Source organism: Ochotona princeps, chromosome 15 (assembly GCF_030435755.1).
Source record: "Ochotona princeps isolate mOchPri1 chromosome 15, mOchPri1.hap1, whole genome shotgun sequence".
NCBI classification, from domain to species: Eukaryota; Metazoa; Chordata; class Mammalia; order Lagomorpha; family Ochotonidae; genus Ochotona; species Ochotona princeps.
In genome coordinates this window covers 54729539-54798950 of record NC_080846.1, presented here as the reverse complement: position 1 = coordinate 54798950, position 69412 = coordinate 54729539, and the positions used below count along the sequence as shown (strand labels likewise).

The 69412-nt window shown below is 52.3% G+C and overlaps 3 protein-coding genes across 5 annotated transcripts; 1 reads left to right on the top strand and 2 right to left on the bottom strand.

Moving 5' to 3' along the window:
• Positions 1 to 13382: 13382 nt before the first annotated feature.
• CCDC65 (coiled-coil domain containing 65) lies at positions 13383 to 23751 on the top strand. The gene is made up of 8 exons (XM_004599366.3): positions 13383 to 13574; positions 13915 to 14082; positions 18878 to 19047; positions 19472 to 19610; positions 20781 to 20978; positions 22199 to 22417; positions 23118 to 23270; positions 23362 to 23751. The coding sequence occupies exons 1-8, from the start codon at positions 13443 to 13445 to the stop codon at positions 23716 to 23718; spliced, it is 1536 nt and encodes a 511-aa protein (XP_004599423.2). The 5' UTR covers positions 13383 to 13442; the 3' UTR covers positions 23719 to 23751.
• A 358-nt stretch (positions 23752 to 24109) lies between these two features.
• FKBP11 (FKBP prolyl isomerase 11) lies at positions 24110 to 27532 on the bottom strand. The gene is made up of 6 exons (XM_004599352.4): positions 27245 to 27532; positions 26983 to 27048; positions 26535 to 26622; positions 25733 to 25766; positions 25380 to 25450; positions 24110 to 24350 (listed from the first exon to the last, which is right to left on the bottom strand). Exons 1-6 carry the CDS (start codon positions 27368 to 27370, stop codon positions 24133 to 24135), a joined length of 603 nt encoding a protein of 200 aa, XP_004599409.2. The 5' UTR covers positions 27371 to 27532; the 3' UTR covers positions 24110 to 24132.
• Positions 27533 to 43642: 16110 nt separating this feature from the next.
• On the bottom strand, positions 43643 to 62441 carry ARF3 (ADP ribosylation factor 3). 3 transcript variants are annotated; one of them, XM_058673285.1, is made up of 5 exons: positions 62292 to 62441; positions 45792 to 46035; positions 44915 to 45025; positions 44619 to 44743; positions 43643 to 44073 (listed from the first exon to the last, which is right to left on the bottom strand). In XM_058673285.1, exons 2-5 carry the CDS (start codon positions 45937 to 45939, stop codon positions 43912 to 43914), a joined length of 546 nt encoding a protein of 181 aa, XP_058529268.1. In that variant the 5' UTR covers positions 45940 to 46035; positions 62292 to 62441; the 3' UTR covers positions 43643 to 43911. The 3 variants fall into 3 exon arrangements, with proteins under 3 accessions (XP_058529268.1, XP_058529269.1, XP_004599407.1); XM_058673286.1 differs by having other exon boundaries at positions 45792 to 45957; positions 62292 to 62437; XM_004599350.2 differs by lacking the exon at positions 62292 to 62441 and having other exon boundaries at positions 45792 to 46146.
• Positions 62442 to 69412: the final 6971 nt, after the last annotated feature.

The window sequence follows — 69412 nt, the reverse complement described above, 5'->3', positions numbered from 1 at the left end:
CAACCACCAGAGGTGAGCCCATCTGAAGCCAGGAGCCAAGAGCTTTTTCTGGGTTGCCCACAACGGTGCAGGGTCCCGAGGCTTTGGGCCGTCCTCAACTGCTTTCCCAGGCCACAGGCAGGGAGCTGGATGGGAAGTAGAGCAGATGGGACATGAACCAGCACCCATATGGGATCCCAGCGCATGCAAGGCAAAGATTTAGCAACCGAGCCATTGTGCTGTGCCCAGGAGGCCATGTTGTAGGACTGTGGGTTAAGCAGCTGCTTGTGACGCAGGCATCTATCAGGGTGGCCGTTCCAGTCCTGGCTGCCCTCCAGGGAGCCTGGGAAAGCAGCAGATCATGGTCCAAGTGTGTGGACCTCTGTCATTCATGTGGGAGACCAGGATGGAGTTCCTGGGTCCTAGCTTCAGCCTGCCTCAACCCCAGCTTTCGTGGCCATTTGGGAAGTGAGCCAGTGGAGAGATTCTCTCTCTCTCTCTCTCCCTCTGTGTGTGTGTGTGTGTGTGTGTGTCTTGCCCTTTCTCTGTCACTGTGCCTTTCAACTAAACAGACACTCACAAATTTTAAAAATAGGGACTAGAGTTGCAGGCTAACCTTGGGAAATAAAATTACCATCTGAGATACCCGCATTGCCTGTGGGCTCTGGCTCATGTCTTGACTGCTCCACTTCTGGTCCAGCTCTCTGCTAATTACCTGGGAAAAGCAGCAGAAGCTGGCTCAAGTGGTTGGGCGCCCGCACCCATATGGCAGGTACAGATGAAGTGCCTGGCTCTTGGCTTTGTGACAATGCGGGGAGTGAGCCAGCTTTCTGTCTCTCCTTCTCTTTCTTTCTTTCCAATCTTTTTGTAAAGATTTATTCATTTTATTACAGCCAGATATACACAGAGAGGAGAGACAGAGAGGAAGATCTTCCGTCCGATGATTCACTCCCCAAGTGAGCCGCAAACGGGCCGATGTGCGCCAATCCGAAGCCGGGAACCTTCCGGGTCTCCCACGCGGGTGCAGGGTCCCATTGCATTGGGCCGTCCTCAACTGCTTTCCCAGGCCACAAGCAGGGAGCTGGATGGGAAGTGGAGCTGCAGGGATTAGAACCGGCGCCCATATGGGATCCCAGGGCTTTCAAGGCGAGGACTTTAGCCACTAGGCCACTCCGCCCGGCCCTCTCCTTCTCTTTCTGATAAATAAACCTTTAAAAAACAACACTAAGTATCATTCAAGGCGTGGTTTTGGCTGTGCACAGGATGACTGTGCATTGTCAGGTGAAATCGTTACCTTGCCCTTGGAGACTAGCATCTTCATCAGAGACTAAGCGTGTACGTTGACAAGAGGGCCACGTCGGACAGTGCTCTGTGAAACATCTGACGCCTGGACATTTAGTCACATACAGCTCGGAGTGTGTACATAAAGCAGTTTGCCAGGGCTGTCATACCTGCGCCAGGAGTTTGTCCAAGGAACAGCAGCGGAGGTGGAAGGAGCTTCCTACACATTCGTGTGAGCCACGCACAAACCCTCACACATTCAGGTAACCGCCCCAGACGGCGTTGAAGTCAGCAGCAGGAAGCAAGCAGCTTAGATGGGGAGGCTCGAGGCGCTTGTGTGCAAATTGAGCCGCTTCTTGTTTGTACTAGCTCGACCTGCTTTGAGCGCAAGGTTGCAAGGTGAATTCTCCTAGAATGTTCCCTAAAAACAAGTTGGGAGAATAGATTCTCCTCTACCTCAATTATACACTAACAGTTACCAAAGTGGATAAGTGTGCCAGAATGGTGGCGTGCCAGGTTAATTCTCTGCCTACGGCACGAGCAGTTCAAGTCCATCTTGTTTCAAAGACCAGCATGCGTAGTTCAAATTTTTTAAAATTTTTTTTTATATTTTTATTGGGAAGGCAAATTTACAGAGAGAAGGAGAGACAGAAAGATCTTCCGTCCACTGGTTCACTCTCCAAGTGGCTGTAATGGCTGGAGTTGAGCCAACCCAAAGCCAGGAGCCAGGAGCTTCTTTCCGGGTTTGCCATGCAGTTGCAGGGTCCCAAAGCTTTGGGTCGTCCTCCACCTCTTTCCCAGGCCACAAGCAGAGAACTGGATGGGAAGCGGAACAGCTGGGACACGAACCAACGCCCATATGGGATCCTGGCATGTGAAAAGTGAAGATTTAGCTATTAGGCTATCATGTCAGGCCCATCATTTTACATTTCTAACAATATATGAGGGTCCCCATGCTTTCATCTTCTCTTTCTCTTTTTTTAATATCTAGTATCTTTTTCTTTTTTGTACAAATTTTTTTGATATAACTTTTACATATTTGATTTGGGTGAAAGGTCAAGGGCTAGAGGAAAGTGAGTGAGACCACTGTTTTCACATTCTCTTCTTTCCTTCCTGTGTCTGGGGGAAGGGCAGAGATAAAGGGAGAAGCCACACCCAGCCCCTCAACCAGCCCAGGGTGCCCGATGTGGGGCATGCTCCGAGGGCACTGCCCAAGTGGTTCTGATAGCTCAATAGTCCTGAATTGCTGCCGATCGTACCACTCCAAGCACGATGAAATTTCTCCAGACTCCACTGGCTGACATAGTCCACCTTCGAGACTCCGTTTGCCCAGGTACTCACAGTCAGCATTTGGCTGGAGTAGTTGATTAATTTGTTCTGTCCTCTGTTGTGGTACCAGGTGTCCTCTGCAGGCTCCAATGGACTGCCATCTCTTCCATGTGCACCTGGATATGCCGTCCACTGCTCCATCTGAGCCTCTGAGGAGGCCCAGCTCTGACACATCCACACACACAGTCAGACCATGGAACCTGCAATTCTCTCCATGGTTGGAGTTCTGAGTCCAGCGGCTCAGTTGGGGGGATTCCCAAAGAATCTGCATCTGAGGTGATTCCAGACCTGATTCTTGCGTGAGCTTGCTGATACAGGGTCAGGCACAGTCCCTTGCCCAAACTGGCTTTCACACACACACTGTTAGTTGCAATTGCTGGGTCAGTTCTGTCTCCAGCCCTGTCTTCTACGCAAACTATTGGGTGTTGCAGTCCAGCCTGATCCTGCCCACCACACACTCAGCCCCCACACAAACCAGTGGGAGTTACAGCCTATTAGGAGCAACCCGCAATAACCCCCACCAAGCCTGCCCCCTGCCCTGGTTCCCATGCTTGCCAGTATGTACAGCAGACTGGTCCAGTCTGTTCCACATCCCATTCAGCTCTCATATGTGTCAATGGACACTGGAACTTAGTTCAACCCAACCAGCCCCACAATTCAGCCCACACACATGTCGGCAGTGTCACTCTACCTAGCCATGCCCGTCCCAGTCCTGTTTCTCATGCTCACCAGTGGGAGTGGCAACCCAAGAGGGAGGTGCCTACTGTTTCCCTAATGGGCTCATTCCCACTCCTGGATCTTGCACTTTCCGGGTGGTTCTCCACAGTGTGCCCCCTGTGCCAGCATCTGCCAGCTGATGCTGCAGCAAAGCCCAATCAACCCACACCCACTCTGGCTTATGCACATACCAATAGATACAGTCTGCCTAGCCTAGCTTGTCCCCACTCCAGCTCACATGAGGCCGAAAGGTGTTGTAGCACTGCCCAGTCTGGTCTGCCCCATCCCAGCTCTCACGCTCACCAGTAGGAATAGTGGTCCAGCAGGGGAGCTCCCTGTAGCCCCCCCACAGGGTTCACCCACTCTCCCCCGGAGTTTCACATGTGCTGGTTGGGCACTGCGGCCCAGTCTGGCATGATTCACCTCACCTCGGCATTTACCAGTGGGTGCTGTAGCCTGGCCTGGCCCAGCCCGCCCCCAATCCTACAGCCTAACTAGCCCACCCAGTCCTGCCCCTAATGTGAACTGGCTGGTATTGCAGCCCAACCTGGCATGACCCACACACCATTCTGACTCTCATATTTGCCAGGGGGTAATATGAACTGGCCCATCCTGGCTTGCCCCAGACCTGAGCCAAAGGCAAGCTGGTGGGTATCATAACCTGGCTGTTCCCTTTCTTGGTTCTCACACTCGCCTGCCGGGACTGTGCCCCAACAGAGGAGTTTCCCAAGTTCTTCCATCAGAACCTCTCCCAATGCCAGATCTCACACACACTGGTGAGTCCATGAGCCGGCCCTACTTAGTCTACCTCCTGTCCTAGCAGGAGCAGTGGCCTTTCCTGATTGGCCTTCACCCATTCCGGCTCTTACTGTCGGGTGCTACAGCCCAGCCAAGTCTAGTCCACACCCAGACACAGCTCAGACATGGCTCAGCAGGGACAGACACCTAGCCCGGCCCATCCTACACCCACCGTTTAGTACTGGAGTCTAGCCCAGTTCGGCACACCCCAGACCCAGTCCACACTTGTGCCGAGGGAGACTGCAGCCATGTCCAAATCAGACCACAACCCCTACTCTGGCCCCCGCACTAACCAGTGGGAACCACAACCCAGCCAGGGTGTCCCCTTAGCTCCCCAACCAGGCCTGATCCCAGCCAGATCACGTGCTTGCCCGTGCTTGCTCTGACTCAGCTTGCCACAGCCCCTCCCCTGTCTTGGCCCTTGCCTTCAGAAGCTGCAGCCTGGTCTAGCCCAGCTGCCCCCAGTCCCAGCTCTCAGCTCTTGCTGGCAGGTGCTGCAACCTGGCCCTGCTCAGTCTGCTCTCATGCCTGGCTCATGCAAACCAGTAGGTATGGCAGGCTAGCCCAGCATGACCTGCACTCCATCCTGGTTTCTGCACTTGCCAGTGGCCTATGGTTTGCTTGGCCTCGCCTGGTCTGTCCCCTTCCAAACCCAACTCACACACTTGCCAAAAGAGGGAGCTACCTTTCCCAGCCTGACCAACACTCAGGACCACATGCTCATCAGCGGAAGCAATGATCCACTAGTGGTGTTTCCCAGGTTCCCCATTCGGGCTACTCCCAGACCCAGATCTCATGGATGTGAGCGGGTGCTTGGTCCTTACATGGCATGGCCTGCCCCATCCGTCCTGGCCTTTGTATGAGCTGGTGCAGTCTGGCCCAACTCACACCCTGTTTTAGGGTGGTCATGCGGGTACTGCAGCCTGGATCTGCCCCACTTGCTCCCAGCCCTAGCGAGCATTGGTGAGTTACATGGTTACACCTAGCTTAGCCCATCACCCTCCCAACTCTCAAGCTAACCAACAGGACTTGTAGTTCCATAGGGTTGGGCTCACTTGTTCTCCACAGAATCCACCCAAGACCTGGTTCTCTTGCTTGCTAGTTGGTGTCATGGCCCAGTCTGATGTGACCCATTCCCTGATCTGACACTCACTGTCAGGTACTGGGATCTAGCCCTGCCAGCATGTGTGCTGGTGTGTGGTGGTCAGCCATGTTCTATGCTAGCAAGCTCAACCCAAAATTCCCATGTGGGCTGGTGCATCAGTCTGACCCATAAAGATCTTCATATCTCTCCCCTCCAAACCACTAGGTCTCAGTCCCCTCGCTTACCTGTAAGTACAGTGGCTTTGTCGTTGAGTGTCCCTCAGGATTCATTCCTTACCTACACGTACAGTGGTCTTATCCATGGATGTCCCTATGCAGTAATTGATACCTCCAAGACCCCAGAGCTCTCTGCCGGGTGACCAGCGGGTGGAGCCTGACGCTGGTTGGCACTCTAGACATTCACAAGGCCAGGACCCTCCCCTGCTAGGATCCCCTGCAGGCAGCCTGGCATATCATGGATTCTCCCAGCCACAGCCATGTGGCCGGGAGAGGAAGGTACTCACTCCACTGTTCAGATTTACTTGGGCTCTGCCCACCTCCATCTTCATTACAAAAATTGCTAGCATCTTTTTTCTTTTTTGAGAGGCAGAGAAAGACTAAGCCAGCTAAGGACAGAAGGAGAGCTCCCAGCTGTGTATTCACCCCACAGAATTAGCTGGATTGCAGCTGGGAACTGGAGCTCGGTGCAGGTGGTCCCTGTGGATGGTAGGGACCTGACTGCCTGACCCCGATGTGCATTAGCAGTGATGTCAGCACGGAGGTAGCTAGCATGGAGGAGCTTGGTTCACCAGCTCTCCCTGCAGCCCTGTTGCAGCCTCATGCACCTCCCAGCCCCACTTCTGCACAGCTCCCACAAAACTGATGTTCAGAAGCACTGCCAACCCAAACCAATGGCATGGCTGCCTCGTGACCCTGAAATGACCTTGAACTAACTATAAGGTCATAGCCATTAGACTACAGTGACTGTTGCCGAGTTACTGGTTGTGCTGTAGTTGCTGCTAGGAGAGCGCCTGTTGGAGTCCAGCTGCTCCATCAGGTCACCTGCTAATGCTCCCAGGAAGTGGCAAATGAGCCTGACAAGCCACATGGAAGAGCTGGTTGGAGCACCTCACTCCTGGCTTCAATCCCACCCCAGCGCTGGTGATTGCGGCCATTTGGGCAGTGAACCAGTGAACAAAAAATCCCTCTTTCTCTTTCACTCTCTAAGTGACTCTGTCTTTCTAATGAACAAACTTTCTTTTTTAATTTTTTTTTAAGAATCTGGAATATGTTACTCCATTCTCTTCTGGCCTGTAGAGTTTCCGGTGAGAAGTCTCCTGTGAGTTTAATTGGCATTCCTTTATATGTCAGTTGATTTTTTTCATGTGCACATTTAAGCATCTTTTTCTTATGATCGATTGAAGAGAGCTTGATGATCATTTATTGTGCTGAAGATCACTTTTGGTTAACCCTGTTGGGAGTTCTGTGCCCCTCCTGGATGTTGTTTCCCAATTCTTTCTCTAGATTAGGGAAATTTTCTCTTATTATTTCATTAAATACATTTGTAAACCCAGCTTCTCATTCTGTACCTTCTGGGCCTCCCATAACTCTTATATTTGGCCTTTTCATAGTGTCTTTCCATTCTTGAATACTTTTTTTTTTTTTGCCTGGTACAGCTCTGCTTCCAGCTTTTTGTTTGCTTCCCCCCTGGTGACAGGAAATATCTTCCAATTTTGAGATTCTTTCTTCTGCCTCCTTCATTCTATTTTGGAGACTTTCCACTGCACTTTTTTTTTTAAGATTTACATATTTTTATTGGAAAGGAAGATATACAGAGAGGAGGAGAGACAGAGAGGAAGATCTTCCATCCGATGATTCACTCCCCAAGTGAGCCGCAACGGCCGGTGCTGCGCCAATCTGAAGCCAGGAGCCAGGAACTTCCTCCAGATCTCCCCCGCGGGTGCAGGGTCCCAAGGCTTTGGGCCTTCCTCGACTGCTTTCCCAGGCCACAAGCAGGGAGCAGGATGGGAAGTGGAGCTGCCGGGATTAGAACCGGCACCCATATGGGATCCTGGCGCATTCAAGGCGAGGATTTAGCCGCTAGGCCACGCTGCCGGGCCCTCCACTGTACTTTTAATTTGCTCCACTGTATTCTTCATTTCTGATATATCAGCTTTCATTTGATTCATTTCCAGTGTGATACAATCCTTGAATTCCTTGAGCACCTGCTTTACATACTTCTCGTTATTGATAAGAAGTTTTGTAACAAGTGTTTTGAATTCTGTAACCCCCATTTTCTCGATGTCTTTCTCAGTTAACTCTGAGATTGGCAAAGGGTTTTGCTCCTTTGCAGGGGAATCTTCAGTAATATTCATTGTGCCTCTGTCTCTTCTTTTGCTCTTGGTCATTGTACTTCTGGTTATCAGATTCTTCTCCTTGGGGCAGGTTTCTTTTTTTTAAAATATATATTATTTATTATATTTTGGACTATCTTTACATAGTTAATTAGGGTAAAAAGGTTCAAGGTAAAGGGGGATATTGAGGGAGAAGCCCCACCCAGTTTCCCACCCACCCCTAGTCCCGGATGTGGGGCATGCTCTGAGATTCTTGCTCAAGTGTTTTCAGAAATAGCCCCCAGTGCCAGCTTCTGCCAGCTGATGCTGCGGCTAAGCCCAAACAACCCTCACCCACTCTAATTGTAGTTTGCACCAGTAGGAACAATCAGCCCAGCCTGGCTTTTCCCTGATCTAGTCCATATGCGGCGCACAGGTGTTGTAGCCCTGCTTAGTCTGGTCTGTCCCCATCCCAGCCCACGCTCTCCAGTGGGAGTAGCTGTGCGGTGAGAGGACCAGCCCCTTAATCCCCCTGCAAGCTCTGCCCCCTCCCTTTCTGGTTCTCACGCATGCTGGTTGGGTGCTGCAGTCAAATCCAGTCCAGGCAACCTCACCCTGGCATTACATATTGTGCACTGGTTTTTGTCACGACCAGACCTGGCTCGACCCACACTGTTCTGGCGTTCGGATTTGCCAGTGGATGACATGAACTGATTCGGCCTGGTCTTGGGGCAGGTTTCTAAGCTCTGTCACCCACAGGTCTACAGTTCGACTTTACTTATTGCAGTTGGTACACGGCTCTTTGCTTGCAGCCATTTGTGCCACTCCCTCCAGTGAGTTCCAGGTCTGGGTTCTTATGTTAGATTTCCACCATGGTCTCCATAGCCCCAGCTCCTGGCTCACCAGTATCTACCTCCTGTGATACCATGCTGAGGCTGCGTTATTGGCTGTACAGCCTTTCTCCCACTTCTGGTTCGAGCAGGTCCCAGGATTAGGGAGACACCAGGTGTCCTATTTAGCCAGCTTGTTGGTGGTGCTGATCTTGCTGGAACCTGTTGGCCATTAGGTCTGAGGGCCACACGGTATTATTTTCCTGTGGGACCAGTGCAATGCACTGAGCTCAGTGAATTCTCCCTGAGCTCAGCACATGTGCAGTTCACTGTTGTCCCCTGTAGCCTTAAATTTTTTGTCACACCATAAAAAATGGCACCTGACGTTCCACTACTAGAGTTCTTGATCTGCTGGCCATCAGGTCTGAGGACTACTTGGACCTATCTTGGGTGGAACCTGTAGGATGCCATGTTTTTGCAGTTCACTGAGCCCAAATGAGTTCACTCCCACCTCAGTGCATGTGCAGCCCTGCCCCACAGCCCTTGCTTCCTTAAACAAAATGGCACCTGATACAACTCTAGGATGCAGACTGGGCTGTGAAAAACACCCTTTTCCCACACTGCCCATCTGGGACCTGCCGCTCTGTCTCTGCTCCTGGTCAAATCAAACAGACCAGCAGGACGGGCAGTTCTTTCTCTGGGTTCACCTCCTGAGCTCCCCTGGTGAAAGTCCCACCTGGTTGCTGGTGTAGTTCCGGCTGCTGGTGCTATTCAGATCACCATTTGCTGAATGCCACTGGGGTATCCATTACTGCAACACCAACACCACACCGTTGCGTCTGCTGCTTTCCTGTGGCTGTCAGTCTCCAGGTACCCCTCTGCTATTGTTCTGTCCTCTCCTGTTTCCTGGCATGAGCCCTCTTTGTTTCACACTGGCTAATATTTCTCCGTCTGTTTAAGTGTGTTCTTACCCTATTCCGCCATCTTGGTTCTCTAAACACACTTTCTTAAATATTACAATGACTGACACAACCTACTCCCATCATCACACTTCTGAGTTTTCTAAAAATGGGTAATAAAATGGGTGGCACTCAGGCCCTGCCTCAAGGCCACTCCCTCCTTAAATATTCAATTAAACCTTTCCCTAGACACCATCCCCATGCCTTTTAGTTCATATAAAGGTATAGCCCGTGGGGCAGACACTGTGATGCAATGAGTTAAGCTGCCACATTGCAACTCTCTGTAAAAAGGAGGCCTAGGGGCCCGGCGGCGTGGCCTAGCAGCTAAAAGTCCTTGCCTTGAATGCCCCGGGATCCCATATGTGCGCCAGTTCTAATCCCAGAAGCCCCACTTCCCATCCAGCTCCCTGCTTGTGGCCTGGGAAAGCAATTGAGGATGGCCCAAAGCCTTGGGACCCTGCACCCGTGTGGGAGACCCGGAGGTTCCTGGTTCCTGGCTTCAGATTGGCGCGTACCAGCCTGTTGCGGCTCACTTGGGGAGTGAATCATCGGACGGAAGATCTTCCTCTCTGTCTCTCCTCCTCTCTGTATATCTGACTGTGTAATAAAATAAAGAAATCTTTAAAAAAAAAAAAAAAAAAAAAAGGAGGCCTAGGGCCCAGCACGATGGCTCAGTTGCTAAATCCTCACCTTGCATTCTCCAGGAACCCAAGTGGGTGCTGGTTTATATACTGGCTGCTCCCCACAGTTGAGGATGGCCCAAAGCTTTGGGACCCTACACCTCTGTGGGAGACCCAGAGGAAGCTCCTGGCTCCTGGCTTCAGATCAGCTCAGCTTCAGCCATTGCGGGAGTATGTGCGGAATAAACCAGTGAAGAGAAGATCTTTCTGTCTCTCCTTCTCTCTGTAAATCTGCCTTTCCAATAAAGACAAATAAATATTTAAAAAGAAGATAAGAGGCCTAAGCCCTCTCATGACGGACTCCACTCCTCCTTCTCACAAAAAGCCCCCGAGGCTGCTGCTGCCTGAGCAAAATTCAGGGCCGGGGGATGCTCTGTCCCCACGGAACATCGGGGCATCTGGGAGGACCAGCTCTGAGCTGTCCACACAGAGGTTTTGCGGTGTGTAAGGATGTGGTACAGTTGGATCCCAGGACACCAGAACCCAGCTGCCCACCAACAGGCTCTCATAGGTCCATGACCAACTCCTCCCCTACCTTCTTTTATTTATTTTTATTAGAAAGGCAGATTTACAGAGAAAAGGCGAGCCAGAGAGAGAAAGATCTTCTTTCCATTGCCTCACTCCCCACGTGGCTACAGTGGTCAAAACTGAACTGATCTGAAGCCAGGAGCTTCTTCCAGGTCTCCCACTCGGACACAGGGTCCCAAGCCTTGGGGCATCTTCCGCTGCTTTCCGAGGCCGTCAGTAGAGAGCTGGATAGGAAGTGGGGCAGCCAGGACATGAACTGATATCCAGGTGGGATCCTGGCGGATGCAGGGCAAGGATTTAGCCACTGAGCCAGGCCCTCAATGAGGCATTTTCAGGCCCAAGTCTCTCCCTGTCCATTCCCAGGACCTCGCCCCTGGATCTCTTCCTCAAACACTGTGAAGCCTTCAGACTACATGTTGTGACAAGAAAAAGGCTTATTTTGCAAAAGTGGCTGGTCACAATATAAGCTGGTGGACCCGGCGCGTTCAAGGCGAGGATCTTAGCCATTACGTTATTATAGCGTAATAGTTAAGGTCCTCGCCTTGAACGCGCCAGGAACCCATATGGCGCTAGTTCTAATCCCGGCAGCTCCACTTCCCATCCAGCTCCCTGCTTGTGGCCTGGGAAAGCAGTCGAGGAAGGCCCAAAACCTTGGGACCCTGCACCCATGTGGGAGACCTGCAGGAAGTTCCTGTCTCCTGGCTTCGGATCGGCGCAGCACCAGCCGTTGCGGCTGCTTGGGAAGTGAATCATCGGACGGAAGATCTTCCTCTCTGTCTCTCCTCCTCTTTATATATGTGTGTGTGTGTGTGTGTGTATCTGACTTTGCAATAAAAATAAATAAATCTCTAAAAAATTTAAAACTTGCAGGCATTTTTAGCTGGGCACCTCTGTCCATAATTAGACTTCTGCCCCTTGAGTCTTTGCAGACACACCCAGCAGATAATTTGTTCTACCCTCGTGAGTCATTCCCAACTGACACGCTTTTCCTATTTCTTATCTTTCTTAGGAAATCACCAATGGCTGGAAAATTCCCTGGAAATCTCATTACGGCAACAAAAGGAGGAAATATTAGTACACACCATGAAGTTACTCTATTTTTTTCTTTCTTAATGATATTCATTTTACTTTTGGTGATGTTTATATACTTGAGAGTGATGCATGCCCCTGTGGACCACCGTCCAGGGCAGGGAGGGTTGAGGAATGGAGAAAGTGGACGAGAAAACTGCTTGCAATCTGCTTGTTCTTCCTGTATCTGGGGAAAGTGCGGAGGGAAGAGCAGAAGAATGAAATGTGTCTGACTGCAATAAAGTGAAAACTCCACTTATGAAGAATCAATTGGGGGGCCTGGCGCAGAAGCCTAGTGACTGAATCCTCACCTTGCATCCACTGGGATCCCATACGGGAGCTGGTTCACGTCTCAGCTGCCCCACTTCCCATCCAGCTCCCTGCTTACAGCCTGGGAAAGCAGTAGACGAGAGCCCAAAGCCTTGGGACGCTGCACCCGCGTGGGAGACCCAGAAGAATTTTCTGACTCCTGGCTTCAGATCGGCTCAGCTCCAGCCATCGTGGCCACCTGGGGAGTGAAGCAGATCTTTCTGTAAGTCTGCCTTTCCAAGAAAGAGAGAAAAGAAAGAAAAAGAAAAGGAAGGAAAAGAAAAGAAAAGAAGAGAAGAGGAAAGAAAAAAGAAGTTGGGCAAGTGCCTTGGTTTGGTGGGTTAAGGGCCATCCCCATATCTGCACTGATAACTGTCGGCTGCCCTGCTCTTTAACCCGACTCCCTGCTAATGCGCCTGGGAAAGCCGTGGAAAATGGTTCAGGTGCCTGGGCCTTTGTCACACACAGAGATCCGAAGGCAGCTCTAGGATTCTGGCTCCAAGCTGACTGACCCCCAACTGCCGCAGCCACTTGGGGTGGCAACATTTGGGAAACAGATGAAAGATCTGATCTACTAGTTTCTCTCTTCGCAATTCTGCCTTTCAAATAAGTAGAACAATCTCTTCCTTTTTAAAAAGTTATTTATTTTCATTGGAAAGGCAGATTTACAGAGAGGAGAGACAGAGAGAAAGATCTGCCATCTGCTGGTTCACTCCCCAAATGATGGCAACGGTCAGAGCTGAGTTAATCCAAAGCCAGGAGCCTGGTGCCTCCTCCAGGTCTCCCACGTGGGTGCAGGGTCCCAAGGCTTTGGGCCGTCCTCGGTTGTTTTCCCAGGCCACAGGCAGGGAGCTGGATGGCAAGCCAGGCTGCCAGGCTACAAACCAGCGCCCATGTGGGATCCTGGAGCGTGCAAGGCAAGGGCTGTTGCCACTAGGCCACCGCGCCGGGCCCAACTCTGGCCATGTTTGTGGGAGGTTGGAGTGGGATTGCTGGTCTTTTCCTTGGCCCAACTCATTGCTGTATATGGGGCGTGAACAAATGGGTGAGAGTTCTCTCTCTCCGCCTTTCAAGTACATGAATAAACATTTTTTTCAACACGGAAAGAAAAGACTATTTAAATGATGGGCTACGGATGTGTCTCAAGAGGAGCACACTTGAGCTAAATGCCAGTCTCGTGCTGTATCTGTACTCGGGGCAGCACGACACCGCCTTGGTCGTGAATAAATCACAGGATGAAAGAAAGGGCGCTCTGCAGAAGACCCTGCCTCAAGGACGAGCCGCGATCCTCCAGCGGGCAGGGGGCGCTCAAGGCAGGACCGCCCCTCCAGGCCTGTAGCGTCGTCTCGGCAGGCACGCGTTGCTAGGAAACGAGACGCCGCTGAGCCCGGGAGTGCGCGGTCTCCCGTAGCTGTGTTCTCTGCAGCGGTAGCCGAGGGCCGCGCTTTCTCGCGGTGGGGGGTGTGGGAGAGGAAGACCTTTTTTTCCTTCTCCCGCCAACCGAGGCCGACCAGAGCTTCGTGGCAGGAGCCACTCGCCGGCTCAGCCATGCCTAAAAGAGGGAAAAAGTCCAAGGTCCCCCTGTCGGAAGAGGAACAGCTGCTGCTCTATCAGCAGAAGTTGCTAGCGGAGGAAGAGATAGCCAAGAAGAAGGAGAGGCTGCTCAGCCAGTTCCTGAAGGTGACAGCACCCTGGCCGCCCCCTCCACGCCCAGCAGTCGTTCACACTGGAGATTCCGCGGGCGGGAGGGCAGAGAGGCAGGGAAGAGGAGGGCGAGCTGGCCGGAGCCGCGAGGGTCTCAGCAGGTGCCATCAGCCGCCTCCAATTCTGGTGTTTTCCATGGAGTTGAGGCGTGGCAGACGCCCCGTCGTGAGGCTCCCACCTGTCCCTCCTGAAAATGAGTTCCCTTCCTACTCCAGGCTCTCTCAAAACAGGAGCAGGTCTCCCGCAGGAGCCTTGGGCCCCCCACCGCAAGGCTGGTGGCCTGACCTCGGCGCCGGGTGCTCATCCCTTCCCGCAGGACAAGCTAGCCAAGGAGGAGCACAACAGCGCTCTCAACCTCAACAAGATCAACACGCAGTGGAGGACCGTGCTGCGGGAGGTCAAGACGCGAGAGCTGCGCAGGGACATTGAAATCCTCAGCCAAACGTTCCAGCGCGTGCTGGACGGCAAGGACAGCGTCATCAAGGTGGACACCCCCGGGGGGGAGCAGGGAATGGCTCTCAACAGAATGCACTCACTAGGTGATGAAGTCCTCAGTCTGAGGCCCTTGCAAGACACGGGCTATGGGTAGGAACAGTTTTCACTGAAATGAGCGAATGACTGTTGGGCTGTCAGCCATTCCGCTCGCTCACTCTGCTGAGGGTCCTTGGTCAGGTACTGCCTCACACCAGTCCTGTATGCATCAGAGCCATGAGACATTGATGGCTCGCCTGGGGACGTGCATTTAGTCTCACGCTTTTATTTCAATGTCAGAAGGCTGGGTTCCAGAGAGAGGAGCTGAGGTGCCCGAGGCATGGCCGATAGCTGACAGTCCTGACTGGACTGGGGTTTCCTGACTCCACTCCAGTGCTTCGGTCAACCAAACTGGCCTCTTGGACTTTGCTGGCCCTGGCTTAGCTGCAAGATCTCCGTGGGCAGAGCATCAGGTCAGCCATCCCCAAGCTCTTGGGAGTCCTCCCCCTGCTTCTCCCCCCCTCCCCCCCATTGATCTGTTTATTTAAAAAGCAGAGCAGTGGAGAGAAGAGAAAGAAATCTTGGCTTTGCTGGTTAACTCCCCGAATTCCTGCAACAGCCATGGTTAGGCCAGGCCAGAGCTAGGAGCCAAGAACAGTATGCAGATTTCCCATATGGGTAGTGGCAGAGACCCAAGGTACCCACTGTATCCCAGACACGTTAGGATCGAAAGCACAGAATCGCCAGGACTGCACTAGGGACTCCAGTCTGGGGTGCTGATGCTGCAGGCAGCCGCTTAACCCTCCACGTTACAACACCTGCCCCCAGCAGGTTCTTGAGTTGTGAATTCCACCACATTGTTTTAGGGATCTTGCTCTACCCCCTCTTCTATTCTTGTTTTCAAAATCCTATTCGGAACAAACAAGAAAAAAAAATCCTTGGTGCTTTCCATCATGAATATAAAAAATTCAAGGGCTCGGCACAGTAGCCTAGTGGCCAAATCCTTGCCTTACGGAGTTGAGATCCCATACGGACACCGGTTCTAATCCCAGCTGCTCCACTTCCCATCCAGCTCTTTGCCTGTGGCCTGCGAAAGCAGTGGACAGAAGATATTTCCCTCTGTTTCTCCGCCTCTCTTTCCAATAAATTGGTTTTTAAAGATTTATTCATTTTATTACAGCCAGATATACACAGAGGAGGAGAGACAGAGAGGAAGATCTTTCGTCTGATGATTCACTCCCCAAGTGAGCCGCAACGGGCCGGTGCTGCACCAATCTGAAGCCGGGAACCTGGAACCTCTTCCGGGTCTCCCACGCGGGGTGCAGGGTCCCAATGTATTGGGCTGTCCTTGACTGCTTTCCCAGGCCACAGGCAGGGAGCTGGATGGGAAGTGGAGCTGCCGGGATTAGAACCGGCAACCATATGGGATCCCGGGGCTTCCAAGGCGAGGACTTTAGCCGCTAGGACACGCCGCCAGGCCCTCCAATAAAATTTAAAAAAAAAATTTTTTTTAATCTATTGGAAAGGTAGAGTTAGAGAGAGAGAAAGAGATCTGGTCATTGCTTCAGTCCCCACCCACAACAGCTGGGGCTGGGCCAGGCAAATGCCAGGACTTTACCCTGCATTGTTGTTGTTGTTGGATTTATTTATTTTTATTGGAAAGTCATATTTACAGAGAGAAGGAGAGACAAAGAGAGAAAGATCTTCCATCCGCTGATTCATTCCCCAAGTGGCCAGAATGGCAGGAGCTGAGTTAATCTGAAGCCAGGAGCCAGGAACTTCCTCCAGGTCTCCCACATGGGTGCAGGGTCCCAAGGTTTTGGGTCATCCTCAACTGCTTTCCCAGGCCACAAACAGAGAACTGCAAGGGAAGTGGGGCAGTTGGGATACAAACCGGTGCCCATATGGGATCCCAGCACTTGCGAAGCGAGGACTTTAACCACTAGGCTATCACACTGGACCCCATTACCCTGACTTTAAATACTACTTACGTACACTGTGATTCAAAATGTTTGGAATTTTTGAATTGAAAGGTATTATTATAGTACAAGAATTTTTTGAAATCCATAATACTTTGTTCATGATATGAATTTTTAAAAGACATATTTATTTTTGCTTGAGAGGATGATTTACAGACAGGAGAGAGAAAGATCCACTGGTTCATTTGGCCACAATAGCCGCAGATGAGCTGATCCCAAGCCAGGGGCTTCCTCCAGGTTTCCCACGTGGATACAGGGGCCCAAACACTTAGGCCTTCCTCTGATGCATTCCCAGGCCACAAGGAAGGAGCTGGATGGGAAGTGGATCATCTGGGATGTGAACTGGTGCCCAGCGCTTGCAGGTAGAGAATTAGCCAATTGAGCCATTGCACCAATCGCATGGTGTGAATTTTTCATAAGTTTTTCGTTTTGTTTTTGGGAGGCAGAGAAACAGACAAAATTTCCATTCATTGATTTACAACTCAAATGCCCACAATGCCCGGGCTTGGACCAGGCTAATGTCAGACACTCCAGCAGTAGCTTCAGCACCGTGGCAATGCCTGTTGCTGACATATACATGTAAGGTGGTCTGCGTACAGGCCGTTCGTCTCTGTTTATCTCTAGGCCATTAGCATCTTAGCTGCTGCATCCAACACCTGCTGCTGCCGCATGGATTTGAAGGTTGTTCTGCGGCAAAATAAACTTACGTTCTTCCATTTTCCACAAGCTTCCTGAAATTCCTGCACATCCAGCGAGTGGACTCCAGTTCCTGCACCCTGTGTGTGTTCTGTCGATGCTTTTTCTGTTTTATTTCATTTTAAGTTTTGCTTTTTTGCTTGAAGGTTACACAAGGTTTTACATTCACATTGTTTCTTTTTTAAAAACCTATCTTATTTTGTGTTATGATGTAGTTCCATAGTCTCTGGGCTTGGCTGTGCCCTTCCCCAAGGTCCCTCCCCCCAGCATTGGTTTCCCCTCTAGTGTGCTTGGTGAAGTGCTTCCCAGCCAAGGACGCATGGACATTGTGAGAGAGTTCATCATCTTCCTCGCAGCATGGTTTCAGTTCTTTCACTGGGAGTCCATGTCTGGTCCGTATGTTCCAAAAAAATGAGCACAACAGCTCCTAGCCATACCAGCCTCAAGATTTTTCATGGAAGTCATATTACAGCAAACAACATTCACATTCTTTTTTTTTTTTTTAAAGATTTATTATTATTATTGGAAAGCCGGATATACAGAGGAGGAGAGACAGAGAGGAAGATCTTCAGTCCGATGATTCACTCCCCAAGTGAGCCGCAACGGCCGGTGCGCGCCAATCCGAAGCCGGGAACCAGGAACCTCCTCCAGGTCTCCCACATGGGTGCAGGGTCCCAAAGCTTTGGGCCGTCCTCGACTGCTTTCCCAGGCCACAAGCAGGGAGCTGGATGGGAAGTGCAGCTGCCGGTATTAGAACCGGCGATTATATGGGATCCCTGCACATGCAAGGTAAGGACTTTAACTACTACGCCATTGCGCCGGGCCCAGTGAATGATTTCAATGTCCTTATGGAAGCTAATCCATTGATTGATATCTCTCAACCCATTGCAGTCCCAATCCTTATGCGTGCTCAAACTGTCCCCTCCTCCTCCTTTTTTGGGCCAGGGGAAGTGTTCCAAGTATCTATAGGGACCCATCCCTAAACTATCAAGTAAAATCAACTTACTGTCATCTCTCATGGCTCAGGAAATTGCCAGCTCAGAGTGGGCTGTCCTTGCGATGTCACAGACTAGCAGTCTGCAGTCAAACGTCACTTGGAGATACAGCCATCTCAGGTCTACCTGGAGCTGGCCAAGTCGCTGGCGGAGGGGCGAGCATCATTCCAGGCCTGCTGGTGGTAGTAGGGGGAGGCATTTCACTTGGCCCCAACCCAGGCCTCACAGCGCGACAGCTGGCTGCTGGCCAGGAGCAGCCCAAGAGTGGGCATCCAAAGTGGACAGAAGTTGCTAACGCAGTGGAAGGCCGTGGCTGGACCTCTGCTACCACATCCAGCTGGCCCACAGAGTCACAGAGTTTGCCCAGATTCCAGGAGATGGAGGAGGCTCCACCTTTGGATGGCAGTAGCAGCAAGGCATGGGGCAGGAGTGTCTGTGACTGTGTAAGCTCATCTTTGGAAGAGACAGACTGCCACCAAGAGCCCCCTCATGCTGGTGCCCGAGTCCTTCGCACAGGTCCTGATTGGTCCTAGACTCTTCAGTGTCACCACAGATTAGGTTCAGCTAATTCTAGCATGCTAATCCTCTGCCCTGTGGCGCTGGCATCCCATAGGGAGTCCAGTCTGCTCCACTTCCGATCCAGCTCCCTGCTCATGGCCTGAGAAAGCACCCGAGGATGCCCCAAGTCCTCAGGCCCTGCACCTACCTGGGAGACCCCAAAGAAGCTCTTTTCTCCCAGTTTCTGATTGGCCTGGTTCTGGCCATTGCAGTCATTTGGGGATTGAACCAACAGATGGAAGACCTATCTCTCTGGTCTCCTTTTTGTAAATCTGCCTTTCCAATCAAGATAATTAAAAAAAAAAAAAAAAAAAAAGCAGCTGTCTCTCCAAGAACCTCCAACTGCTTTAGTGGCAGCCGAGTCCCTGTACGTGCTGATCATGCATAGGATGCCAGCCGGCTTCTTGCTGTCACTCTTGCTTTATGTTCCAGAATAGAGGATCTGAGTTCCCAGAACCAAGGGATCATCCTTAAGATCTAAGGGGAGGGCGCCATCATGGCGCCCAGCTGGCCAGTGAGCCCATCTCTCTCTTCTCCCCTCAATGCCACTGAGCCAGCCTGGTAACGCTCTCCCTCCCAGTCTCTGGCCAGGGACCTGTCAGAAGCGGAGGAGCAGTACGCCCACGCCCTGCGCAGCCACCTGCACAGCATCGACCAGCTTCTAGCCCTGCAGCGGCGCCGCCTCAGCCTCCTCGAGGAAGGCTACGTCACGGAGCTGGAGACCCTGACCAAGGAGTTTGAGACAGAAAGGTAGGGAGGCCCAGGAGAAGCTGGGGGATGGAGTCCAGGAGAATACTCGGATGAGATGCTACTTCCTTCTTAGGAGCTTAGGCTTAAGCCCGAGGTCTTAGCCACCCGTCACCCGCACGTGGCCCCTGGCCAAGAGCTGTCAGTGCTACTTCCAGCTGTCAACATCCTGCACATCTGGCAGGTGACAGGCACAGGGTGCGGGCGGGGATCTTCTCACTGTCCCCTTTCATACTTTGTGATTTTTTGGCACCATATACATATATTGCCTATTCAGAAACTGTAGTCAGAACATCTTTCTTGCTCGTTCTGCCTCCTCCATCAGCCCTGAAGAGCTTCCCCCTTCCACGCGGTGTCATTGCACACTGTATAAGCTCTCTCCGGCGGTCCACACACTTTACCCCTCACAGCCTCTGGTGTCCTCCAGGAAGACAATTCTCGAACAGCATGAGAAAGAGATGCACTACCTGCAGGATGTCTTCATGGCCATGGAGCAGAACTACATCGACTCCGAGTACGAGAGCAAGCTGGAGTTCCAGAGCATGTGGGATGACCTCAAGAACAAGGTGAGAGGCAGAGCGGCTGGAAGAGGACCAGGGAGAAGTGGGGAGTGGCCCCAGGGGATCTGCACCGGCAACAAAGCCCCGCTGCCTTCTATGAAAACCTGCTCAGGAAGTGAGGCCACTGTAGAAAGTCCTCCAGCTGTATCCCTGTGATTGGCAGACGAAGGCATTAAGAGCAGAGGAGGTGAGATGCCCTGCCAGCATCCTGCCAAAGGTGCCAGAGGACCTGGAGGCCAGCCATTTCTTTTCATTTTACCCCACAGCATTATTGTTTTTCCTTAAAGATTTCCTTATTTTTATTTGAAAGGCAGATTTACAGAGAGAAGGAGAGACTCCCCCAAATGGCCATAATTACCAGGGTTGGACCAGGTGGAAGCCAGGAGCTTCTTCTGGGTCTCTCACATGGGTGCAGGTCCCAAGACTTTGGGCCATCCTCCATTGCTTTCCCAGGCTGAATGGGAAGTGGAACAGCCGGGACACAAACCTGCACCCCTGTGGGATCCCTTCACCTGCAAGGCAAGGATTTAGCCAATAAAGCTGAGCCCTGGATCCCAGCTTTGGATCAACCTTGGCCATGGAAGTCATTTGGAGTGTGACCCGGTGGATGCAAGATCTCTTTCTCTCTGTTTCTCTTTATGTGTGTGTGTGTGTGTGTGTGTGTGTGTGTGTGTGTGTATAACTAGATATTTTACATTCAAGTTCAAATTGTCAACTTTCCCTGAAGAATGTGGTGACAGATAGCTGGAGGCAGAGTCTGTGCCGAGTCCCCCTCTGCGCAGCAGGTGCTGCTCAGCTTGCCACAGGCCCCATCCAGCCCACGACACATTCACGTCATCTCCCTGGCCTTTGCAAGCATGCTGCTTAATCTCTACCCTACACTAGGCCACAGACAGACTCAGAGGGTGTGCTGGCAGGAGCAAGGAATGGGACAGCCTGAGCCTCACCTCCCTAGGCAGCCTGAGCCTCACCTCCCTGGGCATTTCCCTGAGCCTCACCTCCCTGGGCACTTCCCTGAGCCTCACCTCCCTGGGCACTTCCCTGAGCCTCACCTCCCTGGGCACTTCCCTGAGCCTCACCTCCATGGGCAGCCTGAGCCTCACCTCCCTGGGCACTTCCCTGAGCCTCACCTCCCTGGGCAGCCTGAGCCTCACCTCCCTGGGGTTGACTTCCTAGAATTTGGAAGAGAAGCACTTTCTGAGACTGCAGCTGGAGAACATAGTGGAAGACCTGTGGAAAAGGTTCCAGGAGGCACTCAAGAGCTACGCAGACGCCACGGAGGACCGCAAGATCGCCTTCGAGACCCTGAAGGTGAAGGATGAGAAGAGCTCTAAAGAGATTGAGGCACAGATGAAAAAGATACAGAAACTGCAGGTCAGTGTGCCCCCCACGTGTCCCTGCGTTCACTGCCCTTTCAACCCCAGTTCTCTCATTTCTAAAGATCTGCTGATTACCTCCTGTAGGAACACTATGGTCAGTGCTGAGCCAGGACTGCGACAAGCCAGTCGGGAGCCAGGAACTCCATCCGGGTCTCCCATGCAGGTGGTAGGGACCCAAGCTCTTGGGCCATCTTCTGCTCTCAGGTGCATTAGAGGAGCGTTGGATCAGAAGGAAAGCAGTCAGGAATCAAACCAGTGTTCAGACTGGATGCCAGTTTCACAGGTGGTTGCTTAAGGCACTGTGCCACTATGCCAGTCCTACCTTTAATTCCCTTTTCTTCTGCCAGTTGCCACTGGGTCTTGTCACTGATCGCCAGCTGGGCTAAGATGACAATCCGCTGCTGCATCCTGTATTGACACTGGTTTGAGTTTCAGCTGCTCTGCTTCTGATCCAGCTCCCTGATAATGACCTGGGAAAGCAGCAGCAGATGGCCCCAGGGCCCTAAGCCTGCATGAGGAGACCCAGAGAAAGCTCCTGGCTGCTGGCTCCAGACTGGCCCAGCTCCAGCCACGGTGGCCCTTTGGAGAGTGAACCAATAGATGGAGAAACTCTATCTCCATAACTTAGCCTTTCAAATAAAAAGTCTTTTTTTTTTTTTTTTAATTTTTATTATTATTGGAAAGTCAGATATACACAGAGAGGAGAGACAGAGAGGAAGATCTTCCATCCGATGATTCACTCCCCAAGTGAGCCGCAACGGCTGGTGCGCGCCGATCCGAAGCCGGGAACCTGGAACCTCTTCTGGGTCTCCCACGTGGGTGCAGGGTCCCAATGCATTGGGCCGTCCTCAACTGCTTTCCCAGGCCACAAGCAGGGAGCTGGATGGGAAGTGGAGCTGCCGGGATTAGAACCGGCGCCCATATGGGATCCCGGGGCATTCAAGGCAAGGACTTTAGCCGCTAGGCCATGCCGCCGGGCCCAAATAAAAAGTCTTAAAAAAAAAATGGCAGCGGGCTCGGCAGCGTGGCCTAGTGGCTAAGGTCCTCGCCTTGATCCCATATGGCTGCTGGTTCTAATCCCGGCAGCTCCACTTCCTCTCTGTCTCTCCTCCTCTCAGTATATCTGACTTTGTAATAAAAATTAAAAAAAAAAAAAAGGCCTTGTCTCACTGTAGACCTTGAGCTGGTCAGGTGCTTTTTCTCCTGTTCCTGCAGGAGGCCATCAGTATTTTAAAAGGGAAGATCCTACTACACAGCCGTGAGAGTGAGGATCAGAACCAGTACATCCGGAGTGATAAGGAGCTGGTCCTTGTCCAGCTGCGGAAACTCAAGGCCCAGAAGACGCGGGCCAGGGAGATCGCCCAGGAGAACTTAGTCAAACTCACCCTGGAAAGCAACGCCACCCTCAAAGCCCTGAGAAAGATTGTGGAGAAGGTAACGAGAGAGGTGTGTGTGTGTGCACACGCGTGTGTGTAGGGGGACAGTCAGAACAAAACCAGGAACCTCATTGCCCACAAGGGGCATGGAATTCGGGAGAGTTCGCAAGAGGATGGAAGGTCAGTCTCTTGCCCTAACTCCGTTTTTCAAATAAATAAATCTTTTTTAAAATTTGGTTCTAGATTTTATTTATTTGAAAGGCAGATACAGGAAGCCAGAGAGAGAGAGAGAGAGACCTTTCATCACTGGTTCATCCCTGCGTGGCTGTAACCATCAGAGTTGTGCCAGGCACCAGGCTGAAGCCTAGGACTCCATCCAGGTCGGCCACGTGGATGAAAGAAACCCAAGTACTTAGGCCACCTTCCACTGCTTTCTCGGGAACATAATCAGCAAGGAGGTGGAGCAGATATGGACAGGCTGGGACTTGAACCAGTATCTGGGTGGGTTGCTGGTGTATGCAGAGAACAGCTTAACACACTTCACCACAATGTCAGCCCCCCTGAAACACCTCCTTTGTTCCTTGCTTATTCCTCTCTCACAGTTTAAAGGGATTAGTCATGTGTCCACTTCATGGGCTGTCAGAGTGCATGGTAGTAAGGCCCAGCAGCAGATGTGAGTGGGATGCGCCCGTGGGTTTAAGCAGGAGAGCTGCCTGCATCTTCCTTCCTAACAGAAAGCCCCTCCTGGCTTCCCCTAGGGTGAAAAGATCCTTAAACTTGCCGAAATATGTAGGAAATTTGAAACAGAAGAGGAGAAGGTGCTGCCCTTTTACTCGTCCATGCTGACCTGCGAGGAGCAGCAGGAGATTGAGGAGCAGAGCCAGGAGGAGCTGACCGAAGCGCTGGCAGAGGTGAGGGCAGGCGGAAGGGGGCGGGGGGCCCTGGGCAGAGCCCGGTGGGCACAGCCTGCCACACAGCCTGGCCCGGGAACTCACCTTGCAGGTAATGGCAGACTACGTGGGGATGGAGAACTTCTGGAAAAGGTACAACAAAGTGAAATTGGAGAAACTGAGCCTGCAGCACAGACGGGCCCAGCTGCTGGAGATCAACAGGAAGCTGCGGGAGATGCTCAAGCAGTACTTGGATGGAATCTCGGTGAGCGACGAGGTGCTGAGCCAACTCAACCCGCTCTTCATTGTCAACCACCAGAGCAACCTGCCCCAGCCCCACGACAGACAGCCTCCAGTCACCTACAATGTCATCGAGGCAGCCCACGTGATTGCCCACACCCTGGAAGCCAAGAAGAGTTCTTCCCAACCTCCGCAAGTGTGTGCGCCGGGGGGTGGTTCCAGGACATGAGGACTTAGCTATTAAAAATGTCCATATTCGTGAGCCTTTCTGTCTGTGCCATGTCAGAGAAGCCCACCTGGAGGGCACTGGGCAAACAGTGGTGTCGGGGGGAGGAGAAAAGGGCCAGGCAGGCACAGCAGGCTCCCCGTGCCACGAGGCCATGCCACTCAGAGTGAGGCACCCAGGGGAGCCAAAATGTGCTCCTGAGGGACCCAGAGAGCCCAGGGGAAGATTCGAGAGCAGGTCCTTGAGGGTAAATTAGCACAGCCACAGAGGCCAGGAAGCGAGGTGGTCCACGACCTCCATGGGCCCGCACGCAGGCTGCCTCCTCCTCAGCCTTGCGCTCCACTTCCACCTAGAAAAGCAGCTGTACAAAGTCGCGTTGAGGAATGCCAAGACGTTGTGCTTGGAATTCAACACTGTTTATTTCTTTTTGCTTTTATTCCGTCTCTCTTCCTTGAGCTTCTTTTTGGAGATTTTGGGTGTGTTGGCCTTTCTGTACAGGTGAAACCCGATGAGGCCCAGAAGGGCTGGCACCATTGCCATGCCTATCAGCGGCAGAACGCCCTTCACCAGCTTCTGCCAGTAGCTGGCTCGGGTCAGGGCAATCAGCTCCACATCATACTGCACCACGGCGTCGGCTGCAGAGGCAGAGGGCAGGGGAGGTTAGAGGCATGGCCCAGCCGCCTCCGGGCCCAGAATGAAGGAAACCAGGAAGGGCGGGCCACAACACAGCTAACCCTGCCGCTGGTGAGATGGAAGGCAGGACAGGGAGCCTGGTGACCTGGTGACCTGGTGACCTGGGCAGGCTCATAAACTAGGAAATGCACGCTCTCCTCTCCCTTTGTTCACGGCAGCCTGCTTCCAAGCGTGGCTTGAACTGGACTCACACTGGATGTATTTTTCAGTTCCACCCAAGCAGTGAGTACACTCAGTCAGTGCAATTATCAGAAAACCGGGATTCTCCCAAGAGCTAGGAAGGGAAAAAGGAAGGACATGGCTTGAGAAGGCTCGGGGCTGGGGGAACAGGATTCCACTGGAGAAGGGCAGCTTGCCACACTGCACCGAGGGTAAGCACCCTGCCCCCAGGGAGTCGGTGCAGCACAGCTGTCCCTAGGATATCTGGTGAAACCAAAAGCAAAAGGTGATGGCGGGTGCCTGTGCTCTTTGTCTGTCTTTAAAGTTATGGGATGGACTTGGTTTTCAAAAGCTGCCTTTTGCTTACTTAGGTTTTTTTTTTTTTAAAGATTTATTTTTATTACAAAGTCAGATATACTGAGAGGAGGAGAGACAGAGAGGAAGTGGAGCTGCCGGGATTAGAACCAGCGGCCATATGGGATCAAGGCGAGGACCTTAGCCACTAGGCCACGCTGCCGAGCCGTGCTTACTTAGTTTTGAATGACTTGACTGTTCCATGAGCAAGGGCTTGGGCAGGTGTTTTTTCACTACGAAGCTGCCGGCTACCAGAGGCCAAGTGCAACAGACTGTACCTGTACCTGTACCTGTATAGCCTGTCGGCACCATGTGAAGAAACTGACCCTGCAAGAGTCTGAAGCACCCTTGGCTCCCCTCCCACACCTCCAGCAAATGTGGCCTGGCCAAGTGCGTAGCTCCTCTGGGTCTCAGGGACGAGGCGTGGTGACGGCCCGAGACAGATCCCTCCCAGTTACCTGGTACAGACGGAGGAAATCCCCGCTTCCCGTAGGCCAGGTGGGAAGGAATGATGGCTCTCCGCTTCTCTCTGGGGGAGTCACAACCAAGGGTGGGGGCTGGGCAGACTCATCTGCAGCTCCCCCAGCGTGCTCACAAATATCCCCCCTCAAGCACACCGCACAGCAGGCTGACCTGCACAGCTGTCCACCTTCCCACAGGCATCACTCCAACAAACCCTCAGCCAGACCCACACACCCTCAGGAGTCTCACTGGTCTGGACCTGCCCACTACAAAGCCCGGAGCCTCTCTCCCACCTTCTGCCTCCTCGGGGAGCAGGCACGTCGGCAAAAGCCTGTGCCCAGATACTCACCCCACGCACATGTCTACAAGGCTTTGCTCCAGACCTGAGGAGAGAGATGTGACTGAGCTGGGGGCTGAGCCACAGGCCCCAAACCCCAAGAGCAGGATCAAAAGCTCCCACTGGACCCTGAGCTTTCCCTCGCCTCCCAAAGCTCTGGCTTCCACTGAGGAATGGGGCAAGCAGTAGAGGTGGAGTTTGGTTTGAACTGTGGTACCCTTATTGGGGTGCCAGGTTTAAGTCCCACTCCAGCTGCCCACAAATGCTCCTGGGTGGCAGGGCATGCTTAGGTCCCTGCCACCGCCCTGGGCTCCTGGCTTCTCCTGGCCCAGCTCTGGCTATCACAAGCCAACAAACGAAAGGTTGTGAGTGTGTGTGTGTGTGTGTATGACTCTGCCTTTCACCCATGCGATAGAGTGACAGCTCCTTTACCTGCTGCCTCACTTCCCAAAGGCATGCAACAATCAGGGCTTGGCCAGGCTGAAGCCACAGGCGCAGAAATCCACTCTGGTCCTCCCATATGGACCACAGGGACCAAAGCACTTGAGCCATCACCCGTCTACTGCCTCCAGGTGCATTCATGGGCAGATGGCTCAGAGATGGATCATCCAAGACTAGCACAGAGAACTGTGCCATGCATGGGACAAGGGCATCCAACCCCTGCCCACTCCACCAGTGCCTTTCAAGCCTGAGCCTGCAGGAGGTAGCTGGGGGAGCCCTGGGGCCTCACTCCTCCAGGGGCACATCCCCAGAGCCCCTTAGGGGCTGCAGGGGCTAGGAAAGGCTTAAGATGGAAGAGGCACAGATCACTTACCTGGGATCACCTGCCTCTGGCCGAGTTCTATAATCAGAGGGTCTCTGGACAGGGAGCTGTCGATAATGCGTCCATCTACCAAGCTGCCCTGAGGGTGGGAGGGGGTGAGAGCATCAACACACCTGTTACCGTTCCCTCTGGGGGGTGGCCAGCACACCTGGGCCCAGCACGGCTGTAGTTAGCATTCCCCTCGTTCTCCTCGGGGGCAGAAAGGAACAGGAAGCCCTCAAGGGCTGGCACTTCTTGGAGCTCTCTCAGCCCCGGGAGGCACTGGTGGAAAAGCAGGAGGGGAACAGGCAGGGCACCCCTCCCCCGCCTTGCTGCCACGTGCTCAGCGACCCCAGAGCCCAAGTTTCCCCTCCGACCCTGTTTGCCACGTGTCCCAGCCAAGGCTGACGTGTTTCAGCGAGGCGCCGCCCCCTCCCAGGCTCCGCCCCAGACCCCTCACCGTGTAGTGTATGTGAAGCGTGTCTCCGAGGGCAGCGGGCTCCGCACACGGCTCGGGGGGCTCCACCTGCGAACAGATGCGCCTCCAAAGATCCCGTCCTTGCCCCTAGACCCAGTGGCCCCTAACTCAGTTCTCCTCCCCCTTTCCCAAGTCCCTTGAAGCCCGTTTGCTTCCCACCACACCACCACCACCACCACCACCACCACCACCGGCTCGGCCCTTGGGGCACAGGGGCCGGGACCCGGGGCCATCGCCTCCTCACCAGGGTCTCCACTTGCAGGGTCTGGACAGGACTTTCGGTTTCGAAGCCTGCCTCTGTCCGGCATACCGCCCCTCGGAGCAGCAGCAGCAGCAGATGGAGCGGGAGGAGCGAGAGGCACAGGGTCATGACTGGACTTGGGGCAGGACGCCGGGAAGCGCTGCGGAGGCAGTGGCGACCGGGACCGCGTTCCCTAGGCGCCCAGGCCAGACGGGACGGGGCGGGCGTGAAGCGCAGCTCCTCCTCCGGCAGCCCCTCCTCCAGCTTGTCCCCACCTCCCGGAGGGGCGGGAGGGGTTGGCGCTGCTTCGGACCAGTCCGTTAGCCGTTCGGTGCCAAGGTGAGGGGTGGGGCCGACCATAGAGCCATTTGTGATCGCCCACGGTGCCCAGGCGCTGCTCACCAGCCCTCACAGGGAGGCATACATTGTTTCCACTGTCCAGTTCAGAAGCCGATGTTCAGGGTAAGGAACTTGCCCAGACCTGGGATTCAGTCCGAAGCCCTAGCGTGTTGTCCGCGCTTTTCCTGTGCACCCACCCCACACCAAGTGAGCAAAGGTGCCATCCCTCGGCCTGCTCCACCTCTTCAGCATGGGTTTTGTAAAGTGGTGTTAGCCAGAAGGAACACAGCTGTCCCAGTCCCATCTTTAGAGAGCTCTCGGGAAAGGGCCAGACTATTTTCCTGTGAGGAGGGGTGAATGCCTTTCACTAACAAATGGACATGTTTGTGCAAGGAAATCAGTTTTAAAATATGTAAAGATTTATTTTTATTTGAAAAGCAGAACTGCAGAGAGGAGACACAGAGATCTTCCATCTGCTGGTTCACTCCCCAAATGGCCACAACAGCCAGAGCTGAGCTGATCAGAAGCCAGGAGCTTCTTGCAGGTCTCCCATGTGGGATCAGGGACTCAAGGCTTTGGACCATCCTCAACTGCTCTCCCAGGCCACAAGCACAGAGCTGGAAGGGAAGTGGAACAGCCGAAACCCAAACTGGTTGGTGCCCATATGGGATGCAGGTACTGCATGTGGAAGATGCACAGGCCCAAGGTCTTCAGTTTTTATATTTGAAAAATTCTCAGGCCCTGCGGCGTGGCCTAGTGGCTAAAGTCCTCGCCTTGAACGCCCCGGGATCCCATATGGACGCCGGTTCTAATCCCGGCAGCTCCACTTCCCATCCAGCTCCCTGCTTGTGGCCTGGGAAAGCAGTTGAGGACGGCCCAATGCATTGGGACCCTGCACCCGCGTGGGAGACCCAGAAGAGGTTCCAGGTTTCCAGCATCGGATCGGCGTGCACCAGCCGTTGCGGCTCACTTGGGGAGTGAATCATCAGATGGAAGATCTTCCTCTCTGTCTCTCCTCCTCTCTGTATATCCGGCTTTCGAATAATAATAAGTCTTTAAAAAAAAAAAGAAAAGAAAAATTCTCTTTGATTCTTCTCTCGTCTTCCACAACCTACCAACCTGTAAGTCTGGCTACTGCTCTCTTCCATTCCCACAGTGACCACAGCAATGAAGCCTCACTCCTTCAGTCGGGGGCAGTCCTGCGGAGTGATGGGATGCTTTCTTGAGAAGGACGTGAGTTCAAGAATGATCTGTTAGCACCTATCAAGCTGTATGTGTAATAGCTGTACATCTCTGTGCAGATCATAATCTCAAAGAAACACACGCATGTGGCCAGTGTGGTGGCATACAGCCCATTGCTGCTTCTCCAGTGCTGGCATCCTGTATGGGCTGATTCATGTCCTGGCTGCTCCACTTCCTGTTTCAGCACTCTGCTTGTGGCCTCGGAAAGTAGCAGAGGATGGCCCAAGCCCTTGGTACTCTGCACCCATGTGGGAGATCCAGAAAAAAGCTCCTGGCTCCCAACTTCAGATCAATTCAGCTGTGGCCATTGCAGCCACTTGGTGATGTCTGTCTGTCTCTTCTCTAACTCTGATTTTCTTTTTTTTTTTTTTTTAAAGATTTTTATTATTATTGGAAAGCTGGATATACAGAGAGGAGGAGAGACAGAGAGGAAGATCTTCCATCCGATGTTTCACTCCCCAAGTGAGCCACGACGGCCGGTGCGCGCCGATCCGATGCCGGGAACCAGGAACCTCTTCCGGGTCTCCCACGCGGGTGCAGGGTCCCAATGCATTGGGCCGTCCTCAACTGCTTTCCCAGGCCACAAGCAGGGAGCTGGATGGGAAGTGGAGCTGCTGGGATTAGAACCGGCGCCCATATGGGATCCCAGGGCTTTCAAGGCGAGGACTTTAGCCACTAGGCCATGCCGCCGGGCCCTCTAACTCTGATTTTCAAGTTAAATAAGTAAATATTATTTTAAAATACACGCACACACACACACCATGCTACATTTCCAAGTCTCCCTTAAAGCTGGACAAGGCCACCTGACTCCGCCCTGGCAATGAGCCGTGAATGGGTTAGAAGCATGGTGTTGGATCTCCAGGAGAGCATCACTGTGTGGTCTGCCCTGGGATGCAGACATGATGAATTAGACTCCAGTACCTGCAAGCTTACAGACGGAGAACACAGGCTGGGGACAAGGATGTGAGACAGAAAGCAGCCTGGTGGACAGCATACCAAGGCACCTTTTAACTGAGGTAGAAATATATATATATATATATATATATATATATATATATATATATATATATATATATGTTAATTTTAAGAAATTAAGTTGCTTTGCCAGGTCTAGGAGTGAACCAGGCTGAATTCAGCTGTAGCACCCATTGGTGAGAGCCCAAATGGTGCAGGTCGGTCAAACTAGGCCCCAGTCTGCACCCATGAGTGCCAGGAGTAGGGCTGGTCATGACAGCCTGGGCAGCAGTGCCTGGCAGCACATGTAGGATCTGGGGCTGGGAGCAGGCCTGGTACCAGGCACAGCTCCCACTGGTGGCAGCAGACTAGACCAGGCTGGGCTACAGCACCCATTGGTATATGTGTGAGTTGGGTCTGAGGGTGGACCAGGCAGGATCAGTTCACAGCAAGTACTGGCACAAGCGAGAGCCAGGACAAGGTGCACGCCAGACTGGGTTGGACCACAACATCTGCCAGTTCACATGAGGCCTAGGGGTGGACCATGTTGGGAAAGGATGTTGCACCCACCAGTAAGAGCTGGGACTGGGGGCAGGTCAGGCTGAGCCAAGCTGTAGCACCTACTGACAGATGCCAAGACTGGGAGCAGGGCCATCTCAGACTGGGCCACAGTACCTGCTGGCACACTCAAGACCCAGGGCTGGGAGTGGTCCTGGTAAGAGAATTTCATGGGAGTCCCTTGCTGGGTTGCTGCTTCCACTGATAAGCATACAAGCTGTGACTGGGGGCAGGCTGGTCTGGGAGCAAGCCAGGCTGCGCTAGGTTGCTGCACCCACTGGTGTGCATGAGAGACCCACTGGTGGCGTGAGAACTGGCTGAGCCAGACCACAGCAGCAGCTAGCAACAAATGCTGGCCCTGGGTGTGAATCATGTCAGGCTGGACTGCAGCACCCATCAACACACACGAGATCCAGAGCTGGAAGCATGCCTGTCAGGGGGACCATGAACATTCCCCTTGTAGGCTGTGCCTTACCACTGGTGAGCACGAGAATCAGGGCTAGGGATGGGCCACATTGGACAAAGTGTTTGCACCTGTTGGCATGCTTGAGGGCCAGGTTGGGCTGAGCTAAACCAGAGCACCCATGGATGGCATGGAAGCTGGATGGACTATGGGCTGGGCCAGGCTGGGTCGCAGCAGAGGCTGGCGATGTGCAAGAATTAGGTCTGGGTATGGGCCTGGTGAGGTTGGTGGGGACTGCACTGATGACTAGGCTGTGGCACCTGCTGGTATGTGTGAGGGCCGGGTCTGTGGTGAGCTGGCTGGGCGGAGCCACAGCACCCGTCGGTTCATGTGAGATGTGGGGCTGAGGCAGAGCTGATCAAGCTGCATCCGCCAGTCATGTGTGTTGGTTAGAGCAGGTAACAGACCTCATCTATTCCTGTACTGGCTGGCACACATGAGTCAAGTCTGAGGTCACCTCAGGAAAGGTTTCTTGGGGGATTCCACAAATGGACACTGGACTCAAACCCTGGGATGGGGACAATCACAGGACGGACGGTCTGACCTTGTAGTGAATGTATGGGGACTGGGCCTCCTCAGTTGCTGAGACCTGTGCAGCGGTCAGCATGTCCACACGCACACAGGAGACATGATAAGCAGCTTGTGTAGGCCAGCAGGGACGCCAACTGCCTTGTCAGAGGATGGAAAGCAGAACAGACTGGACGGTTCTCCTGGCCACGCTTTGCAGCATGTCCCTGGGTCTGTGGATGCACTAAGGTGGACTATCATCCAGTAGACCTTGGGGAGATTTTTTGCAACCCTGGAGCAATGAGGCCAACGATGTCTCAGGGCTACTGAAACCACTCAGGCAGCACCCTCAGAACATTCTTCTCCACATCAGGGTCTTTAAGGCGGCATCAAGTGATTATTCCCCATCCCCAGTTCTGATATAGTTTGACAACAAGCAGTGGCCCTCCATTCCTGTGGACTTAGGAGAAAAAAAAAATGTGTCTCACCCACCCTCCTCTACACCTGACCCTCCCCATCACCCTAATCAGAGGCCTAATGGGCATGCATTCCTCTCAACTATGTAAGCAATGTCAAAAAATGAAGTTTTATTAAAAAAAAAAAAAAAAAAAAAAAAAAAAACTACTTCTGGGCCCAGCGCGGTAACCTAGTGGCTAAAGTTCTCACCTTGCATGTGCCAGAATCCCATATGGGTACTGGTTCTTGTCCAGGCATCCCCGCTTCCCATCCAGCTTCCTGCCTGTGGCCTGGGAAAGCAGTCCAGGATGGCCCAAAGCCTTGGGATCCTGCACCCATGTGGGAGACCCAGAGGAGATTCCTGGCTCCTGATTTCGGATCAACGCAGCTCCAGCTGTTGCGGCTGCTTGGGGAGTGAAATCAATGGATAGAAGATCTTCCTCTCTGTCTCTCCTCTTTTCTGTATATCTGAATTTCCAATAAAAAATTTAAAATAAATCTTTAAAAAATAATACATGAGGCTTTAAAAAATAAAAAGCCTGGGGCTTGGTGCAATGACTCAATTGGCAAATCCCCCACCTCCAAGTGCCAGCATCCCATATGGGCGCCGGTTCTAATCCCGGCAGCTCCACTTCCCATCCAGCTCCCTGCTGGTGGCCTGGGAAAGCAGTCAAGGGCGGCCCAAAGCCTTGGGACCCTGCATCCGTGTAGGAGACTGGCATAAGCTCCTGGCTCCTGGTTTCAGATCGGCTGGGCTCCAACCGTTGCAGCCAATTAGAGTGAATCAGAGAATCAAGATCTTTCTCCCTTTCTCTGCAAATCTGCATTTTTAATGAAAATAAACAAATTCTTAAAAATAAAAAATTTTAAAAATACAAAGCCTACTATGGGCCCCCACTACCCAACGAATAAAATTCTGACTCCTTGTCATTCCTGCTGAGAGCTCTCAGCATCCTGCCCTAAGGTGCTTTCCTCGCCTTGACGCCACGACACTGAACCAGCCTTTACAGACAGGACTGCAGGCTTCTCATTTCCACGGCTTCATCACTAGCATGGTGACTGACACACAAATGCCAACTAAATGAACTAACCCAAACCCTTCCTGCCCCTGGACTGTGAACCCGCGTCGGAGAAGCCTCCGCAAGGTGTTCCCATGGTTTGCGTCTCTGCTCCGGCTCCCTCCAGGCTACGCTCAACACTGGCCTCTTCACCTCCAACGCCACTTCTGCGGAACTCTGAGCTGGGAGTGAGCGCTGCTGTTCCCGAAATCCAGGCACCCGACACACCCACCCCTCCCTTCCTTCTCCTACAGATGACAAGGACAGGCTTGTGACAAGGACAGGCTCATGATGAGGACAGGCTGTGACCAGGGGAAGGCCTTCTAGTGCCAACTGCACAGTAGCGTCCAGGTTAGACTCTACGCGAGCATGTTTTATTTTGGATAATTATACCATGAAATACTGAGAAGCATTAGAAAGGAACTTCTAGTTATATGGAAAAATCTCTAAGACAAATTTATATACCTTTAACAGAGCATTGAGGACAACACGTGTGATATGAATCTTTGTAGGACTTTTTTAAAGACTTACTTATTTTACTTGAAAGACAGATCAGAGAGGGAGAAACAGAAAGAGGTATCTTCTACCTGTCGGTTCACTCCCCAAATGGCTGCTAACGACCAGACCTAGACCAGTCCAGAGCGGAGAGTCAGGAGCTCCCTCCAGGTCTTCATGTGAGTACAGGGGCCCAAGTCTCTGGGCCCATTGCTTCCCCAGGCCATTAGCAGAGCGCTAGATGGGAAGGGGAGCAGCCCAGGGCACAAACTAGCATAGCCTACTATGCCACTACACTGGCTCCAGTTTTGTTTTGCTTTTTTTTTTTTTTTTTTTTTTTTAACAAAGATTTATTTGTCTCAAGGGTAGTTAAGAAAAATAGAGACAGAGGGGGAGAGAGAGAAAGATCTTCCATGTGCTGCGTCAGTCCCCAGTATCTGTAATGGTCAGGGCTGGGCTGGACAGAAGCTAGGAGCCAACAGTCTCATCCTGGTCTCCCATTTGTGTGGGAGTCCCTGTCTGTGGGCCGTCCTCCACTGCTTTCCCAGGCCATGAGCAAGAAACTGGACGGGAATTGCAGCAGCCAGGACACAAACTGGTGCCCACATGGGGTGTGCTATCTATCACAGGTGGTGCCTGTGAGGTTTGGGACAGCAGTGACAGGAGTGAGGGAACACGTGGCTCTGGTTGTTCTATGAGTTTGGAGCTTTTACTACAAAAGGATTTTACAAAAATAATTTCTAAAATGCATGAACGAACAAGATAGAGGCTGATAAAAGGGAACGTGTAGGAGATGCTGAATGAGCTATGCAAACAGAGCTAACGCAGCCAGAGTCGGAATGTGGGGAAAGAAAAGCTGCAGTCGTTAGATGTCAGGGCAGCTTCATGCAGGAAGGGAAACTAGAACTAGATCTTAAGGTGGGGTTTTACAACAAGGGGAAATGCACAGATCAGTTTAGCTAGAGAAAGGATTTGGGCCCCAGTGTCACAGCCTAATGGCTAAATCCGCACCTTGCATATGCACTGGGATCCCACATGAGTGTCGGTTTGTGTTCCATCTGCTCCACTGTGGCCTGGGAAAGCAGTGGAGGACGGCCCAAAGCCTTGGGATCCTGCACTCATGTGGGAGACCTGGAAGAAGCTCCTGGCTCCTGGCTTGGATCGGTTCAGCTCCAGTCACTGCAGCCACTTGGGGAGTGACCCAGCAGATGGAAGATTTCTGTCTCTCCTCTCTGTATATCTGCCTTTCCAATAAAAAAATAAATCTTAAAAAAAAAAGCAAGAAAGAAATGATCGGACTACACTAGTTGAAGGAGGCAGCTGGCGCAAGCCCTGAAGAACAGACTAAGACAGCAGGAGCACACTGCAGTTCCTGAGCCGGGGGACATGGTGCCCAGGGCACTGCAGCATCAGCTGACAGGAGTGCTGTCACCAAGAGCAGGGAGGCCACTGTCTCATCCAGGTCCGAGGCTTCATTTGGGAACCTGGAGTGGAGGGTGAAGTAGGTTGCCGTGGGGATAAAAAAGCAAAAGATTTAAGAGAATGGAGGCCCAGTGTGGTGGCCTACGGGGCGGGCGGGCAGGCGGGTAGGCACAGGTTCTAATACCAGCAGCTCCACTTCCCATTCAGCTCCCTGCTTGTGGCCTGGGAAAGCAGTCGAGGACGGCCCAAAGCCTTGGGACCCTACACCCATGTGGGAGACCTAGAGGAAGTTCCTGGCTCCTGGCTTCGGATTGGCACAGCACTGGCCGTTGCGTCATTTGGGGAGTCAATTATCGGACGGAAGCTCCTCCTCTCTGTATATCTGACTTTGCAATAAAAATAAATAAATCTTCAAAAAAAAAAAAAAGATTTAAGAGATGGTGCCCAGGGGTTGGCATGGTTCCCTAGCCACTAATTCCTCCACTTGCAGTGTCAGAGTCCCACATGGGTGTGGGTTTGTATCTCAGCTACTCAATTTCTGACCCAGCTACCTGCTTATGGCCTGGGAAGACAGTTGCGGATGGCTCAAGTCCTTGGACCTCCCACACGGCAGACCTAGAGGAGGCTCCCAGCTTTGGATCAGCTCAGCTCCAGTCATTGTAGCCATACGGGGAGTAAACCACGGATGGAAGATCCATCTCTCTTCTGTAACTGTTTTCAAATAAAGATAAATCTTTGAGAGAAAAGGGTGCTCACCCCAGAGGGCAACACAAGTCCACAGGGCCCCAGGACTCCTCTGGAATGGCACAGTCACCCCACTCCTCAACCCCATTGCTGCTCTAAATAAGGAGGCATCATCGCATCAATGAAAGATCTTGCCAAGATAGAAATTCCCATCTTTTATCTTTAACCCAAGGCCTTTAGTGTACCACTTCTTCTTTTTTTAAATATTTCTTTTTATTGGAAAGGCAGATTTACAGAAAAGGAGACGCAGAGAAATAGATCTTCTGCCTGCTGTTTTTCTCCCCAGTTGGCCATAACAGACAAAGCTGAGCTGACCCGAAACCAGGAGCTTCTTCTGGGTCTCCCATGTGGGTGCAGGCTTTTTGAAATAAGAGCTGACACTATGTGGTATAGCACATAAACTCACCCCCTGTGATGCTGGCATCTCCTATAGGCACTGGTTCAAAGCCCAGCTCTTCTGTTTCCAATCTATCTCCCTGCTAATGTGCCTAGGAAAGCAGCATCCTCAAGGAGGTGGTTGGGAAGTAAGAGCAGCCAGGACACAAACTATTACCCAAAGGGGATGCTGGTGCTTGAAGGTGGAGATGAATGGTTAGCCTGTTGAGCCACTGTGCTGGCTCCAAATAAATCTTTTTACAAAAAAAAAAAAAAAAAAAAAAAAAAAGTTTGAAAAAATACTTATGGTTCACAACTCCAAAATTAACCTGACAAACTTTTTTTCTTCTAAAGATGTATTTATTTGAAAGGCTCAGTGGCAGAGAGGGAAAGACAGAGTGAGTGAGTGATCTTCCAACTTCTGGTTCACTCCCTAAATGGCCTCAATAGTCAGGTCTGGGTCAGACCATAGCCAGGAGCCAGGAAATCCATCCTGGTCTTTCATATGGGTAGCAGGGCCCACTTTCTTGACTCATCCTCTGCTACCTCCCAGCTGTATCAGCAGGGAACTGGATGGGAAACAGAATGGCCAAGTCTTGATCCGGAACGCTGGCATTGCAAATGGTGGCTTAACTCACCATGCTACAACACCAGTCCCCAACCCTCCACCTTCTAAAGTCCTTACATTCAATTGAGGTCTGGGATGATTCTTAATCACATATGGGATGGGCAGCGGGAGGTGGGCGTGAGAGGGCTGTCGGGCAGACAAACCTTTCCAAAACCTCCTATTGTAGACTGCCAGAGAGCTCTCCACATGCCTACCCCGTAAGGCAGGGCAGTGGGAGCAAGGTTGGTGCGCAGGCAGCCACTCTGGGCATGCTTGCCTTCTCAACTCCAGCCCAGAATTGAGATGAGATCCTCAGCTGGAGCCCTTCGGCAGCTCATGGCCCAAAGGACACATACGGATGCTCACCTCCTAGCCCCGTGGTGGTGAAAGGCCCCGTCCCAGCTTCTTCCAAACCTCCAACCACTGCCCTCGATCAGTCTGCTCTCTGCCCCAGTGACAGCTTCCAGTTCCTCTTCCCTAAGCCTCAGTAAGTGTCACGCTAACCCACACCAGTGACCAGGAAAGGAAACACTGGCCAGCAACTGGCCCAATAGCCACCTCCTGCTACTGGCTACTTAGAAAAGGGCTGGGCTCTGGTCCCCCACCTCCACCCTGTTCACAGTGGGGAAAGTGGTTGCTCTTGGTCTTAGGAGCGCCCGCATTAAGCAGCAGTACAGCACAGGATACCCACTGTACTGTCATTCTCCAACTGGAATCCTAGGCATTTCCAGAGCTTCCCAGAATTGGAACCTTAGGTGCCTCCCTGAGCACAGTGGTTTGAGACATCTTTAGCCCAGGTCTAAAAACATTAATGAGTAGTTGTCATCTTTCTGCCCGAAGCAATCGAGGCACTTGCACTGGGAATTCCCAGGGCCCTCAGACCTTATTCCTCAACTCCAGGAAACTCAGCAACGTATACATGAAGGAAGTACTGGCCCTCTGTCTCACCTGAGCCACTCTAAACCCTCACAGGGGCTTTTTCTAGGTTCACTTTGGAAGATGCGGCTGCTGCTGCCACGGGTTTATCCCTACACTTTATCCCAGGCTCCCTAAAAGCAACTGAAAGATTTAAGCAACCGCCACAAGAGGGCTCCCTTTTACTTCTCCACATCTTAATCGGAATCTGGAAGGACATAAGGGAATGTTAACCTTTTCCCAGGTGTTCAAGGACCCAAAGACCTGCTGGTTAGCTCTCAGGTATAATGATTATCATGATCGTGTTGTTAAAACTGTTTTGTTACTGGTGCCATAGCCTAATGGCTAAAGTCCTCGCCTTGCATATGCCAACATCCCATATGGACAATGGTCCGTGTCCTGGCTGCTCCACTTCCCATCCAGCTCCCTGCTTGTGGCCTGGGAAAGCAGTCAAGGACGGCCCAAAGCCTTGGGACCCTGCACCCATGTGGGAGACCTGGAGGAAGAGACTCCTGGCTTTGGATCAGCTCAGCTGTGGCTATTGTGGTCACTCAGGGAGTGAACCAGCAAATAGAAGATCTGTCTGTTCTCTCTGTAAACTTGCATTTCAATCAAAATAAATTTTTATTATTTTTTTTAAAGATTTATTTATTTTCATTGCAAAGTCAGATATACAGAGGAGAAGAGACAGAGAGGAAGATCTTCCGTCCGATGTTTCACTCCCCAAGTGAGCCGCAACGGGCCGGTGCACGCCGATCCGAAGCCTGGAACCTGGAACCTCTTCCAGGTCTCCCACATGGGTGCACGGTCCCAATGCATTGGGCCGTCCTTGACTGCTTTCCCAGGCCACAAGCACGGAGCTGGATGGGAAGTGGAGCTGCCGGGATTAGAACCGGCGCCCATATGGGATCCCGGGGCATTCAAGGCGAGGACTTAAGCCGCCATGCCATGCCACAGGGCCCCAAAATAAATAAATTTTTTAAAAATTATTTTGTTACACATTTTTGAGAGGTATAAGAGCTCCCAAATGCTAGCCTGTTCGCCAGAGGAACCAGTACAGGAAAGATGCCTGTGTCTCCCTCTCTATTGCTCTGCCTCTCAAGTAGATAATAAATTTGAAAAAAAAGGGGGAGGGCAGGGGAGAGAAAGAGGGAAAAAAAGAGTAGAAAAGAAAAAGCAAGCAGGAGGGGGGAGGGGAGGGGAGAGGACAGAAAGAGGAAGAGGAAGGAGAGAAGGAAGGGAAGGGAAGTGGATAAAAGAAAACACCAAGAAGGACCATGGAAGAAAATCAAGGATGTTGACTTTGCTAACAGCAAGAGCTGGGTCTGGGCCAGGCCAAAGCCAGGAGGCTGGGAACTCCATCTGGGTCTCCCCTTGCACGTAGCAGAGACTCAAACACTTGGGCCATCATCCACTGCCTCCCAGGGTGTGCATCAGCAGGCAGTGAGAGCCAGGGCCGAGGACGGGACAGCAGTATTCCAACACCAGACACGGGTATCCTAAACAGCATTAGCATTATCATAGACTATCTATGAGTGACTTTGGTTCTAGAAGCTTTCCATCTTCATTTTTTTTTTTAAAGATTTACTTATTTTATTACAAATTCAGATATACAGAGAGGAGGAGAGACAGAGAGGAAGATCTTCCGCCCAATGATTCACTCCCCAAGTGACCATGACGGCCGGTGCTGTGCCGATCCGAAGCCAGCAGCCAGGTACTTCCTCCGGGTATCCCACATGGATGCAGGGTTCCAAGGCTTTGGGCCGTCCTTGACTGCCTTCCCAGGCCACAAGCAGGGAGCTGGATGGGAAGTGCAGCTGCCGGGATTAGAACCGGCGTCCATATGGGATCCCGGGGCATTCAAGGCGAGGACTTTAGCCGCTAGGCCACTGTGCCGGACCCAGGTTTGTATCTTTAAAAATTAATTTATTTGGGCCCGGCACAGTGGCCTAGTGGCTAAAGTCCTCGCCTTGAATGCCCCGGGATCCCATATGGACGCCGGTTCTAATCCCGGCAGCTCCACTTCCCATCCAGCTCCCTTCTTGTGGCCTGGGAAGGCAGTTGAGGACAGCCCAAAGCTTTGGGACCCGGCACCTGTGTGGGAGACCCGGAGGGAGTTCCTGGTTCCCGGCTTCGGATCGGCACAGCACCGGCCTGTTGCGGCTCACTTGGGGAGTGAATCATCGGATGGAAGATCTTCCTCTCTGTCTCTCCTCCTCTCTGTACATCTGACTATCTAATAAAAATAAATAAATCTTTTAAAAAACTAATTTATTTTCATTTGTTTGAAAAGCAGAGAGACAGAACAGATGAATATAGAGCTCTCACCTCCTCTGGGTTGACGTCCATAATGCCCAACAGCCACAACTAGGCCAGGTCTAAGCAAAGAGCTGGGAATTCAAGCCCGGTCACCCACACAGCTTAGCAGCGACCCAAGTATCTAAGCCACTGCCTCACTGCCTCCCAGGGTTTGCATCAGCAGGAAGCTGAAACTACAAGTGAGGTTGAGACTTGAACCCAAGTGGGGTCTTAACCATGGTGCCAAACATCTATTTATTATACAGACAAAGCACTTAGCAGCAGCTGTCACTAAGCAGGACTTCAGAGAAACCCAGGAGGAGGAAAGCGCCATCTGTTCAGGTAAGTGGGCAACACTAGGAGCTACAGACATGACAAAGAGATTTCTGCCTTGGGTAGTTGAGCATAACATATCTGAAGAAGCTCCCAAGGCTTTGGGCCGTCCTCTATTGCTTTCCCAGGCCACAAGCAGGGAGTTGGGTGGGAAGTGGAGCAGACGGGACAGGAATTGGCAGCCACATGGGATGCTAGCGTATACAAGGCAAGGACTTAGTCATTGAGCCACTGCACTGGGCCGTTCTGTGCCCTTCTTTATTAAAAGAGGATGATGGCTTATTAATAAAAGGAGAGGTAAAGAAAGAAAATTGGCAAAGGCTCAGCACGGAGGTCACTGAATAAAAATCACACACTTTGCCCTGGTGCATGGGGGCTCTCAAATGTATGTGGCTAAATCCTATCTCCACCCTACAAAAGCAGGTTGGGAAGACCTCTGTTCTCCAAGCTCGAGACAGTAAGGGGGGAGGCGAGATGTGCAGTGACTCAACAGGCTGATCCCTCGTCTTGCAGCTCTGGCATCCCATATGGATGCTGATTTGTGTCCTGGCTGCTCCACTTCTAGTCCAGCTCCCTGTTTGTGGCCTGGGAAAGCAGGAGCAAATAGCCCCAGTCCTTAGGACCCCACGCCATGTAAGAAACCCAGAAGAAGCTCCTGGCTTTGGATCAGCTCAGTTCTGGCCATTGCAGCCTTTTGGGGAGTGAACCAGCAGACGGAAGATCTTTATCTCCTTGCTGTAAATCTGTCTTTCAAATAAAAATTTTTAAAAAATACATTTAAAAAAGAAACAGTGGAGAAGGGCTGCCCAGCTTAACCAGGCAGCACCCTCTCTTTCTGTGCCTGGCACAGCGGAGGAGGCAGAGCAGGGTGGGAGTGAGGCGGCAACACGTGACCCAAGACATCTGTGCGATCTCTGGGTGAGGCCAGGCAGGTCAACGATAAAAAGTCACACACCGGAGACAGGTGAGGCAGGGCCTCGGGTACCAGCAGCATCGATTTCTTTTCACTGCCCATTTTGCCTTCATGCTCACTCACGGTCAGAACCCAGAGTTAGATCAGGGATGGGACCGACACTACGGGTAAGGGACTGTGTTCAAAGTGGAAACGTTAAACCCTTCAGAACTAGAGAGGTCAAGTCGCAGGCCATCTTCCTCTAGCATCCAGTTCACTCACACCCCCTCTGGCGTATGACAAAAAGAGGTAAGAAGGGCTCCCCTATAATCTTCCCCACCAAGCAAGCACGCCCGTTACCCCTCTGCTGCGACCAGGAGACTCTGGAGAGAGGGCCCACAAATGAACTGCCCTCACCAGCCCACAGCTGCTGCCCATCAAGGAGGAAGGTCTGGTCCAAACGGAATAAAACAAGTTTAATTTCCAACCAGGGTCACAGTCATCGCATCATCCCATGTTTTGAGCAAGGATAGATGGGTGAGTAATTCAACATATACAGTCTACATTCCAGAGGAAGAAAAAAGAGAAAAGCCAGTTCAGAACTGCAGTTACCACTGTAACACCACAAACTTGGTCAAGTGAGTGGGAAGGGGAGTCCCCGAGGAAGAAGAAAGCTGGAATGAGGGAAAGCATGAAACTGAACCCAGCAGCAGAGCGCGAGAGGCAGCGGGCAGAAATGAACGAAACCCAACCCCAGAAAGAGCTGTCTAGTCAAACGGCCACCCTGCCAAGGGCCAGGCAGCCAAGGACAGTACCTCAAAGTCATTACTGCCTCCTGCTGGCAAGTAGCAAGGCAAACTCCAGGGCAGCTTCCTAACGCCCCTGCCCTACACTGGTCCCTGGCACCCCCCCCCCAACAAAGGTGGAGGGGCCTAAAATGAGGAAAACCTACTTGGGACTGGCATCTAATTAGAGAGGGGCTGAGAGAGTGGGAGGAGTTGAAGTCCTCACCAACTATAAAAACACCGAGAGGGTAATCATAAATAGGAGAAGGAAAAAAAACCCAGGAGGACAAACAGGCAACAGCAGCGAATGCACTGACAAGGCAAAGAAAGGCTCTCGGAGGAGGAGAGGCACAGGGGCAGGAGTCAAAAAAAACCCGAGGAAACGGCAATGAAAAAGCACAGTGCCAAGCATTTGTGTGGTCAGAGGAGTGAATGCATTCTGAAATAAACCCCCGTATCCCACACACCACACCACACCACACATACACACACACACACGCCTAGACAAGATAACTGCACAGACCTGCTGCGTCTTGGGCAACACTGCAGAGTCACTGGCACTGAGGGAGGCACTCCCGGACACTCTCCCACAGTTTAGTCTGGGCTGAGGTTGTGGGTACTGATTTGCTTGCTGTAGAAAAGGTGGCAGGAAGCCGGTCCCCAAAGTCGGATGTGAGACAATCCTTCGGAGAAGGAGTCCCTTTGAAGGGTGGCGGGGCTCCGGCCCCCAACCTTAGCAAAAAGGTTATGGGCAGCTGTTTTAGAGCTCAGGGCGCAGCCAGCACACACAGGAGCCCACACAGCAGCCACAGTGTCATAGAAATGGCCCGGGAGTCAGGCCCTCCAGGAAGGGCGCCCCCTGTGGACAGAGATGTGGTAGCAGCAGCTTGTGCACAACCAGGTAACAGCGGGAGGAGGCTCAGGCTCCGACTGAAGATGGCTACATCCCTCCGGCACCAACAACCACGGCTAGGTCCTATCTCCTGTACTCCAAGCCCTAGACCCACTTACAGGAAGTGTATAAGAAGGACTGTCGTGACAGCTGCTGAATGGACGGGATAAGTTACGGACCTAGGGCTTGGCAACAACAGACAATCCTTATGCTTTAATACTTCCTGGACTCGGAAGAGAGCTGGGGGACGAAGGCTTAACACTGAGGTTTACTGCGTCAATCCTACTCCACAGCTCTCACAGGACCACCCAGTTGGCCCTCATGAGACCAGCAGAACCCCCTCAACCCTCAAGACAAGCAGGGCTGCTCAGGAGGACACTGGGAGACGGGAAGGGGGCTGACCCTGGCCTCGCCCTCTCCTACTGGCCAGAGAATGGAGATGGGACACCTGAAGCCGCCCTACTCCACCTGTCTTCAAGTTCCTCTTCTGAGAATGGTGGCAGAGCACCCATGGGACACTCTGGTCTTCTCTCCTTCCCACCAGCAGCCATGCAGAGACAAACGTCACCCCACACACCCCCTGACAAGGGGGTGAGGACAAGCTGCAAGGAAGATGGTGGCAAAGAACCTAGCATCTGCCCTACCCAGGAAGACTTACCTGCAGGAAAGGAGAGGGGTCAGTCCCAGGCTGGGGCAGCGCAATCTGACTAAAGCCTACCAACCTTCTTCCTTTGACCTCACCCGCACAGCAGGGCAGACAGCAGGCTGCAGCGGGCAGTGTCCACTCCAGGTGCCCCTTCTTTCCCACTCCCACATATATATCTCTCTATACACGTATATACAGGTGCACACATGCACGCACACACAGAGGCCCGTGCGATTCCCATGTACAGCAGGGAGAGGGTGATGAGGGAAAGGAAGACAGGGAGTAGGGGAGGGGCTCATGGGGACAGGGAGAGACTCAGATGCCAAGGGCACAGCAACCAGTGCCAAACGAAGAAAACGGAAAGAATGCTCCACCCTACCTCCCTGAGCCCAGAGGGGAGAGAGACAGGGGGCCACCCCATGAAACCATAACAACCTTGTTTTGTTTTAAATCCAGTAAATTGGAATGCTTCATCATCAGGACAGCAATTGGGGACTGGTCATGTCAGTGGACAGGGCAATGGAGGCGAGGAGAGGGGGCAGGGGAGGCAAGGCTTTCCCTGGGCATGCGGACATGATGCCCAGGGCCCTGGCCACATTTGCAATGGGAAGGAAGGAGCAAGGCCGGGGCAGGGAGGCAGCAGGTGTGTTGGGGGGTCGACAGGGTAGCTGGGACAGGGCTGCTGGCTCTCACTTCTTGTTTTTGAGCTGATTGGCCAGCCAGTCCAGGCCTTCGTACAGCCCATCTCCGCTGGTGGCACAGGTGGCCTGAATGTACCAGTTGCGGTGACGCAGGGAATGGAGGCCCAGCTTGTCCGTGATCTCAGCAGCATTCATAGCATTAGGCAGATCCTGCGGCACAAGGGAAACACACCAAAGGGAACCTCAGCATCCTCCTGAGCCTTCAGGGCAGCCATCCACCAGAGAGAGGCGTGCTGGCACCTTCTCCTGCATTAGGAGAAACCCAGAAGAGTCCAGGGAGCAGTTCTGGACCTAGCCATCCTTGGAACCCCAGACCAGACCCAAGGCACTGAATAATCACTCCACTGATGAGCTGGAAACCAAACAAGGGGTTGGTATAAAGTGATTCACAGCCAAAGAATCCAATCTGTGACAGCAGGAGGAAGGGCCAGCGGTGGACAAGAGGAACACTGGGGAGAGACTTGAGGTTAGGGATGTAGATAACCACACCAGTCTCTGAGAGGAAAAGCACTGCTAACTAAGGCTGGGTAGGGAGTTAGAACAGGAGCACAAGGAAACTGACTACTCACACTTCCCTCACTTCCAAAGCAGACAGCAGAGCCAAAGGGTTTCCCACATGATGTGCCCTAAGGCCCCATCCTCTCCAAAGCCAGACTGCCTCGCCCCACATTCGGGGGACAGGAGAGAAGGCTCACCTGTTTGTTTGCAAAGACAAGGAGCACAGCATCCCGGAGTTCGTCCTCTGCCAGCATCCTCATCAGTTCTTCCCGGGCCTCGTTTACTCGCTCCCGGTCATTGCTGTCGACCACAAATATCAAGCCTAGGGAAGCAGAGCACAGGCCACACAGACACTGAGGTTGTGCCCGTCCCTTCCCCACCCTAGGAGCTGCGGCAGGGCAGGTGCTTGTGGCTCAGCACCCAGGTGGCCAGCCACACTCACTGCTCAGACCCACACCACCCAGACCAGTCCCAAGCAACTCATCTGCCAGACCTTGGGTGTTCTGGAAGTAGTGTCTCCAGAGAGGCCGAATCTTGTCTTGGCCACCCACATCCCACACTGTGAAGCTGATGTTCTTGTATTCCACGGTTTCCACGTTGAACCCTGCAGGAAAACAAGCATCACTGTGTGCAAACAGTGCTTCAAAGGCTTTGGTTCTAGTCCCTCGGCTTTGGCTATGACACCAAGAGTGGAAGGCTAGGCCTGGTCCCCCCTGAGCTGGGAGACCAAAGGCCAAGGAGAAAACAAAGGAAGAGGTATGAGAAGATGAGGAAGTACAGTCAGGAAGTTCAGAGTGACTGAGTTAACATGGACGCATCTTCCGCACTTATTGGCTCAGTCGCTGGCTCTCCCTCCTACAAAGGAATGACTCAGCTCCACTCCTGCATCTGGCCACCAGAGCCTATCTCAGCTAGGTAGGGCCTGAGGGGCAGTGAAGAAAGAGAAGTGGATTATAACCCTGGAGGCCCACATTCAGAAACAGCTGACCAACAGCCTCAGCTAAAGTAAATGTCTCCCTCCCATAGTAGGCAGGTTGTAACTGGGATCAGCTGCCACAGATCCACCCTGAGGCGACTCCAAGCCTCTCACACAAACATTAAAGCCCTTCACCTGCTTTCCAAACAACAGAGAACAATCAACTCCTGTGCCTGAGGGCGACGACTGAGCACCGGGCTGGGGAAGTTCCCACAACCGGGAGGGCCAGAGAAGGTGGGCAAACAGCCGCCCCAGCACCTGCCAGTAAATTAAACAATCATCTTGCTCCGAACCCCTGCACACTGCATGAACTTGCCAGATAAGGAGTCTAGATACAGCCCCTTGTCCTACCCCGAGGCTGGCCGGGAAGCTCACTTCCAAGCTCTATCCTTACCAATGGTAGGGATGGTGGTGACGATCTCGCCCAGCTTCAGCTTGTACAGGATGGTCGTCTTCCCTGCAGCATCCAGGCCCACCATCAGGATGCGCATCTCCTTCTTTCCAATCAGGCTCTTCAGAAGGTTTCCAAAGATATTGCCCATGACGGCAGCAGCTGCTTTCTGAGGACAATGGGGCCCAAGGTAGCGGAACAACGGTAGTCTGGTCTTGGACTGGTCCCTGGTATGGAGGACTTGATCCTGGGTAAAGGAAATGCAAACGTATTACCACCATTTGTTTGTTAAGGACTTCTTGTCCATGGAATTTGCCAAAGTCACGCCTGGATACATGCATGACATCTAGAAGTCCCAAGGGACCTGAGCTTTGGGAGCACAGAACAGCAAACACTCGTACAAGCTGCTTCACGTTTCCCTATCTGCGTCTGGGAACTGAGGGGGTTGAACCACAGGGTTTCTGAAGTGCCTACAGTCCTGACACTCTATACTGCACTCTAAGGCACTCGGAGACCCTTCCTGCCCCTTCTCCTCCTCCTTCCTGCACAGCTTGCAGAAAGGGCGGGCGAGGAGTCAGCGGGATGAGCAGCGGCTCTGTGATTCCCGACAACGTTCCAGCTTGCCAGGTTCTCCAGGTTTACACTCTGCTCTCATCAACAGACTGCTTCTCCTCGTCCCATAATTCTGCAATGCTACCTTCCTTCCACACCAAAACAGAGGAAGAAATAAGCAAGGAGCATTCCTAAGAGACGCCGATCCTTTACACTATATGAAATGCCAGCTGCTGAAACTGCACCTGTTCATGTCACGCTACAAGGAGAGGTGGGAGGCGACAGAGGGAGAGGCTGCCTTTCTGTCCTCAGCCAGGGAAATGCTGGGCTCCCTATGGCCCACTCAGGACAGCTGCTCCACAGGGTCACCTACAAGGAGGGAGTCATCTAATCCCCACAGCCTATTTGCCAGAGAGATCTTAGAACCAAACCAGGTCATGTGGTTCCTCTGTTCTCAGCCCATGACCACCGCTTACAAGACCTCACATGTATCTTCCGTCACACCTCCTAGTATGGCACTGTGGCTCAACAGACTCATCCTCCACCTTCAAGCACTGGCATTCCATCTGGACACCAGTTCATGTCCCAGCTGCTCTACTTCCCATCCAGCTCCCTGCTAATGGCCTAGAAAATCAGTGGAGGATGGCCCAAGTCCCTGGAACCCTGTACCTGCGTGGGAGACCCAGAAGAAGCTCCTGGCTTCGGATCAGCGCAGCTCCAGTCGTTCTGTGGTCATTTGGGGAGCGAGCAAGGGGATGAAAGATTTTTCTGTCTCTGCTGTCTAAAATCGGCTTTTCCAGTTAAAAAAAAAAAGAGAGAGGCTTTTGTTCTTTTCCCTCTGCCTAGAGCGGTCCTCTCCTAGAAAACTCACAGACTCCACCTTCCCTCCCTTAGGTATCTGTTCCAGTGTTTCAACATCATCTCTCAACGGAGACGTTAGGACCTATGTCAGACATACTCTCCCCCCACCATACTTTTCCCCCTCAAACCACTTTCTCACCATCTGGCACATCATATATTGTTTCTTGTATTATTTGACTGCTCACTATGTAGCTGGGTCCCCAGTAACTAGATCACCACCTTGCACACAGCAGCTGAGTAACTGAACTAACGGCCAGCTCGTTCACACTGAGTGCCTGGATTGGAGCAGGCATGCTGAAAGGAAGCAGGGGAACAGGAAGAACCACTGTGATGGGCAGCGTGGCTGCGTGCACAGCCCAAGCATCACCTCCAAGGAGAGTCACACATTCATCCACTCTCTCTTCTTCCCTCCCTTTTTCATGGCCCAAGACAGCCACCTGAAATGCATTTTTGAAGCAATAACGCAATAGGCTTCCCAATCCTCTGTGCCTGCAGGAGGCACGTGTCAGCTGCCGGCATTCTCTAGAGTCTGGGAACGAGACAGACACCCCCGAAACCCAGTGCGGAAGAACAGGTCACAACAGTGTGCACCCAAACCCAAGAATGTCGAAGAGGGATGGGTGGAGGTTATTTTTTCACAAACTTCTTCAGGCTTTTATTCTGGTTTGTTTTCTTTCTTTTTTTTTTTTTTCCCCTACTCAGTTTGTAGCAAATTCCAGACCAGTGCAAAGAAGCCAGATCAACAGCCTCGAGAGACCAAAGTACTAGTTCCTCCAACAAACAGAAACAAGGAATGCTTATGGTGTGTTTCATCTTCAAAGGCCTCCTGGACATCTCCTGATGAGTCAGGCGTGGCGCTCCCCGCAGGTTCCCCAGAGGAGCCCTGGCCCTGACCCACAGGGCTCACACCCTAGGGAGAGGGCCTGGCTCAACCTCAGTCAAGTCGCCCACCATCCATCCTCGCTGCCCTTCCTGCCACTACCCACCCAGGTTGGCAGATGCCCAAAGATTCCAGAGGCTTTATGGGACACCTGTGCAGCTAATAAGACCAGAGCTCACCAGCCTCGGCAATTCGCTGTAGATTTCTGCTTCTGCTTCTGCTACCATCACCCAGAAACATCAATCTCCCCCCAAGTCGTCCTTGTCTTTATCCTGCCTCCCATTCAGGCGGCCTGTCTTCAGCTCTAGATGATATTTTTTACAAGCCGTAATGCTGAAGTCTTCATTCAAAAGCTGACCCCTGGGGCAGCACAGTGACAGTAGTTTAAGCTATCACTTGTGACACCAGCATCCCACATCAGAATGCTGGTTCGAATCCTGGCTGCTCCACTTCCCATTCAGCTGCTAATGGCCCAGCCCTTGCTGTAGTGACCATCTGAGAAGTGAACAACCAAATGGAAGATCTCTAAGATCTCTCTCCTTCCCTACCTCTTTCCTGCCTTTTGAATTTTATATATATATATATATATATATATATTTTTTTTTTTTTTTAAAGACAAAAGTTGGGGGATGGCACAATGGCTCAACTGGCTAGTCATCTGTCTGCAAGCACCAGCATCCCATATGGGTGCTAATTTATGTTCTAAGCTGCTTGCTAAAGCAATGGAGGATGGTCCAAAGCCTTGGGACCCTACACCTGTGTGAGAGACCCAGAAGAGGCTCGTGGCTCCTGTCCTCAGACTGGCTCAGCTTCAGCCATTTGGGGAGTGAACCGGGGAATGGAAGCTCTTTCCCTCTCTGTCTCTCCTTTCAGTAAATGATTTTCAAAAAAAAAATAAAATAAAATAAGAATTTGACCCCAGTGTGACACCTGTTTCTATTTCCTAGCATGTTGCACCAAGGCCCCCAAACACTCTGAAGTACACAGGTGGTACCCACTACCTTAAGGATCTTTCCCATGCATATTCCCTACTGGCAAGACCCAAGTTCTCATCCTTGATGCCAAAGAGTTAAATCAGGCACACTGGCTAATTTTGTCTTTAAGATTTTCTTTTAATAGGAAAGGCAGGTCAAATTTATGGAGGGAAGGAGAGACGGATTTTCCAACCACAACACCTGGAGCTGAGCCAATCCGAAGCCAGGAGCCAGATGCTTCTTCTGGGTCTCCCATGCGGGTGCAGGGTCCCAAGCCTTTGGGCCATCCTCGACCACTTTCCCAGGCCACAAGCAGGGAGCTGGATGGGAAGTGGGACAGCTAGGACATGAACCAGCACCTATATGGCTAAAATCCCTGGGATCCCAGCACTTGCAAGATGAAGATTTGGCCACTGAGCCATCGTGTTGCCCCCCTTCACCACCACCACCACCACTGACTGATTTAAACTGTATGTTAAGGATATCCTCAACCCATTTCTTTTTCCCAGCAACGCCTGGTATGCCTATGTAACGCACAGAGGGTCACCTGGATATCCTGCTGATCGCAGCCGTTTCTATGCACACCTGATCACAGGACTGGTGTGGAAACACCACAGAAGGACCAGAAGACTAAAATTAACAGAATTTTCTCCCACCACTTAATATGCAATGGAGAAAGAGCATAAACTCTGGAATCTACTAGTTGTCCTGAAGTTCACGAGCACTCTAACTTCAAGCGACTGGGAGCTTGACTTGGAGGAGCACTGCGTGGGGGAACCCACTCTCTGGCCCTTCATGACAGCAGCGTGCTGTCCCCCAACTTCAAGCCAAGAGCAGCCTTCAGCTTTATGAACACAAGACCTGGCTACACAGCCAACATTCACGCTCACCAATAATGTGTTCATATGAAAAGCTACAGGAAGCAGGTTGGCTAACCACGCTGTACTTGGGGATTTTTCCCCGCCATGTGCCATACAGCCTAGGTTGAGCTCCTACCACAGATGGTGCTCCTGTGGTGAAAGGCAGATCGCCAGGGTTCCTGGGAGTGCTCGGCACCAGGAACAGCAGCTACACTGAAGGGGACTGGCTCCAGATAAGAAGCGAAATACAGTAAAAGCCCTTCTCACACACAGGTTGATATCACAACCCTCCATTTTATGGTCAGAAATGTGTTATCAAGGCTAAGACCAACATGAGCTTCAAAACTGTGATCTCGTACATTCTGTGAGGGACCCTGCAGGAACCCAATCAAGCTCATCACTCCCCCACCTCAGCAGGAACAGGCTGCTGCTGCGACTGCTCTTCCCCACAACCCTGTGTGCCACAGGAACACACCTGGCCGTGCTGTGAGTCACTCTCCCCACCTGATTCCAGAGACTGTCCCGGCACCCAGCTCTTCCTCCTCCAGCTCCCTAGGAAAGAAGATCAGAGTCTTCCCAAAGCTCCTGCTGCAGGCGGATGCAGTGTCCTCCTTTAAAGATAACTTACAAATGAAGACAGCTCTGTGGAGATGCTATTTTTAGCACAGCTAAACAAATTTGCAAAAACTACAGTAGTGTATGCCTGCATTCTGTTTCTTTGGCGCAGCTGGCTGTGGCATCTATAAACTGCAGAAGTGTTGGCTGAACACACTGAAATCCAAACACCAGCACTCCTAGATTAGCACTCTGATGCTCCTGGCGCACTGTCGTCTTCTGGGGAACCCTAGTGTAACATCTGCAATGCGTGCTTAGCGAAGCCACTTCTTGCCTTCGGAAAGTTTCTCCATTTACGAAACTCAGTCTAATCGGGGAGGAAAGAATAGTAAACAAAAGATGATAAACTAGGGTGAGGACAAGAGCAGGGTAAGTACAAGGTACTATGGGCACAGGAAGCTGGCACAGTTAACAATGGAAAAGTGAATGGCAATTCCCAGGCGTGAGCTACCCCAAGGAGCAGCCAGTCACGGGACAGCAGGCAGCAGGGCCGAGTGTGTGGCACGGCAGTCAGGCAGCTGCTCAGGGTGCCCGGCTCCTGCAGCGAGCTTCCTAGTCACATGCAGCCCGGGGCGTAGCAGGTGACGGCTGAGTCCTGCCAGCCCCAGGGGAGACCCAGAGCAGAGTGCCCAGCTCCTGGCTCTGGTCTGACCCACATTTGGCTGCTGTGAGCATGCCAGGGTGTCACAGTGGCCGGAGACTCCTTTTCTTTCTTTTTTTTTTTTTTTAAAGATTTTATTATTATTCGAAAGCCGGATATACAGAGAGGAGGAGAGACAGAGAGGAAGATCTTCCGTCCGATGTTTCACTCCCCAAGTGAGCTGCAACGGGCCGGTGTGTGCCGATCCGAAGCAGGGAACCTGGAACCTCTTCCGGGTCTCCCACGCGGGTGCAGGGTCCCAAGGCTTTGGGCCGTCCTTGACTGCTTTCCCAGGTCACAAGCAGGGAGCTGGATGGGAAGTGGAGCTGCCGGGATTAGAACCGGCGCCCATATGGGATCCCGGGGCGTTCAAGGCGAGGACTTTAGCCGCTAGGCCACGCCGCCGGGCCCTGGAGACTCCTTTTCAAGGGAAATGAACTTTTTTTTTTTTTAATAAAAGGAAGACTATCCTAAACAAAGGCTTGACAACCGGAGTTACAAACAACACTTTTTACTAGGCAAAGCCAAGTGCAGTGGGGTGGTGGCTTACTCGGTCACAGCACGGGCAGTGAAGTGACAAGTCCTGGTGCTGGAGGGGGGCTAGAAAATCCTTGCTGAGTCACGTGAAAAGACATGCTCATGGAAGTGATTCTCCAGGTCATCCTGGCAGCAGCTTCAGGAATACATTACAAAGGTGAAGGCAACATGTTGTGGCACAGTGCGTTAAGCCACCACTCAGGGAGCCCGTGTCCCTTGTCAGACTGCCGGTCTGAGTCCAGGCTACCCCATCGTTCCTCTCCAGCTCAGTGCTCACATATGTGACAGGCAGTGGAGGATGGTCCAAGCAGCTGGGCTCCTGCCACCCACACGGAGAGCAGAATGCAACTCCTGGTTCCTGGCCTCGCCCTGACTACTGGGGAGTAACAAGAGATGGAAGATCTGTGTGTATTTGTTTATCTGCCTTTCTATTGCTCTGCCTTTTTAAAATTTTCCCCTTAACATTTATTTTTTATTGGAAATGCAAATTTTTACAGAGAGTAAGAGAAAGATCTTCCATCTGCTGGTTCACTCCCCAAGTGGTTGCAATGGCTGGAGGTGAGCTGATCTGAAACCAGGAGCAGGGCGCTCCATGCAGGTCCCACGGCTTTGGGCCGTCCTCTAAGGCCATAAGCAGGGAGCTGGATGGGAAGCAGAGCGGCCGCACATGCACCCGACCCCACATGGGCTCCAGGACATGCAAGGCGAGTATTTAGGCACTAAGCCCTGCTCTGCTTTTCAAATAAATGAATAAATAAATCTTTAAAACTTATGTTAAGGATGGAGGGCAGAATAAATTAGACAACTAACCCAGCCAAGCGTTGGCAGCAAATATCTGGGTGAATGCAGACTCTAGAGTGGGCTGTCAGCCAACGGACCTTGGAAGGATTTCCACATCCTGGGAGCGACAAGATCATTTCAGAACTACTGAAAACATCTGAGGGCCCGGTGCGGTGGCCTAGCGGCTAAAGTCCTCGGTCTGAATGCGCCGGGATCCCATATGGACACTGGTTCTAATCCCCGCAGCTCCACTTCCCATCCAGCTCCCTGCTTGTGGCCTGGGAAAGCAGTCAAGCACAGCCCAAAGCCTTGGGACCCTGTACCCATGTGGGAGACCTGCAGGAAGTTCCTGTCTCCTGGCTTCGGATTGGCGCAGCTCCAGCCGTTGCAATCACTTGGGGAGTAAATCCATGGGACAGAAGATATTCCCGTCTTTCCTCCTCTGTGTATCTGACTTTGCAATAATAAAAAAAAAATCTTAAAAAAAAAATCTGAGCAGGACCCTCAGAGCATGCGCCACACTGGGGACCCTGGAATGACACTGGGTGGCCACTCCTCATCTCCGGGGTACCGATGCAGTTAGGATGCTGGGTGCTTCTCTTCCCTCTTCCCCCAGATACAGGAGGAGTTAAAAGAAAATTGGAAACAATGGTCTCATCCACTTCCCCCTAATATTCAACTCTCCCCACTCTGGTTGGTGGTTCACATGGGCATGTATCCTTCATGACTATGTAAACAACATCAAAAATAAATTTTTGGGGGGCCCAGCGGCATGGCCTAGCGGCTAAAGTCCTCGCTCTGAACGCCCATATGGGCGCCGGTTCTAATCCCGGAAGCTCCACTTCCCATCCAGCTCCCTGCTTGTGACCTGGGAAAGCAGTCGAGGACGGCCCAAAGCCTTGGGTTCCTGCTCCCGTGTGGGAGACCTGCAGGAGGTTCCAGGTTCCCGGCTTCGGATCGGCGCGCATCGGCCCGTTGCGGCTCACTTGGGGAGTGAATCATCGGATGGAAGATCTTCCTCTCTGTCTCTCCTCCTCTCTGTATATCCGCCTTTCCAATAAAAATAAATCTTAAACAAACAAATAAATAAATAAATAAATAAATACGTTTTTTAAAAAAAGAAAGGAAAGTAAAGGAGCCAAAGACACTTCCCAGGGTCCAGAATTGTGGTACAATGGGCTAAGCTGCCACTTGAGATACCGGCATTCACAGAGCTGGGGCCGTGGCACAGCACAGTGAGCCACTGTCTACAGTGCCGGTATTTCATACAGGTGTTGCTTTAAGTCCCAGCTGCTCCACTTACAACCCCAGCCCCTGCTCATGTGCCTGGGAAAGCAGCAGCAGATGGCCCAAGTGCCTGTGCCCCTGCAGCCATGTGGGAGACCTGGAGGAGGCTCTGGGCTCCTAGCTTTGGCCTGGACAAGCCCTGGCCAGCCACCCGGGGAGTGAACCAGAGAACAAAGAGGTCTCTATCTCGCCTACTTCTGTGGTAACTCTATCTTTCAGAGATAAAAAGAGCAAGAGGAAGAAAAGAATCGCAGGATCCATCTACAAAGTCCTGGCTTTTTTTTTTAAAAAAAAGATTGATTTATTTTTATTGGAAAGGCAAATTTACAGAAAGAAGGAGAGACAGAGAAAGATCTTTCATCCACTGATTCACTCCCCAAGTGGCCACAACGGCTGGAGCTTGAGCCAATCCAAAGCCAGGAGCTTCTTCCAAGTCTCCCGTGCGGGTGTGGGGTCCCAAGGCTTGGGCCGTTCTCCACTGCTTTCCCATGCCACAGGCAGGGAGCTGGATGGGAAGCAGGGCAGCTGGAACATGAACCGGCACCCATATAGAAACCTGGTATGTTAGCCACTAGGCTCCTGTACCAGGCCCAAGTATCCTAGGTTTTTAAGGGAAAAAAAAAAAAAAAGCTCATTTCATTTTGAGTAACAGATTTGAAATCACGTATACCTGTGATATTTAAAAAGTTTCTGGAAAATACATATTATGGGGGCTGGTGCCATGGCACAACCAGTTAAGCCACTACCTAAAGCATCAGCACCCCATATGGCCATCAGTTCAAAGTCCTAGCTGCTTCACTTCCGATCCAGTCCCCTGCTAATATGCCTGAGGGAGCACCAAAGATGGCCCAGGTAATGGGCCACCGCCCCCAAGTGGAAGATGGCCCAAGCGCTGGGCCACGACACCCACGTGGAAGATGGCCCAAAACTGGGCCACCGCACCAACGTAGAGGATGACCCAAGCGCTGGGCCATCGCACCCACGTGGAAGATGGCCCAAAACTGGGCCACCGCACCAACGTAGAGGATGGCCCAAGCGCTGGGCCACCGCACCCATGTGGAAGATGGCCCAAAACTGGGCCACCGCACCAACGTAGAGGATGGCCCAAGCGCTGGGCCATCGCACCCACGTGGAAGATGGCCCAAAACTGGGCCACCGCACCCATGTGGAAGATGGCCCAAAACTGGGCCACCGCACCCATGTGGAAGATGGCCCAAGCGCTGGGCCACCGCACCCACGTGGAAGATACGCAAGAAGTTCCTGGCTCCAACCTCGGTATTCCTGGCTGTTGCAGCCTGCTGTGGAGCAAGCCAGGAGAAGAAAGATTTCTCTCTTTCGCTCTTAGCTCTGCCTTTCAAATAAATAAAACAAATCTTATACACACACACATAAAAAAAAAAAAGCTACTGATAAATTTCAAAAATTTTCCAAAAATGTCAGCCAGTGGATTCTGGAGAGATTTCATCGTGCTCGGAACGGCGGGACTGGCAGCAATTCAGAACTGTTGAACTATCAGAACCAGTTGAGCAGGACCCTCGGAGCATGCCCCACATCGGGGACACGGGATAGGTGGGAGACTGGGTGGGACTTCTCCCTTTATCTCTCCCCTTACCCCAGATACAGAAAAAAAAAAAAAAAAAAAAAACTAAAAGTGGAAACAATGGTCTTAGCCACTTTCCTGTAGCTCTTGACCCTTTGTGCCCTAATCAACTCTGTAAAGATTATCAAAATACAATAATTTCAAAATAATTTCAAAATTTTTACACCAAAATAATTATTTTTCAATCTCAGTTTTTAGTGAAATTTAAAACTTTCGTATCTACGGATAATGTGCGCAGTGCAATAAGAGAAAGGATAAAAGGAAGGGGAAGAGGGCCCGGTGCCATGGCCTAGCGGCTAAAGTCCTCGCCTTGAACGCCCCGGGATCCCATATGGGCGCCGGTTCTAATCCCGGCAGCTCCACTTCCCATCCAGCTCCCTGCTTGTGGCCTGGGAAAGCAGTTGAGGATGGCCCAATGCTTTGGGACACTGCACCCGCGTGGGAGACCCAGAAGAGGTTCCAGGTTCCCTGCTTCGGATCGACGCGCACCAGCCCGTTGCGGCTCACTTGGGGAGTGAAACATCGGACGGAAGATCTTCCTCTCTGTCTCTCCTCCTCTGTGTATATCTGACTGTAATAAAATGAATAAATCTTAAAAAAAAAAAAAAGGAAGGGGAAGAGCAACATTTAAAGTAACAGGCAGGGGCTGGGCTGGGTTGAGCTCAGGCTGCTCTAGTTCTAAGCCAGCTTCCTGCCAATGTGCCCGGGAGGGCAGGAAAAGATGACCCAATGGCCTGGCCCAGCCCAAGCCACTGAAGTCATCTGGAAAGTGAACCAACAGATGGACGACATCTTTCTGTTGCTCAATCTTTCAAGTAAAATAAATAAATAAATAAATAAATAAATCATCAAAAACAAAGTAGCAAGCACAGGCAGGAGCCTGGCCTGGCAGTTAAGATATCACATTCCACATCAGACTGCCTGGGTGTAACACCCAGATCAGAGGCTGACCCCAGCTTCCAGAGAAAAACATGGACTAAAACCTTTCCTCTGGAAAAAGTCTAAGCAGAAAGTCTGTCTCTGTCACACAAAGTGGATGCATCATGCTATCTGTGTAAAATGGACTTCAACCCCGAGGACGTTATGTGTGGATCTGATGAAAGCAACATTTGTCCGTGGGAAGCTCGTGGCTCTGAGGGGCTGGGTGTGCTTACGTCATCAAAAGCAGCAGCCAGATTATAGCCAGAAGTTAAGGAGAAATTCTAACCTCATCTGCATATGAAATGTACAGCTCATCTCTGGCATCCACTAAAACCTATCCGCAGCTGCATTCACCAACAGCGCATCATGAAAGCGACTCACCTGAACCGCAGCAAGCCTGGAGCAGTGCCAGCTGGGTCTCAGAGGGAAGAATCACGTAAGGGTTTTCAAATAAATACATATTTTTAATACATTAAAAAAAAAAACAGGAAGCCATGATTTTAGAAAAGCTAACCAGTTTACAACAACCTAAGGATACACAGGAACAGGGGATGGTCTACCTCAGGAGTAAATCCCTCAAACACCTTTCCACGCGAAGATTTCCCACGGTATTATCAATTCACAAGCTTGTCTGCACTGCTCTCCTGGGCGGAACCTTCCCAACACGCCTTCAGTGCAGTGCAGGTCAGCCGCAGCTCTGGATCCCATGAGCACTGCTACAACCTGCAGCCCAGACCTCCCGGGCTGCAAACAGCTGCACGTGTCCCACCACACCCATCTTCTGTGTGTGCTGGGAGGCAGCTCCCTAGTTTGCGAGCCCTTTAGCAACAGGAACTCTGCGGAGCCACCCTTTGTCCCCGTACCCAGAACCACAGCAACCTGTCCTAGACATGCTTGAGTCCTACCACATTCTAGGGGGTTGGCACTGCAGGGCACCAATCAGGTCAGCTCCTGCTTGTGACACCAGCAGCCCACCTGGGAACACTGGCTCCAAGGCCAGATATTCCAGTTCTGCTCCAACTCTCCACTACTGCGCCTGGGAAGCCAGCAGAAGATGACCTGAACACTCAGGCCCCTGCCATCCCCATGGGAGGCAAGGCTGAGTGCCCGCTTCCTGCCTTCAGCCTGGCCCTGCCCTCATTGTGGCAGCCATCTGAGGAATGGACCAGTGGACAGAAGAGATCTCTCGGGCCCAGCGTGACAACATAGTGGTTAAAGCCCTCGCCTTGCATGCCCGGGATCCCATAGGGGCACCGGTTCTAATCCTCGCAGCTCCACTTCCCATCCAGCTCCCTGCTTGTGGCCTGGGAAAGCAGTCGAGGACGGCCCAAAGCTTTGGGACCCTGCACCCGCGGGGGAGACCCGGAAGAAGCTCCTGCCTCCTGGCTTTGGATTGGCTCAGGCTCCAGCCACTGCGGGCGCTTGGGGAGCAAATCATCGGATGGAAGATCTTACTCTCTGTCTTTCCTCCTCTCTGTACATCTGCCTTTCCAATAAAAATGAATTTAAAAGAAAACCACAAAAGCCATGGTCAGCATTCCCATGTAAGCGCTCATCAGTCACAGCCATCTCTCCCTCCTCCAGGAGGATGCCAACAGCAGATCCCTAAAACCCTGAGCATTCTCTTTCCTGTCCATATGGTGTGGCAGATCCTCTGCAGCAGCCTATGCCAAGGCTCTAACGCAGCATTCTTACCTCAGCCAGTTCTTCTCAGACTAGAACACAAAGCATTCATACAGTCGTAGAACACATTCCACTGGCATAGTGGGTTAGGCCGTCTGTAACGGCAGCATCCCATGTGAGCACCGGTCAACTCCCAGCTGCTCTATTTAAAAATATATTTTTTTCATTCCTTCCTTCCTTCCTTTGAAAGGTGGAGTTATTAGAGCCAGCATGGAGGTATACAACCTAATCCTCCACCTGCAAAAACTGGCATCCCATACGGGTGCTGGTTCAAGTTCTGGCTGCTCCACTTTCCCATCCAGCTGCCTGCTTATGGCCCGGGAGGGTAATGAAGGATGACTCAAGTCCTTGGGCCCCTGCCCTATGTGGGAGACCTGGAAGAAGCTTCTGGCTCCTGGCTTTGGATCAGCTCAGCCCCAACAGTTGTGGCCATTTCGGGAATAAACCAAAAGATAAAAGACTTCTGGGCCCACTGTGATGGCTCGGTGGCTAAATCCTTGCCTTCAAGCATGGGGGTCCCATATGGGCACTGGTTCCTGTCCCAGCTGCTCCACTTCCCATCCCGCTCCCTGCCTGTGGCCTGGGAAAGCAGCCGTGGATGGTTCAAGCCCTTGGGACCCCACACCCACATGGGAGACCTGGAATAAACTCCTGGCTCCTGGCTTCGGATTGGCTCAGCTCCAGCCACTGTGGGTATTTGGGGAGTGAACCAGCACATGGAAGATCTTTCTGTTTCTCCTGTCTCTGTAAATTCTGCCTTTCGAGCTAAAATAAATAAATCTTAAGAAAAAAAAAAGAAAGAAAAAGGAAGGAAGGAGGAAATAACAGGGGGAAAAGGTAGTTAGAGAGGAGAGCCAGAGACCATTCGTCTGCTGATTCATTCCCCAAATGGACACAAGAGCCGATACTGGGCCAGGCGGCAGGGGCCCAAACACTTGGACCATCTTTGCCGCCCTTCCTGGGCCATCAGCAGGGAGCTGAACTACAAGTAGAATGGCCAGGACATGAACTGCTGCCCACACAGGAGGCATCACAGGCAGCGCCTTCACTGGGAAAGCCACCATGCTGGCCCCCAGCTGTCCATTTCTGATCCAGCTCCCTGCAAATGCAATTGGGAGGGCAGCAGAAGATGGCCCAAGTACCTGGACCCTTGCCACCCATATGAGACCTGGATGCAGTTCCAAGCTCCTGGCCTTGATCCGGCTTTGACTCAGCCTTTGTAGCCATTTGGGAAGTGAGGCAGTGGACCAAAGATCTGTCTCTTCCTCTCTGGAACTCTGCCTTCCAAATAAACAAATAAAAAAAAAATTAAAGAAACCCTTTTTAGGGGCCAGTGTTATGACATAGTGGGTTAAGAGACTGTCTGAAACGCAGGCATCCTATATGAGCACTGATTCAAGAAGAAGCTCCTGGTCCCCTGGCTTCGGATCGGCGCAGCTCCGGCCATTGTGGCCGCTTGGGGAGTGAATCAGCGGATGGAAGATCTTTCTCTCTGTCTCTCCTCCTCTCTGTACATCTGCCTTTCCAATAAAAATAAATAAATCTTTTTAAAAAAATTCAAATGATTTCTCAGCACTCTACTTCTATTTGTGATAGCTCTTGCTGTGATGAAGTTAATGGGAGGCACGATCTCCCAGGCTGCCCGAGATGCTCCCACCCAGCAGGGCCAATGACGCCTCCGGCGCACATGGACTTTCCTAACATCAACACAGACTGCTGAGGGGCTCCATCTCTTCAGCCTCCACCCCAGCGGCTAGTTCAGGCCCCTGCCTTGCTCCAGCTTCACCTCCCACTCAGGCAGCAGGAGCTGCCTCGGCGAGGCTGAGGCCAAGAAAGGACCTCACTGCTCTTCAGCCCCCCCCCCCCCGACCGGCACGCAAAGTCACGGGCACAATCACCCCTTTGCACGGGCGCCTCAGGCGGCAAGCCGCTCTTTTGTAAACCTCCTCTCTCTCAAGGCAACCCTGGCTGCTCACATCTTATTGCTATTATGACAGCAGATTATTAATAGCAGCTAACACCTCTTTGGGGCTTACTATGTGCTCTGTACAACACTAAAGGCTTTACAATTATTATCTCCTTTAATTCTCACAGCAGCCCTACTACTCTTGACAGATGAGCAAAATGAAGCGGAAAAGGTCATTTTACCAAGAAAACATGCAACTAGTAACGAGCAGTAGAATTTGAATCCAAGCCCCACTCCTAATGACACCCCTCTGCCTTGAAACGGTGGAGAGCCCCGTGCAGGGACACAGTTCAAACGCCACCCTCTCGGCACGCACTTGTGAGGATACAAAGGGAAGCAGCTCCCATCATTTCCCTCAGTTTTAACAAACCTTTTAGAGAAGTTCCTCCTTCTAACAAATAAACCCCGCCCTCTGGCCTTTCAGTCCATTTCCTCTTAGGACTCTAGTGGAAGACTAGGGCAGATGAGCACAGTACAGTTCAACCTTTTGTATACTGTAAACTTCAGGCCCACTCTCGCCAGTGTGCTGTCTGCTCTGCATTCAGTCCCATAGCAGCTACCATTCACTGGTGCTAATCCTGTGCCAGGCACCACATACACGGGTCCTTCCCCCTTCATCTCCAGAACCCCAACACTGAAGGCCTTGAGGCTGGTGGAGAAAACCTTCTGCCCACATACACAACAGGAAATCTGGGATTTCAGAGAAATAATTACCTTGTGTTCTACTATTTCTCTTTTGGAGACTGAAGTTGCCACCATCGACGTTAGTTTTGCACCTAACGGACGAGGTGGACACACTAACCTCGCCCAGTTCTGAAAGCCAACACACTGGATCCTTGCTCAGCCATCTGCAGGCCTTTTCAGTAGCAACGACGGCCCATCTTTCCCTGTCATTAAACAGGGAAAGAAAGCTGACTGAGTTCCATCCACTCCAACTTCCCCAAGGGCCTACTGTGTGCATAGGTCCACAGGAGCGGAAACGAAAGCCAACTCCTGCAAGGCTAAAAGCCATCCAGATGCAAGGCAGTAAATCCACGCTGGAGGGCAGAGTGCAATGCAGGTGTGGCCCAAGGGATCCAGGATCCAGCTGGATCCAGGGCCAGCGGTTCACTCTCTGCACAGCTGCATCTCAGCTCATGAGCTGCTTTTGGAGTCTTCTACAGACATGATGTCCCCACTCAGGTCCAATGTGCAACCATCACTTCACCGTCCCGGGCCATCCAGAACACGGGGAATAACTTCCTCACCAATAACAGGCCCAAGACAAAATGGCAGCAGAGCCCGGCATCACCCGCCCCACCACACTGCACCCTGCTGCACTGACCCAGGCAAACAGACTCCCGCAGTAGATCGCTTCCCAATAAAAGTTTCATGGCCTGGCCCAGGGGTGACCCAGTCTAACAGGACCACACTGAGGGCTCGGGTTACCGCAAGACCAATACAACCCTCCTCCTGGCCTGGCCTGCTGGAGCCTCCGGGGAACTCCTTCCCAAGCAAAGCCACCACTTTCAGAACCAAGGGGTCCTTTTTAAGGGGGAACTACACCTCCCCACCTCCCCTTCCTTCCTTCCTTCTTTCCAACGCCTGGCATTAAGCAATGGCTCCATTTTCCGTTCCGGGAATCCTGGTACGCGGTAAAGAAAGCAAACGGATTGGAAGACACCAACTCGGGGCCTGTGACAAGACGCTCTCTCCTCCTGGGAGACCGCCCCCGCTCCGCCTGGGGGAGGAAAGCACCACCTCCTGTCTCCTACCGAGCAAGTCCCCCTCCCCCTTCCTCTCCACCCCCTCCCCACCTGCTGCCCCCTTCACAACCTGCCATTGCAAGGACTCCCAACAGGAACAGCGCCCTCGGGGGGACCCCGCCGGCTGACCCCAGGCACACACGCTGGGGGGGGCGGTAGGAGACGGTGTCACCCCCACCCCCGCCAGGCTCTTCTCCCAGCTCCCAATGCTGAAGTGGGGGAGGGCGAGGGAGCAGCAGCAGCATTCCCTAGCTCTTTCGCGGATGAAGCAAAAAAAAAAAAAAAAGCAGCCCTCGCCGCCCCCGCAGCTCGTCTCCCCACCCAAGCCCACCGCCCGCAGGCCGCCAGGACCGAGCTGCAGCCCAGGTCGCCCCCTGGTGCGAGGCGGAGGACAAACCCGGTGCGCCCCCCACCCCCACTCCGCGTCCTTCAGCTGCGGAGGCGGCCGAGGGGCCGGCCCCACCAGCCCTGTGGGCGCTGCGGCCGGGCCGGGACCCCACCACGCCAGGCAGGGCCGGGCGGCGCCCCGAGGGGCTCCATCAGCGCCCACCGCGCCCGAGCCCCAGCCTCGGGGAAGCCAGCTCCCCTCCGCAGCCCCTCACCTGTTCCCGCAGCCTCCGCCGGGCTCCCGCTCCCCAAGCCGACCGTGGCGCGCCGGCTGCCCCTGCCCGCTCCCCGGCTCCCTCCTGCCTTCCCTCCACCTAGCACCGGAAGCCGCGACGGCGACGGGCGCTGTGCGGCGAGCCCCCACCCCCTGCCCGGGACACTTCCCACCTCCACGCTCGCGCGAGAGCTGCGGGGCGGAGAGCGGCACTTCTCGCGAGAGCCATCACCATGGCAGCGGCTGCAGCAGCAGCAGCAGCCGGAGCTGGAGTCAGGGCGGGGGCCGCGCCGAGGATGCGGAGTGGGCGGCGAGGATCCCCGGGCTCGGACCGAGGCCTGGAGCGCTCGTCCAGCACGGCTTGCCAGGAGTGTTCCCGCCAGACCACCTTGGCGCCTTGCTTTGAGCCGGCTGCCTTCCCACTTTCCGCAGGAGCCCCTTGTTGTCGCTAATGACGTCTGAGTGGGAGTCCCTTGCCTGAGGAAAGGAGCAAGAGGGATGAATAGACGAGGCAGGCGCAAACAGCTGGATTTGGCCCCCCCAACCCAGGAAGGCAGCCCTTGCACCCGTCTGTAGGCAGGGTTGAGGTGTGGCTTGAGGCAAGGGACCCAGAGGGGTGTCAAGCCTCCTTCCCTCGTACTCCCTCTGTGAGGTGGCTTGCTATAAGCACAGCTGTTATAACCGAGGGCTGGTAATACTGAGAACAAAACAAAATTCTGTAAGTTCCTTCTCATGTTCAGTAGTCAGAAGGTTTGAGCCAGGTTGTCACTTTCTTATGTGAATGTTTCGCCAACAAGAATGAGATGAACAGGAGCTCAGACAAGGTTAAGCTTCCACCGGGAACCTCAGCTTCCAGGTGCGGTTTCTTGCTAATGTGCCTGGGAGGTAGCAGGTGACTGACTGCCCCAGTACTTGGGTTCCTGGTACTCCTGGAAACCCAGATGGAATCCCTCACTCCTGGTTTTGGCCTGGCCCAGCCCTGGGGAACGAACCTCTCTCTCTCCCGTCATCCTGCCATTCAAATAAATAAACTTTAAAAATTGAGTTCCGGCCTGGTGCGACAGCTTAGTGGCTAAAGTCCTTGCCTTGCACGCCCGGGATCCCATATGGGCACCGGTTCTAATCCCGGCGGCCCTGCTTCCCATCCAGGTCTCTGATTGTGACCTGGGACAGCAATTGAGGACGGCCCAAGTCCTTGGGACCCTACATCCGGGTGGGAGGCCCGGAAGAACTCCTGGTTCCTGGCTTCAGATTGGCTCAGCTCCAGCCATTGTGGGCGCTTGGGGAGTAAATCATTGGACAGAAGATCTCTCTATCTCTCATCCTCTCTGTATATCCGCCTTTCCAATAGAAATAAATAAATCTTTAAAAAAATTTGAGTCCGTAGACATCTCATCGTGTCTTGCTCCTATCTGTCCCTGGTATATGTGATTCCAAGTCTATTCATATTCCAGTCTATTTTCTTTCAAGAATAACATGGCCAGGGGTTAGAATAATAAGCTAACCTCCCATGGCAAAGGCATCCCTTTTGGGCTCCTGGTCCTCTCCCAGCTGCTCCACTTTCAAACCAGCTCTCTGCTGATGGCCTGGGAAAGCAGCAGAGGATGGGCCAAGGTCTTGGGATCCTGCACACCCAGGGGACGCCTGACTCTTGACATTACAACCATTTGGGAAGTGAACCAGCAGATGAAAGATCTAATCTATCCCTCCTCCTCTCTGTAAAACATGCTTTCTAATAAAAATAAATCTGAAAAATAAATAAATACATAAATACATAAATCTGGGTTCGGCTGTGGGCTGGGGCAAAAGGAGCCTCCTGCAGTGTGGTGGCTGTGGGGGGTGCCACGGCCAGGCCAGACCCAATGCTGGGGACTCAGGCCAAAGTCACTGCCAAAAGGCAGTGACCAAGTCCTAGGCTTTGGGCAGCCAGCACACCAAGTGCGCCAGGCTCTGCCTGCTGGCCACCCAGTGGTGAGCTCTGGGGTCTTTAGGGTTTGTAATTGCTGCCTAGGGACATCCATGGATAAGCCCAGTGTGAGTGTAGGTGAGAGATGAATCCTGGGTGATTCCCAGCGACAGGGTCACAGAACTTTCTGGCAAGCATGGGTACTGAGACCTGGTGGTTTGGAGGGGAGAGTCCATAAGATCTATTTGGGCCAGACTGATTGACCAGCCCACATGGGAATCCTGAGATGGGCTGTTAGCATAGAGCATCACTGACCACCACATAACAGTCCACATGAAAGCTATGATGGGGGCCTGTCTGGTACCAGTACCTGACTGAGTGGTGAAAGAGGAGATGGGTCACACTTGGCAGGGTCAAGATACTAACTGACACACGAGGGAACCAGGTCTGGGGTTAGATTCTGTGGGGGAAAGTGTGGGCCCAACCCTGTGGAAATAAAAATCCTGCAGGTTAGCTCACAAGCTGGGGTGGTGATGGGCTGAGCTAGGTGTGACCATGGAACCTACCAAGGCAGCAGCACCCAAATTTGCATCCTAAAACAGGGTGTGGGGGGGGGCTGAGCTGCAACTGGAAGGGGGTGGACCGGGCACGGCTGAGCAAACCTTAACTCACAAGGAAGAACAGAAATCAGGCTGGACAACAGGTCATGCTGAGCTAGGCTCTTACACCGACTGGCCTGCATGAACCGGGGATACTAGGCCACAGCATCGAAGGCAAAGGCCAAGACAGGTGAGGGGCTAAGTCAACTGGGTCAGAGCAACCATTGGCATGCATATAATCTGTGGCTGGGAATAGGCTCAGTTGGGGAGCTATGAGAGTACACCCTTGCTGGGTTGGGGTTCCCCCGGTGAGTGCAGGGGCCAGAATGGGGCCTGCATTCTGGTCTGGGTATGGCTGCAATCTCCCTTGGCACAAGTGTGGACTGGGGCTGGGTACACCTAACTGGACTAGATGCCAGCCTCATCTGGTGCTCTGGAGAACCTGGGTAGATGCAGGACATACTAGGCTGGGTCTCTGCCCCTACTGAGCCATGTGTGAGCAGTGTCTGGGTATGGACAAGCCTTGGCTGGGCTGAAACATCCAACAGTAAGAACTGGAGTGGATTGAAGGCCAGCATGGAAAGGCCAGTGTTACTGCCAGGACAGGAGGTGGACTAAGTAGGGCTGGTCAATGGACCCACCAGTGAGGGCAAGATCTGGCAAAGGGAGAGGTTCTGATGGAGGAGCTTGGGAAACTCCTCTGTCGGGACACAGTCCCTGCAGGTGAGCGCAATAATCACAATAGGGAGCGACCCAGACCAGGCCAGAGAAAGATACCCACCAGCATACATGTGGCATAGGTTGGGGGCAGATCAGGCTGAACCCGTTCACATCACCCGCTGGTGAATCTGAGCACCAGAACAGAGTGTGGGTCAAGCCAGGTTTGGTCACAATGCATACCAGTGCACATTACAGAATGCCAAGGTGAGGTGAACCTTACCAGATGTGACCACAGCACCCAAACAGCACACATAAAACCAGGGAGGAAATGGATAAAGGCGGCAGGGGGAATATGGAGGGCTCCCCTGCTGGACAATCACTCCCATTGGAGAGTTGGGATGTGGGCAGACCAGACCAGCAGGGCTACAACACCTGTGGGCCTCATGCGAACTAGATCAGGGAAAAGCCAGGTTGGGCTGACTGTTCCGACTGGTGCAAACAAAAATTAGAGTGGGTGAGGGTTGGTTGGCCTTTGCCGCAGCATCAGCTGGCAGAAGCTGGCACTGGGGGCTAAATCTGCCAAGTTAAACTCAACCACCTGGACAGTGCATAATCTGGAAGTTGGAGTGTCCTAGTAGCAAAATAGTGGGCACCTGCCTTTTGGGTTACCACTCCCACTGAAGAGCATGAAAACCAGGGCTGGGGCACAGATGGCTAGGCAAAAAGGCACCTGCCAGTATGTGTGTGGACTAGATGGTAGGGTTGGTTGGGTTGAACTAGGCTTCAATGCCCATTGACACGTATGAGAGCTAAATGGGCTGTGAGACAGACTGAACAAGTCTGCGGTACATACTGGCAAGCATGGTACCAGAGTAGGGGGCAGGCCTGGTGCAGGTTATGGGGAGTCACCCTGACTAGGCTGTAATTCCCGCTGGTTTGCGTCAGGGCCGAGTATGAAGTGGGCAGGATCGGGCTGGACTGCAATACCCATCGGTTCGTGTGCAAGACAGGGCTGGAAACAGACCTGACCCAGCAATTGCAACCACCAGCATGTGCATAAGCTGATTGGGGCATTGGACTGTGCCGGACCCTGTACTGGCAAGCACACACAAGAATCAGGTCTGGGATCACCTCAGACAAAGTTTCTCTGGGGATCCCTCCAATTGAACTGTTGATCTCAGAACTCCAACCAGAAAGAGACTTCAGTGGATTCTGAAGAAAATTCATCATGCGTGGAATGGCAAGACTGGCAGCAATTCAGAACTGTCAAACTATCAAAACTGCTTGAGCAGGACCCTCAGAGCATGCCCCGCGTCGGGGAACGGGGGTGTGTGGGAGGCTGGGTGGGGCTTTTCCTTTTATCTCTCCCCTTACCCCAAATACAGAAAAAATATATATGATATTAGCATGGAAGCAATGATCTTACCCACTTTCCTGTAGCCCTTGACCCTTTGTGCCCTAATCAACTATGTAAGATTATCAAAATAAAAAATATATTGAAAATATAAATAAATCTGGGCCAACACTATGACTCAGTGACTAAATTCTCTCCCTGTAGGAGCTGGGATCCTATACGGATGCAGGTTCATGTCCCAGATGTTCCACTTCCCATCCAGCTCCTTGCTTGTGGTGTGGAAAAGTAGCACAGGATGCTCAAAACATTGGGACCCTGCACCCACCTGGGAGATTTAGAAAGAGGAACTCACTTCGGATCAGCTCAGCTTCAGCCATTGCAGTCACTTGGGACATGAACCAGCAGACAGAAGATCTTTCTCTGTATCTCTCCTTCTCTCTGTAAATCTTCCTTTCCAATAAAAATAAATTAAAAATAGAATAAGTCTTAAAAATAATAACATGGTCTTAGAATGTGCGGCTAAAAGAGCCTATTTTTTATAATAACTGCGTTTACATAGTTGAGAAGGATATATGCCCATGTGGACTACCGATTAGGATGGGAAGGGTAGAGGAACTGGGGAAAATGGATGAGAAAATTGCTTTCAATTTTTTTCTTCCCGGGCCCGGTGGCGTGGCCTAGCAGCTAAAGTCCTCGCCTTGAAAGCCCCGGGATCCCATATGGCGCCGGTTCTAATCCCGGCAGCTCCACTTCCCATCCAGCTCCCTGCTTGTGGCGTGGGAAAGCAGTCGAGGACGGCCCAAAGCTTTGGGACACTGCACCCGTGTGGGAGACCCGGAAGAGGTTCCTGGTTCCCGGCTTCGGATCGGCACAGCACTGGCCAATGCACTCACTTGGGGAGTGAAACATCGGACGGAAGATCTTCCTCTCTGTTTCTCCTCCTCTCTGTATATCTGACTTTGTAATAAAATAAATAAATCTTTTTTAAAAAAATTTTTTTCTTCCTGTATACGGGGCAAAGGATGGAGGGAAGGGGAGAGGGCCACTTCCAGAGGTCTAATCACATCAGTTCCCCGGGGATGCGGGACGGGCACTCAATATCCTAGGATCCCTGATGTGGAGCGTGTTCTGAGGGTACTGCTTAAGTGATTCTGATAGTTCTGAGATGCTGTTGATTTCATTGCTCCAAGGTTGGAGAAATTCCTTCAGTGTCCCTTGACTGACTTAGTCCACCTTAGAGTCTCTGTTCACCCAGATACTTGCTGTCAAAGCTTGGCCAGGAGAATTGTTCAGTTTGTTCTGCCCTCCAGCCTAGGCCACGCTACTTACTAGATGTCCTCTGTAAGCCTCAATGATCTGTCATGCCCCCCATGTGCGTCTAGGCATGCTATCCACTGCACAGGCTTCAACAACTGAGCAGGCCCCATGGCTCCACAGTCAGACCACAGACCCTGTGATTTTTCCCATGATCAGAATGTTGAGCCCAGCAGTCTAGGTTAGGGGATTCCCCAAAGAACCCTCGTCTGAGGCGACCCCAGACCTGACTGCTGTGTGTGCCAGCCAGTGCGGGATCAGCCTGCACACACACCTGTGGTTGCAGGTGCTGGGTCAATTCTGTCTCCAGCGCCATCTCATATGCAAACGAACAGATGCCGTGGCCCAGCCTAACCCTGCCCACCACACACCAGTGGAACTGCAGCCTAGTCAGAGCAATACCTCATAATCCCCACTAGGCCCAACCCCAGCCCTGGTTCCTGTGCATGCCAGTATGTGCAGCAGACTGGCCCTATCTGCCCCACATCCCATTTGGTTCTTGTACATACCAATGGGTGCTGAGGCCTAGCTCAGTCCAACCAACCTCACTATCCAGTTCATACTTACGCTGGTAGGTGCTACCACCTGTCCAGCCAGGCCCTCCACCAGCCCTGGTTCTCATGCTCACTGGTAGAAGCTGCAGCCCATCAGAGAAGTGCCCATAGTTTCCATACTGGGCCCACTCCTAACCCCAGATCTTGCATTTGCTAGGTGCTTCTGCAGTCTAGCCTGAGAGGACTTGCCCTCAATCCCAGCACTTGCCAGCTGATGCTGCAGCAAAGCCCAATCAGCCTGCACTTACTCTGGCTCACGCATGTGCCAGTGGATATGGTCGCTTAGCCCAGCCTGGCTCTACCCTAACCCGGCTCACATACAGGCCAATGGACTTTTTTTTTTTTAATTTATTTTATTGTATTGTTGTTGACAATCTTTACATAGTTAATTACGGTTAAAAAGAAAAAGGTTCAGGGGGTATAGGGAAGTGGGTAATACTATTATGTCCATATTGTTTCCATCATGTATCTGAGGTAAAGGGGGATATTGACGGAGAAGCCCCACCCAGTTTCCCGCCCACCCCAAGTTCCGGATGTGGAGCATGCTCTGAGATATTTGCTCAAGTGGTTTTAATAGTTCTCCAGTTATGAATCGCTGCCAGTTTCGCTCGATGAGGTCGCCCACTGGTTGATATGGTCCATCATAAAGTCTCCGTTTGCCCCATATTTCGCTGCCAACATATAGCTGAGATGAATGATTGACCTGTTCTGTCTTCTGTCTTTTCTTGATTAGAG

Bases quoted from the DNA above. Each gene is read 5' to 3' on its own strand.
- FKBP11 (XM_004599352.4), bottom strand. From the start codon at position 27,370: ATGACCCTGTGCCTCTCGCTCCTCCCGCTCCATCTGCTGCTGCTGCTG. The intron at 27,049-27,244 runs GTGAGGAGGCGA...ATCTGTTCGCAG, and splicing joins CCCTGCAAGTGGAGACCCTG to GTGGAGCCCCCCGAGCCGTG. The intron at 24,351-25,379 runs GTAACTGGGAGG...CTGCCTCTGCAG, and splicing joins ATTTCCTCCGTCTGTACCAG to CCGACGCCGTGGTGCAGTAT.
- ARF3 (XM_058673285.1), bottom strand. From the start codon at position 45,939: ATGGGCAATATCTTTGGAAACCTTCTGAAGAGCCTGATTGGAAAGAAG. The intron at 44,744-44,914 runs GTCTGGCAGATG...CTGCTTCCCTAG, and splicing joins CTACTTCCAGAACACCCAAG to GCTTGATATTTGTGGTCGAC. The intron at 44,074-44,618 runs GTGAGCCTTCTC...CTTGTGCCGCAG, and splicing joins TTGTCTTTGCAAACAAACAG to GATCTGCCTAATGCTATGAA.
- CCDC65 (XM_004599366.3), top strand. From the start codon at position 13,443: ATGCCTAAAAGAGGGAAAAAGTCCAAGGTCCCCCTGTCGGAAGAGGAA. The intron at 13,575-13,914 runs GTGACAGCACCC...CCCTTCCCGCAG, and splicing joins TGCTCAGCCAGTTCCTGAAG to GACAAGCTAGCCAAGGAGGA. The intron at 19,611-20,780 runs GTGAGAGGCAGA...TTGACTTCCTAG, and splicing joins GGGATGACCTCAAGAACAAG to AATTTGGAAGAGAAGCACTT.